At 36.2% G+C, this 71806-nt stretch overlaps 5 protein-coding genes and 1 long non-coding RNA gene across 8 annotated transcripts; 1 reads left to right on the top strand and 5 right to left on the bottom strand.

Annotated features, from left to right (window-relative positions):
- The first annotated feature begins 8625 nt into the window (after window positions 1-8625).
- Window positions 8626-11176, top strand: LOC126589343 (F-box protein At5g67140-like). Its single transcript, XM_050254614.1, has 5 exons — window positions 8626-8878; window positions 9016-9162; window positions 10142-10277; window positions 10373-10471; window positions 10572-11176. The coding sequence occupies exons 1-5, from the start codon at window positions 8790-8792 to the stop codon at window positions 10779-10781; spliced, it is 681 nt and encodes a 226-aa protein (XP_050110571.1). The 5' UTR covers window positions 8626-8789; the 3' UTR covers window positions 10782-11176.
- Window positions 11177-11787: 611 nt separating this feature from the next.
- Window positions 11788-15140, bottom strand: LOC126589335 (PI-PLC X domain-containing protein At5g67130-like). The gene is made up of 9 exons (XM_050254603.1): window positions 14845-15140; window positions 14640-14762; window positions 14353-14490; window positions 14033-14131; window positions 13628-13931; window positions 13325-13545; window positions 13151-13237; window positions 12441-12878; window positions 11788-11931 (listed from the first exon to the last, which is right to left on the bottom strand). Exons 1-8 carry the CDS (start codon window positions 14965-14967, stop codon window positions 12699-12701), a joined length of 1275 nt encoding a protein of 424 aa, XP_050110560.1. The 5' UTR covers window positions 14968-15140; the 3' UTR covers window positions 11788-11931; window positions 12441-12698.
- Window positions 15141-19936: 4796 nt separating this feature from the next.
- On the bottom strand, window positions 19937-28082 carry LOC126589324 (histone-lysine N-methyltransferase CLF-like). Of its 2 annotated transcripts, XM_050254592.1 has the most exons (17): window positions 27823-28080; window positions 27062-27166; window positions 26638-26957; window positions 25283-25444; window positions 24620-24704; window positions 24293-24448; window positions 24161-24208; window positions 24014-24085; window positions 23207-23916; window positions 22587-22722; window positions 22248-22471; window positions 21920-22051; window positions 21001-21091; window positions 20779-20826; window positions 20575-20703; window positions 20413-20490; window positions 19937-20333 (listed from the first exon to the last, which is right to left on the bottom strand). In XM_050254592.1, exons 1-17 carry the CDS (start codon window positions 27883-27885, stop codon window positions 20142-20144), a joined length of 2751 nt encoding a protein of 916 aa, XP_050110549.1. In that variant the 5' UTR covers window positions 27886-28080; the 3' UTR covers window positions 19937-20141. The 2 variants fall into 2 exon arrangements, 1 of the variants encoding a protein (XP_050110549.1); XR_007611793.1 differs by lacking the exons at window positions 19937-20333; window positions 21001-21091 and having other exon boundaries at window positions 20471-20490; window positions 27823-28082.
- A 12811-nt stretch (window positions 28083-40893) lies between these two features.
- Window positions 40894-43303, bottom strand: LOC126611618 (uncharacterized). 2 transcript variants are annotated; one of them, XR_007618913.1, is made up of 3 exons: window positions 43077-43303; window positions 42750-42886; window positions 40894-41218 (listed from the first exon to the last, which is right to left on the bottom strand). It is a non-coding gene; the product is annotated as an uncharacterized LOC126611618 (long non-coding RNA). The 2 variants fall into 2 exon arrangements; XR_007618912.1 differs by having other exon boundaries at window positions 40894-42886.
- Window positions 43304-46836: 3533 nt separating this feature from the next.
- Window positions 46837-47788, bottom strand: LOC126586435 (uncharacterized acetyltransferase At3g50280-like). The gene has a single exon (XM_050251279.1). The coding sequence runs from the start codon at window positions 47785-47787 to the stop codon at window positions 47035-47037; it is 753 nt and encodes a 250-aa protein (XP_050107236.1). The 5' UTR covers window position 47788; the 3' UTR covers window positions 46837-47034.
- A 4684-nt stretch (window positions 47789-52472) lies between these two features.
- LOC126609912 (uncharacterized acetyltransferase At3g50280-like) lies at window positions 52473-54093 on the bottom strand. The gene has a single exon (XM_050277852.1). It carries the CDS (start codon window positions 54032-54034, stop codon window positions 52682-52684), a length of 1353 nt encoding a protein of 450 aa, XP_050133809.1. The 5' UTR covers window positions 54035-54093; the 3' UTR covers window positions 52473-52681.
- Window positions 54094-71806: the final 17713 nt, after the last annotated feature.

Genomic DNA, 71806 nt, shown 5'->3' on the forward strand with positions numbered 1-71806 from the left:
GATTGTTGGAGCAATATTAGAAAATATGAAAATAACATAAGAATTACAATAATAATAATTATAAAGAGATTCACAATATCAATTATGTATGAGATTAATATAAACAACTAAAGAGAAAGTTAGAAAAACGGACAAACTTGGAGATTGAGGCTTGCATAAATGCAATGTCCTAAAGACAGAATTTCGCCCCTACTCTTGTGTTTGTAGTCCGGTAGGCGTCCATTTCCCAGGATTCAACAATCTATAATCCGAAGTCGAAGCACTTCAATCTTCGGACTCTGACAAACTTTATATATTCCATACTCTCAAGACACGACTCGGAATTTGACAAACAAAGAATGAGATAAATAGAATGGAGAAACCCTATTTCTCAAGAGTAAGATTTGACTCACTAATTCTCTTTTTAGTTGTTTTTCTACAACCGGAGTGGTTGAGTTTATATAAAACTCAATGCACCTGAACTTATGTTTCTATTGACCTTAAATTATATGACATCTGACACGTGTTCAAAACAACCAAATCGTTTTCACTAATTGACATCTAATAACAACAACTTTTCATTTAATATTAGAAATTATAATATTATATAATAATATAATTTCCAACATAAGCAGGCTAAGTAGCCTTATCCTTAAGTTAGCCCCAAAGGATCTCTAAGCACCAGGGCTGTCCTTCTGCAAATGGGGCAAGAATTCTCCTGCAGAAGCCACTCTTTGATGCAGTTGAAGTGAAACTTATGCCTGCAGTTGCCAAGCTTCCCAAGATCTTCTCCCTCAACAAATTCCTCCTGCAAATGTTTTTCCAAAATTGGAGAAAAAGAAAGAGAGAGCAGAAACAAATTAATTGTATACAAAATAAAACTGGAAAGAAATCAAATGGAGGACTGGTCTTTAATTAATTAGGCCATACCTGACAAATGCAGCATTTTTAATCTTCCACTGGATCTCCTGTTGTGACACACTGATACTTATACTGCCCCAAATGTGCTACAATAGCTTCCTCGCGTAATCCAGCAGTACTGGGCGTGTCAAGAACGTGCTCTCTTACAGTGTGCTCTCTTACGGCCAGTATCTGATAATTACGTCTTACCAAATTCGTTGTGAATTACAGGGTCGTGCTTAGCTAAAATAAGCCAAATGGGATTAAACTCGACTATGCACTCTTAATTACCACATAATGCAAGTTTTCAATATCCTGACGCACGCTCATATCTTCAAGCCTATCACGCTCCTGAGGCAAATGGAATAAACAAAATAAGGGAATTGTCAATTAGATGGGGCTCAGGGAAATTAATATCATATGTAAATAATGAGAACTTTGTAACAAAAACAAGGAACTGGATCCTCTCCGAGGCAAACCTTCGGGATCCTGCTGAGCGAGAAACACGGGCCGTTGGATTTCGATCCACTCAGCAGGATCCCGAGGGTTTGCCTCAGAGAGGATCCAGTTCCCAAAAACAAACCTACCTCATTTTCTGGGGTTGAGTTGTCAGCCCGCCTATCCATAATAATTTGGAGCTGCCATGCAAAAAAAAGAAAAAAAAAGATGAAATCGAAAATAATATATGTTAGGCTTTTTTTATTAGCACTCTACAAATTGTTGAATGCACCTCACATTAAAATTTAATATTAAATTACTTATTTACCCCACTATGCAATGACAATTTTGACCTTATTAGGTTTAAAAAAATAAAATAAAAATTTCTAAATACACCAAAAATCACGTTTAGCGTATTATTTATCTTCTCAACTATCAAAACCTCTCACCCTCCATTGTTGAACAAAACCCTAACCAATGAAACTACAAACATGTTGATTGAGAAAAATTGCTTTTGACGAATGAAACACGAAATCGATGTTTCGGAAGTTTCACATGAGGTAAGACTTCATATTTTTCATTCTTTTAGGGATCACAAGGATACCTGCAGCTGTTCATCAGTTTCTTTGCTGCTAGGGTTTTGTTGATTTTTGGGCTTTGTTTTTCTCTGAGAAGCTCTGTAATCTGGTTATTGGCATGAAATATTTATTCTGAAAGTAAACCATATATGAAGTTCATTCGATATTAGTCAATATAATGCCAGAAATTAAGTTGTCACAATGTTGACTCTTCCCAATTTATGTATTGTATGAAAGTTTTGTATGAGTAGCATTTGTGAAATACAATTATCCCAAGGTTATGGTGTCAAGGGAACTATGAAATCTTGGGTGGGGAGGAAGGGGGTGATAAACCAGTCTCTTCTCTGGTTCATGCGACATGTTCCAACTCCAACAAGGACAAGGAGATTCAATCCAACTCTGACTAGGACATTCATTCCTATTCCCACACGGACACACGAGCAGCAACCTAGTCCAAGATTTCATTGGGTTGAGATTCATAAATAACATCTTTTAGGGGGGGGGGGGGGGCATGACCCTTATGGCCTCAACTATGTTTCATCGGTGGTGTGGGATAGTTGTCCATCTTTTCAGTTGTCATGAGGACCGAGCAAGAAAGAGACACAGATCTTATGAAAGTTTATTGTCTTTCATGAAAATTGTGAGAAACTTAGAGCAAGAAAGAGAGACAGATCTCATGATAGCATACAATCCAGTCCCATTAAACTTGAACAAGATAGTAACATGGTTATCACGTACATGAGATTAATCCCTCAAGCAACACAACGAGCAAACCCACTCCATACGGAAAAGGGTGACTCTGAGTGTTCTGTACAAAAGGTCGGTAACCTTTTTGCATCAATTTCTTGGGGAGGAATATAAGGAGTATATTGAGAAATATGAGGTGTATGTACAAAATATAAGGTGTATATTGAGAATGTGGGGTGTGGGGGTATTATGGGAAAGTATGTTGGGTGTATTAAGATAATTTTTAAGTGAAAAAGCAAATGTGGGGTGTATTAAGTATGTGAGGTTTATTTAACAATTTGTGGGGTGTTACTATAATAAGCCTTTATTTATTATTTTTCATAGGGAAAACAGAATAAGTTGGCTTTCATAAAAGTTTATTGAAAGAAGTTGGAAGGTTTCTAAAAACCATATCAGGTTACCATATGTTTATGTTGAAGATAGCTCAAAATAAGTTACAGGAGATACATGTAAATTTCCCAAGATAATCCATAATTAGATTCTACCATTTGTGTAGGAAATTGGTTTTTTATTGGATGGTTGGTTGATTTCTCTCTTACTTACCATCAAATTGAATTGTTAAAGTTTTATGCATGGATACTAGACAAGGGCATAAAGAGTAACATTGACGTATATGCTATGAATTTTGTTCTATCTTTATGTATTGTGTGATGGCTATACAGTAAAGAATTAAGGCAATTTATGTCTCTTACTCAAAAGTGTGACATAAACATGCATGATTATTTTCACGGCTGCTTAAGTTTTGAGACAATTTTGAGCTAAAATTGCTTAATTGGTTTTGACCAAATAATTATTTTATGATTGATAGCATTTGGGGTTTATTTTCCTTGCCTAATGTTTCTTGGCTTCTTCAGATGGTTGCAATCATAACTAGTCTTTTACAATAATATTTTCATCACTAAACTTTACTTCTTCAGGAAAATCTTCTGACCAAGATTTTGTAGTGCAAACTTGTGTACATATTTTTTTGGGTAAATTACATTTACTCCCTCAGGTTTGGGATCGATTTCAACTTCTTACAACATCTTTAAAACATTTCAATTTCATACATTTACTTATCATTTTATTTCAATTTCATATTTCCGTTAGAAAATTCGTTAAGTGATGACATGACAAATATAAGATCCACATTTGTGCTGATGTGGCTGCTAAATTTGTGCCACGTGACAATTTTTTTTTATACATTTAAAATATAATAATTTACCCTATTTAAAAAAAAAACCTAAAACCCACCTCCCACGCAACCCCCCCCCCCCACACCCCTCTACTCTCTCCCTAGCCTCCCAACTTCATGTACTTCTCACTCCATCACCACCACCCATCTCATACAACCACCATGTCAATCCTCCACTCCCACTGGAGCAACCACCTCCATCTCCTCATTTTTTTTCCATCACAACCACCCATTCAAACTTGAAACAAATTTAAAAATGACCCCTGGCTAATTTGGGGATTATGGGGATTTGGGGTTTTGGTGGTGGTTGGAAACCAATTTGCAGGAAGTGGGTTGGGGTCTTGCCGTAGCCTCAAATTTCATCAACACCACTACTGATTCGTCATTTGTGGGTTGTGGGGGTGAAGGTAACCAAATGGATGCAATGGGTGGGGGATGAAGGTGGTTGCAATGGGAAGATGAGATTGTTGGCTAGGATGGGGTGGAGGTAGTTGCTCAAAGATTGTTGGCTATGGTCAAAGTCTGAATCTTGGAGTTGGAGCTGCCCACTCTCTTCACTGCCCTCCTTGTCCTCAGAAGCCTCCTCGTCCTCAGGTAGGTTGACGCAGAAAAGATGATGGTTTTGAATTTTGGGAAATAAAATTTTGAAATCCATCAAATTTTTGGATTTTTTTTTTTTTTGAATTAAGAGCTAAAATAGAGAGATTTTTTACGGAGATTTGGGGAAGAAGAAGAATTAAAAAAATTTGGAGAATTAGGGAATGAGGGTTTAGGGATTGGGAGGGGTGGTGCGCTGGTGGTTCTGGAGATTGGAGGATATGGAGGCCTCGGGTGGTAGAAGAGAGTGGGCTGACATGGCAGATGAATATCTACTTGTCTAAGTTTCGAAGGGAGCGGGCTGACGTGTAATGGGGTCCACTACTGCCACGTCAGCTCTTAACAGACCAATGGATGGAAAATGTAACGGAGATATTATATTGAAATAAAATAGTACGTGAAGTATGAAAGTGAAATTTTTTAAAGATGTTGTATAAGGTTGTAATAAACCTCAAACTTGAGGTGGTAAAGTGCAATTTACCCTATATTTTTTCACCAAAGTGAAAAGACTTCAGGAACTGGATTATGTAAATTATGGTTTTAAAACTCATAATATGTCAATATTCTTTTCCAAAGAGAGGAATGCATGAATGGTTTGAGATTTTTTTTTTCAGGTATAACATTTTTAAGAGAATTAAGTTGATTGTTTTCTTGTCCAAAGACTTGAAATCTTGGTCGTTTTCTTAATTTTTACATGGCCGTTATACAATAAGGTTATATAATCCATTATCAAAATGATGGTTGTTTATGTTTCTTGCCCAAAAATGTAACATAAACATGTATGAATGATGGACGTGAAACACGAAGCTTTTGGCAGTTGGGATATTCAAGGACCATGACATGCATATGAAAGTCATTCATTCATTTGATTCCGCGGATATGCGGGAGTAAACGTTTTTTCTTTCATGTTGTTTTAACCTTTTATTTAAATAAGTATGAATTCATGTGTTTGTTTGAATGGCAATGAATTCATTGGAAACTGTTCGCAAGGCTGGATAATAATGAGCTTGGAAATTAAAGTGTTCCATTGGAGCCAAACAAAGGCTTGATAATGGTGATGTTGGTCTGATGAGTGGGAGCATGAAGACGAAGCATTTCAATGTGCTTTAGCATGTTTTGTATTTTGTATCATGCATAAGTTATTTTGGGAGATGTGATCTTAGGGTGCTTGTATGAATTAATATACAAGGTTTTCTAAGGTTTATTTCTTTGAAATAATTTATGGCAGATATGCAAAGGGATTAATGGTTGTATTGGCTAAAGTGATCACTATGGGATTAATTTGATTCGATACGTTGATGAAGGATATGATCAGTGATAATTCAAATGGGAGAATGTTAGGACCATGTGAATTTTCAATGAGTACAATAAGGATAATCAACGTGGAATTAATAATTAAAGTCAAAACCATTTGGAGGATAAAATCCCTTTGTTTGTAGGACACTAAGTGAACGTGCATTAGTTGTGGTTTTACAACTGAATAAAAGTGGAGAATTATTAGGCTTCAACCGTCCCATGATAATTGGGATGCGGTTGGGTAATTTTCCTATATAGGAGATGTCCTTGCTCACAGGAAGATAACGTCAAACACTTTCTAGCACTATCACTAGGGTTTGACATAAAGGTTCCTTAGTGAGTAGAAGGCTTCCCTTGAGGGACTAGGGGTTTTCCTATGCTTGTCAGACTCATCACTTTCATCTTGAAGCATGCCATAAAAGAATCAAGAATCAAAAGAAGGCCCTCCTTGGCTCTTTGTGCATTCCTCAACTACATCAATGGCGTCCTCAGGTACCCAACCTTTCCTGATAAATGTTCTTCTACCTTGTAGTACTGCAAACATTCATATCCATGTGCTTAATGATTGTTCCTGGGTAATTGTATATACACACGCATGCAATGCTTAAAGTCCAATGATATGTGTGTAATCCTTGTTGAGGTTTAACCTTAATTCGTTTTGACAAGGCATACAGCCAGATTAGTTGCCAAAGAATTTATTAAGAAAAAGGGATAGAATGATGAAACATTTAGTCCAATGGTCAAATCAACAACAATTAGGTTGATTCTTGCTCTAGTAACTCAATTCAAGTGGTCTCCCAGGAAGTTAGATGTTAAAAAATGTATTTTTTGCATGGTGTTCTTAAGGATGAAGTGTATACGGAACAACCAACAGGTTTTATAAGTCCTAACCATCCATTCAACTTTGTCTGCAAACTTCATAAATCACTATATGGCCTTAAACAAGCTCATCGAGCTTGGAATAGAACTTACAAGCTTTTTACCTAGTTTGGGGTTCAAGGCATCATGAGTTTATCTAACAAAAAATTAAAGAGATCTTTCAATATACTCAGAACACAGTCCGGTGCACTAAGTGTCATAATATAAGTAATTGGATATTTGGAAAAGAAAAATTCCAACCACTTGTACCCACTGTGTAATGATTCAGGCACACTAAAAAAATTCTCCAAAAACTGAATAAGAAGCCAAGATGAAACTTAGTGGGTTCAATAGGATGCTACACTGAGAATCTGCACCAATTGACGATGAATGCACGAAAAGTACAGAAACAAAATGCATCGACATGGTTGAGAAATTTTTCAATGTGTCTAAAACACCTTTAGTATACCAAGTATTATAAAACAAATTGTTAAAATTTTTTCCAAATATCCAAAACTTATATTATAACATTTAATGCATCCAGCCGAATTCATGGACAACAAAACGCAAAGAGACTTCTTCAAACATACAATTTATACGTAAAGCGGTTGTATCAAGAAGAAAAAAAGTATACGCAAAGCGGTGAGAAAAAAAATTGTAAACCGGATTCCAAAAAAACATGCCCCACCAAAAGGAAAAAGAATATGCAAGGATAGACCAACGCTAATATTTTTAATTTGAGAAATAGAAAAAGGTGTTCAATTTATCCTTTTTAGTAAAGACATGTTATTTGAAAATAAAATTGAATTATACAATAGAAATATTTACAAATTCAAATAATTTTAATTTTAAAGATGAATTATTTCACATAGAACATCACGTGTGTGCTGCAAGTCCATAACTATAAAGATGTGCTTATTTTTTGTCAATTTTATTAGATTAGATGCTAGCTTAGTTAACGATAGGGTTCAAATCCAAAACGTCATACAAGGGTTCGACTCATTTCCACTACTATAGTAAATGATCACTTGCTGCGCTCATTTATTTTTTTGATTAATTGATTATGAGTGTTACTAGTCCCACCCTATTATCCTATTTTCCCATCTACCTTATAATTTCACCCTTCATAAAAAATTAAAAATGAAAAACTCTCTTTTCCCATCCACCCTTATTCCTAATATAACCTTTTATACATCTCTAAAATCTTTTAAATTTTATTTATTAGAATATATAGGATATATATATCTCTCTAACAAAAAAAATGATAAAAATCAGTTAACCATCCCAATTCCAAAACCATTGAAGCAATAGACCTCCAAACCCCATCTGCACCACGATCCCCAATATGGCAGCCGGACCAACACCCAGGCTCCACCCCATCCAACCTTCGCAGCACCAACATAGCCTCAAAACTGCCCACCTCCATGGGTTTATCCATCTTCCTTCGTTGTACACAATCTCTTTCACTGCCAGAATTAGATCAAGATTGTACATTGTCATGAGATACAGGGAAAAGGAAGGAGTTGAAAAGAAGGTAGCCATCATCGATGCCGCCGTGAGGGAGGCATGTGGTTGTGCACTTGTTGTGGTTATAATAGTGAGAACAGGGTATGAGTTTTCTGATTTTTTTTTCTTTTTTTCTACTATTTTAGTTTTTAATGAAAAAAAATCTAATGCTTATTTGACAAAATACAATTGGTTATTAGTTAGGTCCTTATGGTCGTTCTCTAAAAGGACATAGTTGTCAATGAAATTTTCACATTTAAGTAGGGAGGGGGAAATAAGAAAGGAAAACTAATGAAAATGGCTTGAAAACTTTGAGTTTTAATGATAAGGACAAAAACTTTGAGTTTTAATGATAAGGACAAAATAAAGGGTAAAGTGAATAGTACCAGGATTGACTTTTTAGTGTAAAAATGTGGTTTTTCGTTAAAGTGAACAGTACCGAGTGCTTTTCGTTAAAGTTCCAAGCTTGGACAGGACTATATCTCTGTCTTTTGTTTGTTACACAACAGAATAGGGGGTGGGTTTAACACTCCTCTTGATTATTTTGCAAAAATGACGGAAAAATGATCACATCCTGTCCGGCTTTCCATTTATTTTATATTTTCTCCATTTTTACGTCTACGACTTTTCAAGTTTCAACGTACCACAAAACTTGAGTTCCTGAGAAATCTTTACGAACCAAATAACTATTTTGTGGGGTGGAAGAACTTGGTGGGATGGAGGGAGAGGCGGAGATTGATCGGTTGCCAATAGACCTCTTGGCTCATATATTTGTTCTCATCACCTCCTTCACTGATTTAGCCCAGTAAGTTTTTGATTTCTTTTTCCGATTTAATTTTCCTTTTTTTTAAATTTTCTTCTGTATTTTTGGTGGTTTATATTTTCTGGGTTGTTGTTCTTTTTTGTTTTTTAATTTGTGTGGTGGTTGTGAATTCTGTGAAGGGCAAGCGGTGTTTGCCGGAAATGGAAACAGGCGGTGAAGCAGTCTTTGGGGCGGAGGGAGAGTTTGAGCTTTGCTGGTTGGAAGATGGACGATGACTCCACCGCCCGTTTGCTTCGCTCTGCTTACAGCCTCAAAGAGCTCGACATGTATAATATCTGCTTTCTCTCTTACTTTCTAAATATTTTATTTATTTATTATTTATTTTTATGAAATTTCTGTTTAATTTTGTGTGTTTGAGGGAATCTTCAGAACAAAAGTTTCTAACTTTTTACCCTTTGATGGTATTTTCTATAATTTTGTATATTTTTAGAGATATAAGTGACTGATTAGTCTAATTATAGGTTAAAGTTCTATGGAGAAGGTTATGCACATCGTTTCTTGGATTATTTTGTTTCTGTTTTTTGGTGAATTTTTTTGGTTGTGGAAAATAGCTCTGTAAGTACCCAGATATTGAGACACAATCCATTGAGAAGAAGAGATATTAGGCTCTGAACTTGGTTGTAAGTGTAGAGCTTCCTAATCTAACAAGAACACGAACGGCTTAGGTTGAATTTCACGATTTCGTGCCCAATTTTGAGCGTCATTTTTCAAGATTACTCAAATAACTTACCTCCAAGTTTTTGTGCTTGGTATGTTATGTGTTAAGAGTGTATTTTCGCATTCAGTACTCAGTAGGTCTCTAACGATTAGGTTGTACTTTAAAAAGTTCTCCGAGTTAGAAGTGTTCTTATCTGTTGGTTTTCATTGGCATTTGGTAGAAACTTTTTTGGGTTAGTATCACTATTGAGTACCGCTAACCCATGATTCTGTACTTCGTACTGGGTTTAGCAACACAAAAGAAGAAGTCATTCTGTATGTATCCAGGTTTATTAATAGATAAACTCGGACTTCACCAATGTCTATGCTTTTCCCTTTGTCTTTTCATCAGATTTGCATCTGATTACTGTAAGTATTCGATTTGGAATAGTCTGGTTTCATGCATAACAGCATAGTTAAAGCTCGTAGGAGGGATACCTAAATACCGTCATAGTCTCAGCATTTGAATTTCATGATTTAGTTATTTCGAGATGTACCACTTTGTTTCTTTCATGATTTAGTTCTTGATTTATCTTCTTGTTTACTCAGTTCAAGGCGTCGTTGGGGTTGCCAGATAACCGACACTGGATTGTACAGAATATCTATGGCAAAGTGTATCAGCAACTTAACATCCATATCGCTATGGGGCATCACAGGGATCACAGATAAAGGTGTTGTTCAACTGGTATGTGTACAAGCAAATGTCGTATGTTTGATTTACTGCTTTCATTTACGTGAGTTATGGTTTAACTTTCTCAGTTTGGCGTTCCTTTCCAACAGATATCAAGAGCTAACTCCTTGCACCACCTGAATATCGGTGGCACATTTATCACAGATGACTCGTTATATGCCATTGCTCATAGCTGTCCGCATTTGAAGGTAACTTGTTCGTGGAAATTACGACACAAGTTCTCATTACCCCAATTTTTGTTCCAAGTGCATTTCACCTCTGTTTGTTCCTCTCTTTTGTTTATTCCAGACCATCATCCTGTGGAGCTGCCGTCATGTAACCGAGAACGGCCTCTTTGTTCTAGTAAACTGTTGCCGCAAGCTTGAATCCATCAATGTATGGGGGACGAGAGTTCCTGTAGACTGCTTCATTGCTTTGCTAACCATCAGTCCGGCGCTAAAGATAAAACCCAGAGGACTGTCGTTAAGTGTGGACGCTTCGATGTTGCCCCTCGCATAAGCCGCCTGTTCATATAAGTTCTTTCTACATTGCCATTAAATGTTGATGGATGCTTCTATGTTTCCAGATGTACAAGCCGCCCATTCATACAAGTTCTTTCGACATTGCAGCTCAACGCCCTCGATGGGGGAGGTTGGGGTTACATTATCAGCTCAATACTCTTGTTCTGTATATAATTCACATGAATTACAGCCACCTATATTCTTTTGAGCAAGGTCACATAAAGGTCGAAGTGATTCAAAACTCAAAAGAGATTTCCAAGTCAAATTAAGTTGACTATTGTGTGGTTAAAATAGAAGAGTGATTCATGCACTGTTCGCATAGTTGCAGTGACGTTACATATGGCATAGATGATTATAACGTGTTTAAATTGTATGCTATTTGTCTGTTAGATACTTGCCCCGTGGTGTCTCCAATTACAAGAGGCAATCTCCCATATTTGTCACATAATTCTAGCACTTATTCTCCTTCAATTTGTACACAATCTAATGGCTAAAAAAAGTGCGTATACAGTTAAAAAACCAAGGATAGGGTTATTCAGTATCCACACACATTTTTTTACCTCTCACATACCTTTGTTAATTATTATCTATTGGTCTTCAATTCATTCCATCCAACAACCAGAAACGAAGTGTATGAGCGGTAAAAATGTGTGAATAGCACCACCCATAAATCATTTCCGTACAAAAGGCCTCCTTAGACCAATTTTGTATTGCAATTTTCCACCTTTCAAAGGTAGAATTTTAGGAATAATATGATGTGGGGCAGGAAACAAAGAGCATCCAAGGCTAGTCAAATTTTGAACGATATTCAAATGAGATAAGAAATCATTTGCATGCCAAAGGTTGAACTAAATCTGAGACTGCATAAAGATAAAAGTGGAAAACTAAATCAACCTTCCATTTTCAAACTACATTTTTCGTAATAAACCCCCTTTAAAGGTCTCGAGTCTCTGCAACCTACGATAATAATGGGGGAGAAAAAACTGAAAGGCCAGAAGACCAGATTTTAAGAGCGAAAGCGAATAAAGGAAGACGTTAAATGTTAGAATACAACAATTAGGAGAACCTAGTATTGGTGATACGAGCACATCTGCAAATGCTACAATACCCTATTTATACTACATACACACCGCTCCCTGACAGAGGACCTGAAAACAGAAAAGGAACGTGTTAGTACTGATTACAAAGTGGGAACAAGATGGATGAAACGAAACAAAAGTGAAGCTAGCCAGTTCACTGATGGAATCTGTATGAGATCCTGTTTGGTGCCACGGCTACCTATGTTTGTATGATTTTTACCATTTCTACACATGTTAGATATTTGATTATGAAAACAGCTCAACGCAATGTATGATTGTGAAAAGAAAAGCTGTGAATTCCACAGTACACGCAAATCAGACCATAAAAAGATGGACCCAATTTATTGTCAAAATGTTTATTCGACCAAAAGGAGGCATGTCATTCAACCCTAAGTGACCTCTTGAAAAACCATATGCCTTTATAGTACTGAGCAACCATATGTAACAAAGAAAAATGAAGTCGAGATCTGTTATGTGATATGTGTACTGAGCTCTTAAGTTAAAAGATGAAACTACAGGATTTTCAACATCCATTGCAATGGCTGAGAACCAGCCATATAAGGAAGAGTGCTACGTACCTGAATTGATTCCTGGTACATTCTTGGTCCTTCGTCGTAACTATCTACTTCAGATGCCTCTGCAACTCCATAATCCTTGTCCCAATATAATTATAAAAGATTTTTCCTTACAATCACGTGTCATTACTCTAGAACCACAGAACGACTCCTTGACCTTCCACTCAACTAGGCAGGGTGTAACGGTTATCACTCTAAATTTTAGTATATGACATAGAAGAACCGCCACTAATGACCTATCCTAGTATTTAGATGCTACAGTCATAGCCAAAATACCATCAACGGAAGATAAAACAAGAAGACAACCAAGCGATTTGCAGAATAGACTGTTGAAGCAGACCTTGAAAACTGAACAGAGCCAGTAAAGCTTCCTGCATTGTTGGTCACTGGACTTCTAGTTGGTACAGAAATATTCTTGCAAGATCCAGAAGGTGCTCCAGCCTGTGAAAATCCAACGGTAGAGTGGTTTACAGTTTTCCTTACTACGAAAATTGGTGTGTCATCACTAGGGTATGGGTAAATCAGTAGAAGTACCCTAGCGTTTTAGACAGATCGGAAATGTTTGAACATTTGGTGAACTTTTGGATTATTGTTATGGTTGGACAAAGTAGGACTCATGCCACGAGCTTTTAACCACCGATTTGGATCATAAAAAGCAATAAAGAAGTTCATAAATAATAAAATGAATATGGAAACAAGTTATACAAACAAACCTGGCAGGCACTGACAGTACTACACCCGCAAAGCACTGGACCATTCATTCTATCAACAGCATCAAACACACCTCCTCCATCACTCCTCTGCATTGATATTATTTTATGCTAGTTAAAATTCCTAGTTGGATGATGTTTTAGTATGTGCTTCTTCCCTAGCTAAAATTTTCATACCATGTAAAAGTTGACTGCCAAAAAATTCGGCATCACCCCTGCAGCTTTATAACAGGTACCGACCATCTGCTCCAGTGGACTTGAATGCTCTTCGCAAGCTTCAGCTTCAACAGGATATGTTGAGAAATAATTTTGAAAGAAAAGAGATGCACTTTTTGAATTCAGAGGCTTTGATTCTTTTCTCTTCGGGCATGAACCTGGTTTTACCCCAGGATCTCCAGCTGAAACCCAGTAAACAACAGGCTATTAACTATAAAATTCAAATATAATTTGAAGATGCAATGATATATCATTTATAAGTACCTTCGTTTTCCACCATGTATTTCCACTGGTAAGCTACTCCTTCCTGTGCTTCCTTTGAAGCATCAGACGTAAAAACAAGAAGCCGATGATTCTCTTGCACCATCTCAGTAACAGTGGGCCAATCTTCACCCTTTCTTGGCATTTTCGCTACAGGAAACCAATACTTATCTAACCCAGCATTGGTAAACAATGTCGTTAACCCCTTTGGAGTTTTCACGTAGTCCTCAATTATAATGGTCACAATCTCTGTTGGGTTCTGACTTAAAAATGTTTCCACTTCCGTCAAAGTGTTAATTGCAGGTTGCTGAGAAAAATCCAATGGACACATCATAAACAACCTTGCAAAACTATAACCATAAAATTCACATAGTAAGTCTTAGATTGATAAGGGGGAAGAGAGATTACAAATGCAGTGAAGTTGAAACATTGCCCCTTAAAGGAATGACAAAGCCAGATATCATTCTCAAAATCGTACATATCCAACATCAGCCCTCTCACTCCATTCTAAAAACAATATGGCATAAGTTAATACTCATAAACGAATAATTAATGAATAAAAGAAGCAGACAGTTTCATTCTAATTTTGGATTCGAGGAAAAAAAAAAGTTAAAGAAAGGAATGACATTCGAAACGTATATGTTCCAGTGATTTGATCCTTTCATCTGTTCGTTATAAAGAATATACCGAAAACAGCAAAGTTAAAACTTAAAAGCAAGGGCACATACCCTCAACTGGTTAGTAACAGTGTCCTCTTGGTTGTAAAATGTGAGTCTTTGAACACCAGCCACGGGCGGTGCATCAACGATGCTGAAAGAATTATGAGTCGCCAACCATGTGTACTTGTTGAATGGCAACCCATTAATCTAAAACACCAAGACATTCCAAAAAAATAGCACAAACCCATCATCAAAATCACAAAAACCCAAAAAGGGCAGACATAAATTTCTTGAATTTAGCTCAAAATATACAAACCCATAAAAAAATTTACAAATTTTAAGTCGAAAATGCTCACAATTGAAGTGGGTACGATTGCTTGGCCTCTGGTGCAAACGGGCTGATTCTTACCGGAAGCAGGGCAGTTGCCACAGTAAAGACCCGGCCCGCAGTCCGTCGCCGCCGCACAAGCATCTAGAACCTGTAAAATATCAACGCTTCAGCTGAAATTCCGAGAGAAAATGTGAGATGGTGCAGATCTTTGGGGGAGAAAAGAGAGAAACCTGGCAATTGCCGTTGGAGCAAGCAGTGGAAATGGTGGCCAGGACTGAGAAGAGTAGCAGGAAGAGGACGACAGTTGACGAAGCTCTGGATACGCCGCCGTGTTCCGCCGAGCACGGAGGCATGGCAACTTGTGGTTATGCAGAAAGCTCCAGAAATCCACCGCCCAGAGAGACAGGGAGTGAGAGAAGTTTCGGAGAGAAAGCAAAAAGAAAGAGAACTTTTACTGTAGAGAGGGGAGGGTGACAAGTTTTTGGGTCTGAAACGCGGGCTTTTTCACTTTTGCGTTTTTCTGACTTGAACAGAAAAGCCTTTAGTTTTCGTTTTCTTTTTTTATGGAAGAAAGCGCCCTTTTTATCTGTCAGCCAAGGTTTCTATTTCTGTCTATTTCTACTATCGTTTGTATTATTTTTCTAATACAAATGGATTATCGATACATTTGAGTTTTATTTTTATTAAAAAAAATAATATTAAATAATAGCACAAATAGATGATAAAAATAACATGTTTCGTTTTTTTCCTTCAATTTATGGTTTGGTTAGTTGGCTACTGTTACATACTCACAAATTCGGTGTTTATTATTATTTACTAGCAATAGGGATGTTGGAGAAGTTGAAAAGATGAAGAAAAAAAAGTTGGTAAAGTTATTTTTGAACGAGGGGAATTTTTTTTATTTTTTTTAATTTGTTTTGATAACATGTGGGTGAGAGAAAAGAACAATAAAACTTTTGTTCACCTAAATTACTTTTATGTTCATGGTTTTTTTTTAAATATTTTCTTTCAAATTTTTTTTAAGGAAAACTAATGAAAATGGTTTGAAAACTTTGTGTTTTAACGATAAGGACAAAATAAAGGGTAAAGTGAATAGTACCATGATTGACTTTTTAATGTAAAAATGTGATTTTTCGTTAAAGTGAATAGTACCGGAAGCTTTTTGTTAAAGTTTCCTTTTTTTTTTATCAAAAAATAACTTCAAATAAAGGAAAAATCATCTACCACAACCACGGCCCAAGCAATCAAAATTGAGGGCATTAAGGCCTGGTTTGGTACTTAGGTGATTCTGAAAAAAAACAAGTATCATAAAAAGCTGGGAGCTGTTTTATTACAAAAAAATTTACCAAACACTGTGTTACTTTATTTCATAGCTGCTTATTCTCACAATACAGCTGAAACAATTTTTTTTCAAAGCACAGCAATACCAAACCAGCCCTAAGCTAGAGAAGACAATGATTCCCAAAGTGGGGTTTAACAATGGTAAGACCTAGATGGCCTAACACATCCGCCACGAATATCCTCAATAATGAATTTAAGGTTCCAAGGGACCTCCCAACTTCCTTGAACATCACAGATGATAAGTTTTGAATCTCCTTCCATCAAATTTACGTCTATCAAATCTTAGACCCTCCCTCAATCCCATTTTGTTTCAATTATGCATGAAAGAATACCATTATATTTTTTCTCCATTTTTTGTTAGACAAAGAAAATTCCATTAATAAATAATATAGATAATTAAGCTTCTATTGCTTCTACAATCATTAAAAACACACTCTACAAACTGACCTTTACACAAAATGTTTATATTGGCCTTGCAACAAGCCTAAATTAATTTGTCTTATAATTGATATTATACACACTAATTTTTTGTTTTGTTCTATCGAACAAGAAAATGGGTCGTAGTAAAAAATTAATAGAATAAAAAGAAAGAAAAACTAACGAAAAGTTAAAAAAAAATATTTTTTAATGAAAAGCCATTTTTAAAAGTATAGTAAATAGTATCAGGGAAATGTATAAATGTGGTTTTTTCGTTAAAAGTGAAAAAAAAAACAATACCGAAAGTGTTTTGTTAAAATTTCCTAAAAAGAAAAGATAGGATATCAAATTTAAAAAATAATGAATTATAAAGTGAGTATAAAAAGTATGCGTTTACATTCTCCTTTAGTTATGTCCGTGGCAGTTTGTCTTTTAAAGCTTTTGGAATTTCCTTCCCCCATGATGACATTGCGCAGTTACATTTTAGTGCCTCTCACATGGTGGGGTAGGGGATAGGTTTTGCTTCTGGTCAGCGACTTCAACAGTAGAGCACGAGAGATTTCTCATTTAGCAACACGAGCCGGTACATCATATGTCAAATAAAAAAAATATTTTCTCATAGAACAGGACACTCAGGTGTGGGATTATCTGCGTATGTCGTCACGCAATTTCGTTTGTAGGCTTGTCTTGTGTGTAGCTCATATTTACAAGAAACATAATTCTAAGCCCAATAATGTAATGTGGTTAGGTTGGTTTGTTAAGAAATGCAGCCTGGTGGTTGTATTCTACAAGTTTTGGGCATGTAGCCGGTTTGACAATGCTATTACTTTTTAGGAGGATATTTTATTGCAAGTGATTTGTAGGTCAGTTAATTAAGAGCGTTTGTTCATGCATTTGAGATTTCTTGTTTAAGTTCTCATCTTCGTGAATTTAGTGTAAATTATCCAATTGTTGTAAACAAAAAAAGAGGATACTTTATTTATTTGATATAGTTTAAACTATAGAGAGGAAATTCAAACTCTTTTACGAAGAATAGTGTTTTTTTAATTTATAGAGATAAAAATTCAAAATTGGGTGTATAGAAGAATCATATTTGCTCTAGCCAATGCGTTTATGTGTGCTATTTGATGTTGCTTTTAAAACGGTTAAAAACTCTTACATATAACCAAATCGCTTATTGAATTAGATAAGAGTTTATTTGGGGTTGTTTTTGAAATGGCTAAGAGTGTTTTCTGACAACTAAAAAAAAATCTTTTGATCATGTTTGACAAAAAAAGAAATAGAAATGCTTTCATTATGATATTCTTGCAACATACTAAATCTTTTGCAAGATTTGATATTAGATTGGAATCTTGAAGAGCCTATATAGATTATAATGTTTTGAAAGACAAATATTATCCCGAGCTGCAGATCGAGCAATACGCCAACGTAATTCTTATCCATCAAAGTCTTATGGTATTAAAGAACCATGTGGATTGTAAATCATGAGTTAAATACTCAAATGATTAACCAATATTTGGACACTAAGAAAAATGATCCATCCTCTAATAGGAAATGGTGAATCGATACTTGGTCCGGAAGTACCATATTTTAGTGAAGTACGCATCTTACTATATTAAGCGCAATACACTGAATCAGATATTACATTTCTAGTGAATCACAAAACCAACAAATGGGTATTGAAATTAAATGAAGCTTATCTATTGATTATAATAGTTACTCATATCATCAAGGGCTATTCAACCACATTTTCCCATTAATGTCTACAAATTGTAATAGTCTTGGCCAAATTGGAAAGAGACAAATTCTATTTTTGAGAGCATAAAGCTTCGTAATATAGACGCGATTATATTCTCCCATTGTGGATCAACCACATTCTATAAGTATAGCATTTTTTTAAACGTGAGACTTATGGCATGTGTTTAAATTATATCTCTCGGAAGCGATTTGTTAACCTATAGAAAGACAAAATTCTTTATTAAATTTCAAAGTAAGAGTATGAATCTTAGAATATGCACTTAATACCTATTCTAGATAAATTTGGTATAAATTGTCTTGTAATTTGATTAATTTGAACTAAAATTATATTGTTCAAATGTATTAAAAGAGTCGCCATTTCTAGAGCGACTCTAGAAGAGCCTATTATGGCTTATATCTGCCATGGAGTTTAAAATGCTTCTAGTTTATTTTGAATCCTAAATTTTCTGTTTTGTAGTTATTTGTTCTTCGCATGGATACAAAATGTTTTGTATTATATATTATATCAAATTTTATTAAAATATATATATAATATTTGATTTGGGACAAAGGCATTTTAGTAATCATACTAGTTTATATTCCGATTCTGCTGAATTAGTAAACAACTTTATGGAATTAGTGTCATTTATATTCCGATTCTAGAACATTTAAGTAAACAGCTTCAACATGAATCCGATTTTGACTTCTCCTCATTTCAACTCCTTCTCAATTTAATTCCTCTTATTTTCATTACTATTACGAAGACGCCATAAAAAAGTCCCCATTTCTCGAATGACTCTGGAAAAGCCTATTATGGCTTATATCTGCCATGGAGTTTAAAACGCTTATAGTTTATTTCGAATCCTAAATTTTCTGTTTGTATTTATTTGTTCTTTGCATGGATACAAAATATTATTGTCAACTCCCGATAAACTCCTATACTTCCTAAGAACAAGTTACATTAAAAGTTCAATTATTGAAGATGAATGTTCGTCTATATTAAACTCAACCATGACGACAATCAAATAAAGGCTTACTATCTTTAGGGGGAGTTAATCATCGAAGGGAGTTATTCGTCAGGGAGAGTCTTCGATAATACGTTATACCACAAAAGCGTGTTGTGCTATTTTCCCTTTGGTAAGGATTTTATATCAGTGAATTTTTTTTTGGCAAGGTTTTTGCAAGGCAACATTATGGGCATCCACCACCATACCAATGTTTGATAAATGTGATGCCCGATTTTTCTCCTTCGCTTAGGTTTCATCCACTCGGTTTTTCATACAAGATTTTATCGATGCAGTTATCATTGATTGGTGAATATCGAAGGGAAAGTATTGTAAATATTATTAAGTGACTGTTTACCTTGATCATATGTAATATGTAATGAGTTAGGACATTTTCTATGTAAATTCTAAACCTATAAATAAGCTATATAATGAGAAAATATACACTCTGATTTCTCCCCAACCTTCTGTTTATCTCTCTATTTCATAGTTTATTCTAACACAATTATAATGGAAGCACTTTGCGTGTGGTCCAATATCCTAATAGATAAGGTGTTAAGTTTCTACCCATGTATCCCGAATTTAAAACTTTCCCCTCCCCTAGTCACCAATATTAACAATCCCAAACGAAACATATAAGCATTTTTTTGTAATTCCCAAAGTAGCACCTGATACCTCCACTTCTAAGTGCCTTTTTTATATAGTAAATTCTTATCGTGCTACTAATAATTTAGCAGAAGCATTTCCAAACGAGTTTTTCATCTTACTAGTCAATGTATTCGGTGACATATACATCTATGTTTTAAATAATAAGATCATGCCATTTAAATAAAATTAGCTTTTGGAATAAACATGAATTGCTGGAAAATGTAATTCAATGTTTCTGTTTTGAGAAGGCAATGGCCTCTCTCTCCAACAAAATGATCAAGAATACATCTGTGGTCAATGAAAATGATGCATCTTCTCTAACTCTAAAAGAATGGCCAAAGAAAGAATCGTAAATCTACTGATTCAAATTAATCTTCCGGTTAAGCAAGCTTCTTCGCACGACCACTTGAAGGAGCTCCATCGTCCTTTTTTGACCCGGATGCCTCAGGCTTCCGCGCCCAAGCAGGAGCTCTGTCAGGCTCGTAACGGTAATCATAGAAAAGTTCCTCTCCTGCAGCAATTCGTTCCTTGGCAAATATGCCCACCCTGTGATCTCCCGCAACCATAATGACCTGCCATGGACGGGTTTATGGTCATATCCAAAATGTTTTTAGCGGGAAAAAAGAAAGAAAAAATATGTCAAAAAGGTACCTTCGCATAGCAATTTGGATCTGGAGAATGGTTGGCAAACTTCAATTTATCACCCTTTCGATAAGCATCAAGGACAAACTGCACAAGACAAATGCTTATTCATGCTGTTGAACAATAGGAGGTTAGATATGACGTCAAATCAAAAGGTGTTGATATACATGCCTGATCGTTCAGATTGAAGAGAAATGATGAATTTTCACGGTCATATATTTTTCCACGCTTATCTGCTTCACGATGTGAGATCAACTCCCCAGTATACTCACCAAGGTATTCGTGCTTGGGGACACTATTCTGATGGGTGGCAAGGAAAATAAGCCAGCGCAAAAGGAAAAGCACACACAAGATATCATTAAAATGGAACACTACCTTCAAGAACGCACCCCAGCCAGATATGTCAGATCTTCCAAGTAAGACCTGAAGATAAATTAGGATAAAAGCAGTCATTACTAGAGGACTTCAATCATTTGAGTATTCCTTCCGCAACTTCAACAACCCGTGAAGTAAATTTTTCACATAATGCGCTAGATTTTGACCATGGATCTATACAAGGAAAGAAAAATAAATGAAACAGTAAAGAGGTGTGATTACCCTTTGCTGTTGTTTCAGAAGAAGCTTCATATTTCTACACTCATAATTGTCACCTCTTTGGCTTGGAACCCCAAGGGTACCGTCACCGCAACTGAAAAATGAAATTTGACAGGTCCGTACGTTGAAAGTTTAACAGAGAAAAAATGCAGCCCACATTTGTATGAACTTATTTCTTAGTCACACAGCACCTACTGCTCCTACCTTTATATATTCCATATACATAAGCCTACGATAAGTTATATTGTCCAAACCCTGCGCATACTTAAAGCATAAAATGCCACGCCATTCTGACTTATTAGATAAATTTCAACCATTTGATCAAACTGTAAATTTCAGAAACGAATTCATACAGTAGAAAATGAGCATTGTTCACGCAATCACCGGAATGGTGGAAAATCTTTAAGGGATTAATTGAATTTGCTACCACTTAATTATGCCTATCTGATTCAAAAATGTGGAAAATGGTGTAGACATACAGAACCATAGATTAGGCATAGAAAATTTAACTGTGATACTAATTTCAGCATTGCAAATAAATACGGTTAAAGTTAAACGTGCTCAAAACTAAAAGTTATAAATCCGATCACAACAATCACCGGAATGGTGGAAAATCTTTAAGGGATTAATTGAATTTGCTACCACTTAATTATGCCTATCTGATTCAAAAATGTGAAAATGGTGTAGACATACAGAGCCATAGATTAGGCATAGAAAATTTAACTGTGTTACTAATTTCAGCATTGCAAATAAATACGGTTAAAGTTGAATGTGCTCAAAACTAAAAGTTATAAATCCGATCACAATGAGGCATGAGCTGTCTGAAGCACATCAATAATGCCATGCGTCATAGTCCAGGCTCCAAACACATCACTAAGTAACACGAAAAGATTTTTCACCAAACAAAAAGTTATAAGCGCACCTGACCCAGCAATTCCTACAAACATCCGGATCGCATTCCCTGTCTGCAGCAAAACAAGGACACTGACGGCTTCGGCATTGACTTTTAGCACAATGACAGCCTCTAAATCTATTTTTGCAAGTCTTTGGACACCTAGACAAATAAGTTTGGGCAGATAAGTTTGGAATTATCATTGGAAAAGCCAAAATTCGACGGACATGAACTAAAGAAACAATTAAATCTATGAAGCCAAATCAATGAGGTCAGCTGTAGAGCAAGAGAAAATTTTACAAAAGCCATTATCTGTCCTTTTTCAGAAATATAATTATCAGGAAAAAGAAAAGCTCACCCGCAGTACTTCTCACAACAAGTCCCATTTTGTAGACAAGAACACTGTTTTCCACAAGCTGTTTGGCAAGTACATGGATTATACTGCCTGCAAGGCTGATCTTTTCTCTCAGTAATTCGTTTCCTGATTGAATGGTAAGCAGCAGATTTCCAAGTATACTTCAAACGACGAACTCTACCCCTTCTACGTAAAAATTTTGATCTTCTTCTAGCTTCATTATTACCCTAAAGTTCGTTTCAACATAGACAAAATAGAATCACTTGTTTGGGCAGAGAGGGTTCTGTCATAAGTAGATAAGCCTATAAAAAAAAAAAGGACTATAAATCCATTTAAGTCAACCTTGGAATACCCTTCAACAAGGGAGTTTGCAGCATCACCTGCTTGGCAGGACATCTTACTCTCTGAGAAATTCATATACTGAAACACCTCCCAACACGTTTTCATACCATTTAAAAGGTTCCTTGCTATTAAGCAGCTGCGATGAGAGATGTGAAACCCATTATAAGATGGAAACAGGAAGAAGTACGTTAAGTAATTAATAAATCCAATGGGCTATCCAGACATAAAGATGCAGTTAAAATCAAAAGGAAACTCTCTACCACTGGCACAGTTGCACCTTATATTTCAAGAATGGATGTTCTTAACCAAATTTTTCTGTATCCACCTTAGGAACTTCCCTAGACGATACGGTAGATTGATTACAAAACTATAGGATGCTAAACATTACAAGGTCAAGGCATACCCACATCAAAACAAAAAATTAAGACATACTCGTGAACTCTTTTCTTTTCTTTACTTATTTTATTTTGAGGAGGGTGTGGTATTGTGTGTCTGGGTTGCTGCTCTTTGTGCAGATAAGTTTACATGTATCTAACTAATACCCAACATCAGTACCATTAACTAATTACATACACAACAGAAAATAAATCAACTAAAGAAAACACATTACATCCACTGACCTGTTGCTGCCAAATATCTCTCTGCCTTTCTCAAAAAGGCCCTTCTCAATGGTTTTCCATGTTTTATCATCACTTAATTCTTGTTTATATATGTTTTCATCAACACATTCTTCTCTCCTCAAATTGTCATCACTACTTGTGGCAGGTGGATCAGCGATCATCTCATCCAATGCACCATCAAGAGATTCACCCAGAACAACTGTATTACTGCCCTTGGCAGGTGATTCCTTCCTCCTAAACCCTCCACTGGTAGAAGATTTCAGATTCTTTTGTGAAGAAGAACTAGTGTCTTCATTATCTTTGGATGAATTAGATCTAAACTTCAGATCACTTGAACAAAGACCAACATTAACAATGGAATCGGAATCAGAAACCACCATTTTCTTCTGCCTCTTCTGCATGCAAACTAAAACACGTTCTGCAACTCTCTTGCTGTTCCTCTTACGAATTCCACTTTTTCCAGCTAGCCTAGTCTTTGTGGGCGATTGATGATTTTTATCACTACCCTGCCTGGATCCATTCTCTGAATCACTGCTTTCTGAGATGTTTTTTGCATTTGATGAAGCACTTTCACTTTGGCCAGACTTTGACTTCTTTCTAGAAGATTTCTTTCTGGTTGATATTTGAGCACTAGCACCATCCAATGACGTGGCATTTTTTTCTTCAGGATCACCATTGCTCACTCTAGCAATTCTTTCAGACTTCAGTACCTAAAATGAGACAATTTGAAACCACATAATCATTTTTTGCCAATTCTTTACACAATTCCCAGCTACACATCACAGTAATCATGTGCACGACACATACTGATCTATAGCAATTCGGACCGCATGATACTTTTTCATCATCTGGGGGTCTCCAAAGAGGTTGTTTCTCAATCTGACAATAACTTTTATCAGCACAGGATATAAAAGTCTGGTGTCACGGTCAGACAGCTATTAAAAAATTACTTACAGGAAAGACAAGATCCTGTGAACATCCATGTAATCTGCAATCAAATACCTGCCAAAAAGAAACAACCGCGGAACGGAGTTAGAAAAGATAACCCAACAAACATGCAAGTGAAAGTAGAAAAAGAATACTTACTAGGCAGCGACGACAAAATAGGTTGTCAAATGAATCGAGAGCTGCATCCAGATCTTTATCAAGAAAAGAATTCCCAATTTGTGAACTGTCTTCAGTATCCCTATTCTTACATCCCCCCGAAGCCTCCTCTTCCTTTAAGAGAGTATCATATCTTGCCTGTATAAGACGTTTGATGGAGTTTCATATCTCTGTAAAGCCAGCACAAAGCAAATGGGAAACGGCTGGACCAAAGCTTACGCTGACTGGTTTTTATCATGTTATGAATTGGAAACAAGCATGGCAGAATGGCAAGCATTCCTGAAAAATAGAAAAATGAAACTTCCATACCTTGACTTCAGATGGACTTCTAGAGAAATATTGTGCTAATGACTCCAGCACTGGATCAGAGATGCCAACTTCTTTTATAGCCGAGCTGGTAAATTCAATGAAATGTCCATAAAACAATTAGTTCACTTTTCATACGGTATATAAGCACATACAATTTCAAATTTGAGATTCAACATATGTTTAAGGAAAATATATCAAACTGAAATTATTATGTCAAGATGATAACCTAGGTCTTGGACTAATATTATTGCAATAGAGGACTGAATATAAAGGTCAGTTCAGTTCACATTTATATAGTTTCCGCATAATGAAAAGAAATAAAATAGTAATTCAATTAACTCAACTGTACCCAGTACAAAATGGACTTTGGTTTCTTCTCCCTTACAATGTTGTATGTTCAAAATTGACCGAGCTATTATAAAACTGTGTCCATCCCAGAGAGAGAGTGACAGGCACTAAACAAATTTAACTCTTCCGCTAAAGCTAAGGACTATAACCATAAATTAGGTCAGTGAAAGCCACTTGAAGTGGTATTATTGGCTAAGACAAAATATTCTAGGATTAGATGTTGATAACTTATATATATACCTACACTATATTAGGCCTGCACACAAAAGGAAATAAATCATAGTTTATCACATTAGTAAACATGGTTATACCAACCGAAGTATAAAGTCTTCAGATTCAACAAAAACCCTTTTTTCCTCTTCTTCATCAACTGCTTCCTCCTCACTATCACTACATATAAGCGCTTCACCTCCATTTTGATCATAATAAATTCTTCTTCGACCTACCACTGACTGATCTTCTGTCATTCTTTGGTTTCTGTACCACATATCAAAAAAAAAAAAAAACAATGATATCACAAATAGGCACAAATGAATAGAAACGGAAAGAAAAAAAAAAGACAGACGGATTATGGGCTGGTTTGGTATTGCTGTGCTTTGAAAAAAAGCTGCTGTGAGAATAAGCGGCTGTGCTGTGAGAATAAGCGGCTGTGAAATAAAGCAGCAGAGTGTTTGGTAAACTTTTTTGTAAAAGTGCTTTTGGAAAAAAAAGCAGTCTGATAGTGGGTCTTTTCATTAAAGGAGCACTGTAGCTCCGTGTGCTTTGAAAAAAAGCCAGTTTTCCAAAGCTGCAAATAGTAGCTTCAGCTTTTTCCTTTGATTTTAGCTTATTCTCACAGCAGCTTCCAAAATAAGCCATTTTTTTCAGTTTACCAAACACCTAAAACCCTTACAGCTTTTTTTCATGAGTGCTTTTTTTTTAAGCATCTCACTCCCAAACTAGGTCTATATGACATGAGTTTCACATTGTTGAACAACAATGTAAACCATCAACTAAAAGAGGCCACATCCAACAAATAGTAGAACTCAGTAACTGCATGTTACCAGATCCAATTAATAGTGCAATACAAGATGACACAAAAGTCAAACGAGTAAAGTGAAAAACGATATATATTTGAAGCAGTAATCGATGGATGTTAATGATGAAATGGTCTCTAAAAATTGCATGATCTAATTGGAAACAAGGGAGAATAAGAGAAAAAAGAGACCAATAAATACAACAAATCTTATCTTGCTTATAGCAAAAGGTTGAAGACATAATAGTAAATGTTTTCTCTTGTCCGGAATATTAAATCTATTTCAACCAGTCACTGCTATTCAATAAAATGTACATACAATATTAGTTTGGAACTACAAAAAGAGTATGACGAATGAGACTGATTCCCTTTGTACTATTTCAATCTCATTTCAATCTCTTTTCAATCTCTTTCCATGAACATAGATTAAACCATACAATATACTTGCAACTAGCTGATGTTCTGTAGAAGGACCTCAAATTTCATTAATCAACTTATAAATTTAATCTTTTTGGTGTTCCAGAATGTAAAACATATTCCCCTTCACACAGGTGAACAAGGACCATGGAGCATGTGATAATGATATGCAACACAATAATATATTCAAGTTGAAGTATATGGGTCATGAAAAGAATAGACCATGTGTAGGCTAAACCTGTCCAAAAATATCCATGTGGTATAAGGGGGTAGTCTTTTAACTTCCAGAAGCTTGATAGGACGAACAGAACTCTTGACTGCTACATTAGATTCTAGTAGAACTGCCGTGGACCCATGACCATCTTCTTGAGAGCTATCGTTGCTCTCATTGCTTAATTCAATTCCATTTTGCAAGGCAAATGCATCTTTTTGCCTCTTTGTCAATAGATCTACACTTCTACTAGCATCAGTTAACCTACTACTTCCTCTTTCCGTTGACAATTTATACATGTCGTTGGTGACACCAGCCAACTTCTGCTTGTTTACCTCCATTCTTTTCTGCAATGAGAAAATACTTAGTATTATGAGAACAAAAACCTGATGTAGTTCTATTACTTTCGGGTATCAATACAATAATCGCTATAAGATCCATGAAGATGCACCTTTATAGAAGTAGCCCGGTTAAAAACAACTTGCTTCTTTAGATTTTCTATGAGCAGTGAAATCTCCTTCCGGGTTACATCCATGTTTTCTTGCGATCTCGTCATCTGCACAAACTAGATGTTAAGTGTGATCCAACTTATAACCCTAAATTATAAAATACCCAGACAAAAAGTAGAATAAATAAGCAGGTAGAAGTCACGCTGGAGTTGAATGAACACAGAACAAAGTGGTTCAAAGAGCGGGTAGCACTCTCTATCAACAATTTGAGCACAAAAAGCTATATCCAATCTTTCTATTGCAATCACTTTTTAAAATGCAAGCTAAGCAGGAAAAAATAAAACTACGTCCAGAACTGTCGATCAGCGAAACTATTTTTGCAAATGCTGTAGTACCATTCCTAAGTTGAAAGGCATTCGTTGAAATCACATGGTAAATTAACCGAAACATAGATAGCATCATCGAAATTGGCACTTAAAATCTAATGAAGCAGAAGCCAAATAAACAATGCTGCTACATATCTCTCCAAATCAACCCACATTGATAAAATTCCTACACATATGCACTTATATTAAATGCATATTGAATGTATATAAATATAAAAAACAAATATATATATATATATATATATATATATGTAAAGGCACACACATTGACCAGATTAAACTCAATACAAGAGCTTCCATTAATGGCATAATTTAAGCAGAGTTTTCATTGATTTACAGAGAGAAAGAGATCGAGCAGGAGAGCCGAAGGATTATACCGGAGGGCCCTCGTGAAGCTCCGATCTATTGGCGGAAGCTGAAGGCGAAGCCTTCGACGCCATTGTTGGCGGCGAAGCTGGGGGAGGTTATTCGGGCCGGGAACGCAATTTTGGACCGGATCGGATCCGATTCGTACAGAGGCAGCAGTCCTGGGTAGGACTGGTGAAGTGTACGGTAGGGTTTGGGAGAGAGGAATTTGGCGGGTCGGGCTTGAAACGCTAATCAGGTCTCAATGTGGGAGGGACCGACGGAGGATTTTTGGCCGTTTTAACGGAGACGTAATTTCATTTATTATTTTATAAAATAAAATAAAAAGTGGAAATTAGAATTAGATGCCATCGTCCAGACGTTTTTAACTGAACATTTATGCTTTTTTTTAGTTTTTTATTAAGCTTTTAAGTTTTTTATTAAGCTTTTAAGTTTTTTTATTAAGGCCACCTTCAATTGAAAGTTGGTCAAATGGCTCGTAAGCCCTTTAATCCTTCAAGAAATTAATATTTTAAGAAATAATGCAGGGATATATTTATTATCATTTCCAACCGAGGGTCAAAGGATTATAGGGCTAGTTTTAGCCCTGTCACAAAAACCGTCTCTAATCGATGGTCAAAAGGCTATAATATGGAATGTGAAGAATTGAAATAAAATGATGTAAGATAGTATGAAATGGTGAAAATATGTGAGAAATGATGTAGGAAAAAAATTAGAAATTAAAAAAAAAATGGGCTGGGACAAAAAAAAAAACTTAAGCCCTAAGCCCTAAAGTGGGCTGGGCAAATGGAAAAGAACAAAAAAATAAAATAATAATTCTAGCTGGCTGAAGATGACCAATTAGTTGGTCCTTTTTTGTCCAGTAGGGCCCCCACGAGCCCTTTGGCCTGACCCTCGATTGAAGATAGTTTTCAGGCTATTTTCAACCCTCTGTCCTTCTGGACCCTTCAGTTGAAGATGGCCTAAGATGCTCCGACTTGAGCCATTTCAGTTTAATTGAGTTTAATTACATTTCAATTTCAATATTTTATGGCTTATTATATTAATATCTCACACATTGTTGAATACATTCCGCATACTTAATAAATCTCACATTTGCTTTTTCAATTAAAATTTTTCTTAATACACCCCGCATACTTTTCAATTGTTTGAATACACCCCAAATACTTGGAGTTATCCTTTATATATATTCTCTAACTGTTCTTATTATATTTAAAAAAAATCAATTTAGGCATTATATTCTTGATATGCGTTCAAGTAGTGAATTTTCTCTATTGAAAAGAATTGGTAGCCTTCCAAAAAAAATGGTGGAGAGGGAAGCAACATAGTATACAATCATGTGTATTTGATAATTACATTAACTTTAATTCTATTGGTTGCTACTACTTCAGTGGAGAGTCTTTTCCGCTATAAATATTGTGAAAAGTTCATTGCGTAATCAAAAGGAATATCAATGGTTGGTGATAACATAATAGTTTATACATACATCAATGTTTTTTCTTTCATTGATAATGGAGATATAATGCAAGTGTTTTCAAAATATGAAAATGTTATGTAGTGGACAATTGTAACTTGTATTGTTATTTGTTTTATAAAATTATGAATGATGGAACTACGGTTTTTTTAAGGTTATTATATGTCTAAGAAACGTTTGTGAAATTTTACATGTGATCCTCTGAATAATATTTATCTTATATCTGCCACTGCCAACATCAAATAAAAACGTACCAACTCTAAATTAAAACGTACCCAATGATTGAACTATATCAAAACTGCATATTTCATCATTTTGGAATAGTTTAAAAATATGTTTGATTCAAAGAAAATGCTCTGGAAGATAAGTCTGAAACAACTTTTAATTGAATTGGAGATAAATCCAATTACTATAAATAGTATTAGTATTTGCCTACACATTTTGTATGTATGAACATATTTTTTTAGAAAATGAGAAGGAGAGAGGGAGAGAGAGATAGAACGTGGGGGGAGTGGGAGGTTTTGTTTTTGTTTTTTTATTTTTTTATTTTAATTTTGGAGATATTTTAACATCACATGTAGGTGAGATTTCAATAAAAACAGTAAAATATGGACTTATGAAATTACATTATTGTCCATCATTTTTTTGTGTGATAAAAGACTAAATTGTCCGTTCACCCTCTTTTGGTTGACAAAGAGGGTTTCATTAATTAGTAGAGATAATTATGAATCAACAAAAAAGCTATTGGATGTTGATTAGTAAAAGAAATTTTCAATCAAAAACTTAAAAGGCATAGATGTTTTGTGTAACGAATTCAAAACTTAGGTGTCTGTATTAAAATATCTCGAAAAAAAAATGTCTTTTAAATTTTTTTTATTGGTAGGAAATTGTGTTTTTTGGGTCAGCAAGAAAGTGTAAAAAGTGCAATAAATTGCGGCGGGGGAATAATCATCGTCTATTTTGAATGTAGCCTCTAGTCATTAATATTCTTTGATTGAAAGTATACTAGTTTTTCAACTTTCTATCAAAGTCCTTTTGAGTTTGTACCCTTAACCTATTATTATTAATAGGTTTTTATCTCAGCTTTTTTTATTTTAAAAATAAAAATTTGTATTTTTTCAAGGTAATTAATTTTTTTTTCATTCAATTGTCATAATTAGTTGTCTGAAATCAATTTATTTGTTAAAACCAAATTTGCGCACTTCTGTGGATGGAAGAAATCCGACTTCTTGTAAAGAGAAAACACCCACGATTAACCTTGGGCCGGTGGAACATCGGTCAAAGACTATGCAACGGTTAAGTTAATAAGCAACTAGTCATGTGTGCACATGTTATACGTGTGTAATTAAATTTGGCTGTTTTTTGTTATAAAAATATTTATATCACTTTAAAAATATATATATATATATATATATATATATTTCAAAAAAAAAAAAAAATTGGGCGTGGAACTTTGAAGAAGAGGGTAGGGGGGTGGTTTTAAAGTGGGAGACGTGGAAGAAAAAACCTCCTCCATTTTTATGACTTTTTATATTAGTACCCAATAAAATATTGAATGCACCCGACATATAAATTTAATATTAAATAACTTATTTACCGTATTATGCAATGACAGTTTTGACCTTATTAAGATTTAAAAAAAAACAATTTCTAAATACACCCCAAATCACTTGTAGCGTATTATTTATCTTCTCAACTATCAAAACTCTTCCATCATCTATTGTTGAATAAAACTGTACCCAATGAAACTACAAACATGTTAATTGAGAAAAATTGCTTTTGATGAATGGAACACGAAATCGATGTTTCGGAAGCTTCACAAGAGGTAAGACTTCATATTTTTCATTATTTTAGTGATTTCGACGACATCGATAATTATTTAATCTTACGTTTGCTGCGTTATTTAAGCTTTTATAATATGGGTTCTAGCATGAAATTAGTAATAGACTGAGTACGAGGTCTCCTAATAGACTATTTAAACTAAGGTTACTGCAACCCTAGCTTCCTAGATCTTTGGTACTATCTTAAAGCAAAAAAGAAACTGTTAGCAAAGACAGAGGGATGACAGACGGGCATCATTAAAGACAAGCATACTCTCTCATGCCACTTTCAAATGATTTGAAATCTTTCGGCTAACTAAATGTTCAAATGATTAGATTCAGTCCCTGAAAATTAAAAATGAGTGTTACAAGATTTGAGAAATGTGAGGTGTATAGAAAATATGGGGTGTATGTACAAAATATAAGGTGTATATTGAGAATGCGGGGTGTGGAGGGAAAGTACGTGAAGCGTATTAAGATAATTTTTAAGTGAAAAAGAAAATGTATGGTTTATTAAGTATATGAGGTTTATTCAACAATTTGTGGGGTGTTAATATAATAAGCCTTTTTATTTATTATTTACTTTTTAAATAGGATGTGTTATGTTTACCTGGTTGTGAGGTTCGTGTAAAAACTGAAAATTTAAGTGATATGTAATTACTAAATTGCCATGTCTTTTAATTTTGTTTAGCTTTGATGATAGGGTTAGAACAGTAATTTCATAGACTTTTGGTTGACAAACAGACTTCTATTAATAGGTAGCTTAGATATTAAAAAAAAAGAGTAATTAGGTTTTCATCCTTATTTTTACTACTCTATTGATTAAAACCTTATTACTTTTCAATTTTTGATCAAGGTCCTTTGTATTAATAATATCATTAATTATTTCAATAATAAAATATTTTTTATTTCTAAATATATTCATTTAATATTAAAAATGTTACAATTAGTATATTTATATTTATGGCTAAATTTTTTATCATATATTTTTATTTTTAGTTTGTACCCATTTTTAATTTGCAACCCTTTTTTAATTTGTACCAATTTTCCTTTCAATTTTAATTTGTACCCATATATTAATTTCTTTTTGTGCCCATATTTTTTAAAGTTTTATTTGTATTGTACCCATATTTTTTTATTTATTTGTATCCATTTTTATTTTTGCTAAATGTACCCATTTTGAAGAATGTACCCATGTTTTGATACAATAATTTTTTGGTTATTTTTTATGAATGTACCCATGTTTACACACACACACACACAATAGTATATTTATATTTTAATATTTTTAATCCCACAAATTATGTTTTTTATTTAAAATCTCATTACTATAAACAACTATAAATTTTAATTTTTAATTTAAAAAATATAGTAACGTACATAGAAATAAATTATCAATTAATTTTAGGGACTTGGATCAAAAATTGAAAACCAATAAAGTTTCAGTCAAAGATTATTCATAACTAGGGACCGCATCCAAAGTTTCCCTAAAAAAAAATATCAACTTGAGCATTATATTCTTGATATGTGTTCGAGTAGTGAATTTTCTCAAATGAAAAGAATTGGTAGTCTTCCCAAAAAATGGTGGAGATGGAAGGAACATAGTATATAATCATGTGTATTTGCCAATTATATTAACTTTAATTCTATCGGTTGCTACTACTTCAGTGGAGATCCTTTTCTGCTATGAATATTATGAAAAGTTCTGCGTAACCGAAAGGAAGATCAATGGTTGAGTGATAGCATAGAGTGGAGAGTCTTTTCCGCTATGAATATTGCGAAAAGTTCTGCGTAACCGAAAGGAAAATGGTTGAGTGATAACATAATAGTTTATATAGATATCAATGTTTTTTCTTTCATTGATAATTAATGGAGATATAATGCAGTGTTTTCAAAATATGAAAACGCTACATCGTGGACAATTGTAACTTATATTGTTATTTGTTTTATAAAATTATAAATGATGGAACTACAATTTTTTTTTTTAAGTTATTATATGTCCAAGAAATGTTTGTGAATTTTTACATATGACCCTCTGAATAATATTTCCTAGATCTATCACTGCCAACATCAAATAAAAATGTACCAACTCCGAATTAAAACGTACCCAATGATTGAACTATATCAAAAAGGCATATTTCTAAAAAGGGATGTTTTGATATAGCCCCCTCGTTTTTAAGCTTCTTAGACTAAACATATGTTTGGTTTAACAATTTGGTTAACCATTCTTTTACAATTTTTGTGCCATGTGTATCTTAATTTACCCATTTTGATGTCCCTAAATTACATGACCTGCCGTAGCTTTTAACAAATCTGATTTCGGTATCCAGTTTCTTCGCACCAAAAGAGAGGAGGTTCCTAAATTCTTGCTAACTGATGTCTCAGAGTTTTAATTTAAGAACAATACTGATTGTTCAAGATAATAAGAATTTGAATTTAAAGATATTAATCTTGTAAATTTAAAGATTTGAATCACAATAGTACACTAGTTCCTCATTTAATTTGTCGATTTGGAAAACAATTTTCTAAAATTAGAATTCACTATTGTTCACCTAGGCTATTAAGATGGTCGACAACGATAAACTTCTGAACTCAACACCCCTACAATCAACTACAAATCATGAATGAACTGTTTTTTCTGAACTAAAGTACTATAAGTTTTAAACGCCTTTTTTTCATAATAAATTTGTAACATACCAGGAGTTTGGTACTTTAGTGAATCTTATGTTGACACATATTGATTGTTGAGTTAAAAAATAATATGAAATTAAAATGTACCAGACGTTTGGTACGTAAAGGTTTTATTTTTGAAATATATCCTTCTGATGAAACGTTATACAATGTGCGTTTGAGACGTACCTATTGTTTGGCATATCTGTATGTTAGTTCAACAAGTAATGATTATTTGGTATTAAACTCCCAACTAATTGGTACATTAATTAATGTTATGTTGATACATATTGATCATTTGGTTCGTTAAATAATATTGATTTAGAAGGTACCAGACATTTGGTATTTAAAATTTTTATTTTTGAAACGTACCCATCTGATTAAACATTGTACAGTGTGTGTTTGAAAAGTACCAATTATTTGGTATGTCTTTGTATGTTATCTCGACAAGTAATGATCATTTGGTATTAAACTACCAACTAACTGGTACATTAATTCATGTTAATTTGACACATAATGATTGTATGGTTATGTTTGTACCTGAATTTACACCTTCGGCCCGCGTAATCGAGGCCGTTGAGTGAGCATAGCTTCACACCGTCGAATGAGAAATAGAGGTAATTCATTTTGTTATTATTAAAGGATAATGTTATGATGTTTTATCATAATTATCTTTTAATAATAGTTTATTATGAAGGATGAGATGTATTTCCAACTGGAAACATGTCAGCACAGTTCAAGTTGATATCCGGATGTGGGTGTGAAGTACAGTTCAAAATGGATTTTAAAATTTATTTAGGTAGGATCATGATACATGATGATGACCTTGGGTGATGGATAAGACAAGGAGTCTAGGAAGGCTAAGCTTTTGGTGGAGATGTGATAAGCCTAGGTGGTAATGATGATACAAGAAACCTAGGTAGACTAGGTTTTTGCATGGTGATAAAGTTTTCTACTAGAGGTTTTTTAATTAGATCAGAAGCCTAGATGGGCTAGGTTTCTGATGTGGTATGACAAAGCCTAGATAAGCTTTATTTTAGAAGTTGCGAAATCTAAAGGCCACGGATCAGATTTATTTCAGCTAGTTAGAGTTGCAATCAGACTCTACACAATTATCTAGCCGTGCCTAGCAAGCATACAGTCACTATAAATACAGATGCAATGACAACGGAAAAAGCTCATCCAATTCAACACACAACTGCCATGCGCAAATTCTCTCAATAACCTTGAGATTTTTTATTTTCTTTTTCTCCGACACATCTTCAGTTGGCATAAACAGCACTGTGAATGCAATTGGTGATATCTTCAGTTGGCATAAATAACATTGTCGCCGTAGAATCAGCCGATCTCGTAGCATCTTCAGTGGGCATAGATAGCACTGCGTCGAGGGCGATTGGTTATCTATCCAAGTCTTGGTCGAGAAAGATTTCCGAATCTTTGTTGGTTGAGGTCACCTCATCAGCCTTCTCGGCGAAGTGAGGTGTTACAGTTTATTGAGCTTGGCACATAGCACGCCGAATTATTTTATGATTGGATACTCTTAAGTGGGATTTAGAGTTCGACATTTCGATGATTGAACGACGTTTACTGTTAAAACTTATATCCGCTTTGAGTATTTGTGCCCTTACACTTTGGTGTCGATTCAGCGTGAGTTTACTCTGACGAATACCATCACAGTGACTGAATCCGATGACGACGATTTGTAAACTTCGTAAGAATAGTAACCTTGTCTTCAGGTTTGAGAACCCAGGGGGCCGAGACATGTTCCTTTTCGGCCGCAATCGCAAGACATAGAAGTTAGCCGCCACCCAACACAACATCAACATATTTTACCCCTCGGCCGAGCTCGGCCGACGATTTGGCACGCCCTGCATTCAACCAAATGACGTAGTTAGCTCATATATTACTCGGCCTGCGCACCACGTAGGCTTGGTAGTTTTTAGGGTCAACAGGTTCATGAATAAGATTAATTTAGAACGTACCAGAGTTTTGGTACATAATATTTTATTATTGGTACATACCCGACTGATGCAATGTTATATCATGTGAGTTTTAACCATGTCTTATTTGGTAGGTGTAAGATCTCATATCGCCCAGGAGTGAGGATCCTGTCAGCCCTATATGTATATTCTCATCTTTACCTAGCACGAGGCCTTTTGGGATCTCACTGGCTTCGAATTCCATCGAAACTCTGAAGTTAAGTGAGTTCGTGTGAGAGCAATCCCAGGATGGGTGACCCACTGGGAAGTTCTCGTGTGAGTTCCAAAAAACAAAACCATGAGAGCGTCGTTGGGGCCCAAAGCGGACAATATCGTGTTACGGTGGAGCCGAGCCCGATATGTGGTGGGGGCCCGGGCCGTATGTGACAATTAATTATTGTAACATCCCACATCACTAGGGGAGTGAATCCTCTATGCCTTATATGCACATGCCCACCTCCTTTAGCATGAGGGGGTTCCGTCGGAACTCCGAAGTTTCCATAATGGGTGACCCACTGGGAAGTTCTCGTGTGAGTTCCTAGAAACAAAACTGTGAGGGCATGGTCGGGACCCAAAGCGGACAATATCATGCTACGGCGGAGTCGAGCCTGTGATGTGGTGAGGGCCCGGGCTGGGATGTGAAAATTTGGTATCAGAGCCAATCCCTGGTCAGAAGTGTGCCGACGAGGACATCGGGCCCCTAAGAAGGGTAGATTGTAAGATCCCACATCGCCCAAGAGTGAAGATCATGTAAGCCTTATATGTATATTCTCATCTCTACCTAGCGCGAGGCCTTTTGGGAGCTCACTGGCTTCGGATTCCATCGGAACTCTGAAGTTAAGCGAGTTCGTGTGAAAGCAATCCTAGGATGGGTGACCCACTGGGAAGTTCTCGTGTGAGTTCCCAGAAACAAAACCGTGAGGGCGTGGTCGGGGCCCAAAGCGGACAATGTCGTGCTACGGCGGAGTCGAGCCCGGGATGTGGTGGAGGCTCGGGCCGGATGTGACAATTAATTATTGTAACATCCCACATCACCCAGGGGAGTGGATCATTTATGCCTTATATGTACATGCCCACATTCTTTAACACGAGGCTTTTTGGGAGCTCAGTGGTTTCGGGTTCTGTCAGAACTCTGAAGTTAAGCAAGTTCGCGCTAGAGCAATCCCATGATGGGTGACCCACTAGGAAGTTCTCGTGTGAGTTCCCAGAAACAAAATCGTGAGGGTGTGGTCGGGGCCCAAAGCGGACAATATCATGCTACAGCGGAGTCAAGCCCGGGATGTGGTGAGGGCCCGGGCGGGGATGTGACAGTAGGTCTTTTAAATTTATGTTAATTTAAAAAATACAAATCATTTGGTACGTAAGGTGCACATTGCTCCAAGTAAAAAACATGGTGCACTTTTGAACCCTGTACACAAGCACCTCTTACTTCATTAAAATTCAACATAACAATCATGTAATACCCTGAAAAATGTAAATATAGAAATTGGGTATTCATAATTTGAATATGTAAAAAGAATTGGGAATTTATATTAATTCATAAAATTTTAGTTTTAAATTAAACTAGTTACGAGGTTTAAAGTTTGGATATTAATTATTGAAAATATGTAGACCTTTCAAGGTCAAAATTTATGTTTTTGAATAAAGCTCGATCTCACGAACGCGTAGGCGCAAACGGAACGCAATTTGGAGATATAACGAAGAAGTTATTAATGCTTAAAGTCGAGGGTAAAATTGTAAATTTATCATTTATAGAATGCTCTAGATTTTTGGAGCCAAATCTGGAAGGCCACGTGTGTGGCCCAGATTAAAAGTAAGAAAAGTTAGGCGGTGGAGATGGAAGATAAATGAGAGAAAGGAGGGAGAGAGGAGCCCAATCAGGAAAGGGGGAAATGAGAGAGTGACCAGTGAGAGAAGAGAGAAAGGAGGGGAAAGGAGAGGAAGGAAGTGCACCAGATCCTTCGACCCGGTTTAACTCCATCGACCCGACCCGACTTTCTCCACCTCCTCCGGTGGCTTTTCGTCGGTTTTTCCGACGAATTATGTTACCAAACCATCTTAAAAAGGCTCCATGACCTCCTCTTGATTGATTCTATCATAAATTAGATAGATATTGGCCCTGAAACTGTGCAAAACCCCACCGGTGGGTGTGTGAGTTCATAGGTGGCGATCCACCAAATCTGAAACAAACTCTTCCAATTACCACCACCAACATGTTTCTTGAGAACCCAGGAATAAAGCCCAAACAAGGTTTGGGGCGTCGGAGCTGCTATGGAGTCGAGTCAAAGACACCCAAATTTCTAGGGTTCCGGCGGGTTTGGGCCAAATTGGAGCCTTTTTAGACCAAATTGGACTTGGTCACAGGTATAAAGTTTTCTCGACTCTTTGAGATCTTCCATTCTATAATTTTTTAGAATTTTTAGAAATAATTGAATTTTTCGGCGAGTTAGGGTGGCCGACCGCACCCACGGCGGCGGGTGCGGTGGCGCACGGCCAGGGAGTCGACAATTATTCTTTATGCAAATTTCGTTATTCTAATTATGTTTTTGAGATCAAATTGTTTTGGTTTGAATATTAATACGATTTTGGTATATGTTGGATTAACTGAATATATTCAGATTTTGTTTAATTTTGGAATATGTGAACTACGAAAGGCTTGATCCCACTCCAGGGTACGTAGGCAGTCTAACAGTGTTAGATGCAGCCTTAAATGACTCGAGAAATAATTCTTAGAATGAGAAGTGTGTTATAAAAGGAAATAGAGACAAGATGAGAATAAATTTGTACGTTTGGTGTTAATTTTTTTTTTAATTATGAATCAAGATCGGAAACAAGACATAGAATTAAATGAAGGAATTTAGTAAATAATTTGAGTTTTACCTTATGTTTTTTTTAGTCGGTTTTGAATTTAATGTAAGGATTAGTGAATTGAATATAGTAGAAAATAAACAATTAATGGTAATCAACTAAACATGATTTTTAGGTTGGGCCTATAAAAAAATAATAACATTATTTCCCAAATTAAAGAATTTATTCGGGACAGGGCGTTACAAATGGTATTAGAGAAAATGATCCTACTATATGAGATGCACTATTCTTGAGTCTTGTTGGTGTGAATTATGACATGCATTGGGGTTGCATTAATTCATATTTTTAGGAAAAAGGTGGCATACATGTTTTATATGTGAAATACATATATAAAACGTATTATGATTGTGGTGCAATTTCCTTGGTCAATATGGAAGTTTCGTTAATGGGAATTGTGATTTACGTTATGAAGTGAAATGAATTGGATTGACATTATGTTATGTATTATGAGACATTATTGAGTTGTGAGTGTGAATTATGAATTGTATTGATATTGCATTATTTCATAAGTTCTATGAGTATGACGGAAATTATGTGAAATGCATATGTTGTAAATTATGATGCCTTGAATGGAATTGAGTGTTAAAATGATGGTGGAATGGTGACAAGTAGATGGGAGAATTGTATTATACATGTGCCAGTGAGAAATATTGTTATGGGCACAATGACCCAGTGGATGTGTATCGGGCGCAATGACCCGTGAATGTGAATTGAATTGGGCACAATGGGCCAGTGGATGTGTATCGGGCACAATGACCCGTGAATGTGAATTGAATCGGGCACAATGACCCATGGATGTGAATTGGGCACAATGACCCGTGGATGTGTGAATTGGGCAAAAAGGCCCGTGGATATGAGAAGAAAAAAGAAGAAAAAAAGAGAAAGAAAAGAAGAAAAGGAAAAGAAAGTGTGATGTGTATTGGCCAGGTATATTACAATCTTTTCCAGCCTACTAGTCACTGTTGGAGATAAAAGAAAATGGTGGTGGAATCCTTGTGTTGACAATGATAAGTGTGGCTAGAAAATTAAAATTTTTGGCAAATAATAATTGTGGTTGGAAATTTGGTATTCATTAAGTCATGACAATTTACCGAATGGAAATAAGACTATATGTTGTAGTAATGGATGAACATGAATGAAAATATGAAATGAGATCCTGAGTTCATTTAATATAAACGTTTTCTAGATGAGTGGAGAGTTTCATTCCGTGGTAACAAAATTGTAGACCTTTAATTTAATTTAATGGTGAGTAATTATGTTTGAAATTCCAATGATTTTGGTTAAAATTTTTGCTATTTGATTGTCCACTATAGATGGAATGGTGGAAGGAGCATGGAGATTCTTCATTTAAAACCTATTAAGAAAAGTTGATTTTAGAGATTGAAACCAAATAGCTCAATCAGTAATTGATAGTTGTACAAACGTTGAAAGTCTACATATCACACTTGCCACTGATGTGGTTCTTAAATTTTTTTGAGCAAGTTATATTTGTTCTGACTTTGCATTGGAATATGGAAGACGGTTCCCTTCACTTAGTGAGCAAAACAAAGTCATTTACCAAAGCCAAACTGGTTGTCTCATTGAATTCGATATGCATCGTGAAGGCTTATTGTATTTTGGTTGGTGTATGTGTTTAATTGGATCCTTGGAAGCTTAAAGTTGTGATAAGATTAAGCATGTATGTCCGTTTGGGCAATTGGTGTATTTGAAGAAAACTATAGGATGAGATTTGAATTCGTCTAATATAAACGGAAATTTCGAATTTGTTTTAAATTTCAAAATTTTTATACAATGATAATGATTAGAAGATCTAAGGATTTTAGTTGGAATTTCTTATATGTATTTTGCCAATGTGTGTGGCTTGTTAGTTTTGGTATTTATTTAGTCAATGAGAACTATGGCCTAATGTTGGATATTATCTATGCAAATGAGTATGGTTTGAATTTTCCGATACTTATTTCTACCACTGAGGGTGTTAGGAAATCTGAGTACAGATGATTGCTTCATTAAATTATTTATTTTTGGAGCTTGAATAGAATTGTGGACTGAGATTACAATTTTATTCATCATTAAAGGAAATGGTTTTAAATTCTTTTCGTAATTCAACAGTTGAAATCTCGAGAACGAGATTTATTTTAACAGGGGATGAATGTAATACCCTGAAAAATGTAAATATAGGAATTCGGTATTCATAATTATGAATATGTAAAAAGAATTGGGAATTAATATTAATTCATAGAATTTTAGTTTTAAATTAAACTATTTACGAGGTTTAAAATTTGGATATTAATTATTGAAAATATGTAGATCTTTCAAGGTCAAAATTTATGTTTTTGAATAAAGCTCGATCTCACGAACGCGTAGGCGCAAACGGAACACAATTTGGAGATATAACGAAGAAGTTATGACACACTCCGTCCCGAAGGAGGGCATGCTGGCCGTCACGTGAGTGTGACGTAACCATTTACACAATTCGGAAGCTTTTAAAAAAATACAATTACCAAGATGAAACACTCGATGGTGAGTCATACTTTTGTGAATTCTGTCAGAACACCGCTGGATTCCTCGTGGCCACCAAACCTCTGCTAATTAGAACCTGGAGGGGCACAAAACAAAATTAAGTGGGTCAGTAAAACAAAGTTTTTCGAAAACTTATCATTTAAAACATTTCTAACCCATCGCTGTAAAACCTGTATACTTTCCCAGAAAATAGCATAATAGCATAATACTTTTCATAAATCTCAAATCATCAATTTTTCTCAAAAACCAGAAAGTATGCCATGTTATAATTTCAAAAACAGAATGAATGATGCATCAATGTAACAGGTGAAATAATGAATTAACCGGAGACCCTGCAGTTGGTCCTGTACGGTTAATTCTATAGCTCAACATCCAATCCAACCGGAGTCACCTCGGTGACCTGTACGGCATTACACTGCATGTAAGTCGGAACTACCTGAAGTAGTCTATACGACATGAATGGTGTAATAATACGCTCTAGTGCTTCTCTCATCAATCATATGTGCACATAATCTAAAGTCACCTAGTAGTCGAAACCACCTGTAATGGTCTGTACGACTAGTATGTCGGAACCCTCTCATGGTCTGTACGACATGCACCTACTTGGATCTAAGGTGAGCGTGCGGTGCGGGTGAATAATATAAGCACTAACACCATGATTGCAGGTTATGAGCTATCAACATAATACACATCATCAATGATTCACATGAATAACATAAAACTCACATGATACTCACCTGTGCGTCCACATCACTAATTCACATATATATATATATATATATGCATCAATTATCAATTCATATAACTCATATCATTCATATCATTCATATCATGCATGCATGACATTTTAGAAACATACTTTCATTAAAACTCAATTTCTGGGAATTTCAATAGCATATAGGTATAAACAGAAAATACTGCACACTCACCTGGAGTTCGCCCTACAACTCCCTAGCACCACACATCAAGGCGTCATGACGATCTCCGTTTAGAACAATAATCAAATCCAACCTCAGAAATCATATCGATAGAATATATAACTTATATAAAACCCGTCACTACGTAGTTCGATCCGGAAGATCTGCAACTCAGATTTCAAATCCATAACTTCCAGAGGTCCAAAATATACCTCTAGAACATCATCCTAAAATTTCATTACCATCCAATGGTCGGATCTCCGTCAATTTCCAAAACCAAGTGACGGTTAACATTCTATTTTGTGAACTTACAACTCCAATTCCGGAAGATCCGTAAATCGGATTCCCGATCCGTAAGTTCCTATAATCCTCAAATATTACGTATTACAATGTATCAAAGTTTGGTGACGATCCAACGGTCGGATCGTCAATTCACATTTTCACCTAACCACAAATCGAGACGAACTTAGGTTCAATTACTCAATTTACGTCCATCAATTATCAAAACTGAACCTATAACCTTAAAAACATGCTAAGAATGACATTGGCGGGCCATTGGCCACGGGCCGCCGCACGGGCCGCCGCGGGTGGCGGTTGGCCGCCCCGGCTCGCCGGAAAAATCCAACTATTTCCAAAAATTCTCAAAAAATACAGAATTGAAGATCTCAATGAGTAGAGTAAACTTTATACCTGAAGTCAAGGCCAATTTGGCTTGGAAGCACTTCAATTTCACCAAAACCGTGAAGAACCCTAGAATTGGGTGTTTTCAATTCGACCTTCAAATCAACTCCACCGTCCAATTCAATGCTTGGGCTTTGTTGCATGTCCTAAGGGGATGCTATGGGTGTTAGAAATTGAAAGAAAACGTTTCAAGTTTTGAAGAAATTTCACACTAAGCTACCGCACACCCCTCACGGTTTTAATCAAATTTCAAGGCCAAACTCCTTGATTTTTGGGGTGTAATAGGAAGAGGGAAGATCATAGAAGGTTTCCAAGTGATGGATTGATGTAACTCACCGGAAAAATGACGAAATTGCGACGGAAATGGGTGAAGAACATCGGCGGGTCGCGCGGGTACACGGGTTGGGGAAAACCCGTTTCTTCCTTCTCTCCTCCGCTTCTCGCCCTCTCTCCTTTCCTCCTTTCCTTCCTCTGGTTGGCCAGTCAGCTTCCTCTCTCCTCTCCCCATTCGGCCTCTCCTTCTTCTTCTCCGATTGGGCAGCTTTGCCCAATCTCTCTTTCTCTCTGTTTTCTTTTTTCCTCTCACGCACGCACACATACAAAACTTTCTTTCTCTCATCCCAACCATCCATTTCAAATTCCTTTCATCTGGGCCATCCAAATTTTAATAATAAAATTTATAAAATGCCCAAACTTCAAACTTTAAAATCTTATTCGTTATAACTCCAAATCACGAACCGTCTGCGCCCACGCTTTCGTAGTGACGAGTACTACGAGGATATGTCAAGAAAACAAATCTTAGATGGCACGACACAACGATTAACCTCGAATAATGTGCGTACCTCAACGGACATTTTTATAAAATCCTTTATTAAAACTTTAAAAATTCTTAAAATTAGGGACGGACTGTCACAAGTTATTAACGCTTAAAGTCGAGGGTAAAATTGTAAATTTATCATTTATAGAATGCTCCAGATTTTTGGAGCCAAATCTGGAAGGCCACGTGTGTGGCCCAGATTAAAAGTAAGAAAAGTTAGGCGGTGAAGATGGAAGATAAAGGAGAGAAAGGAGGGAGAGAGAAGCCCAATCAGGAAATGGGGAGATGAGAGAGTGACCAATGAGAGAAGAGAGAAAGGAGGGGAAATGAGAGGAAGGAAGTGCACCGGATCCTTTGACTCGGTTCTATGCCATTGAGACCCGGCTTTCTCCACCTCTTCCGGTGGCTTTTCGTCAGTTTTTCCAACGAATTATGTTACCAAACCATCTTAAAAAGGTTCCATGACCTCCCCTTGACTGATTCTATCATAAATTAGATAGATATTGGCCCTGAAACTGTGCAAAACCCCACCGGTGGGTGCGTGAGTTCATAGGTGGCGATCCACCAAATCTGAAACAAACTCTTCCAATTACCACCACCAACATGTTCCTTGAGAACCCAGGAATAAAACTCAAACAAGGTTTGGGGCGTCGGAGCTGCTATGGAGTCGAGTCGAGGACACCCAAATTTCTAGGGTTCCGGCGGGTTTGGGCCAAATTGGACTTGGTCACAGGTATAAAGTTTTATCTACTCTTTGAGATCTTCTTTTCTGTAATTTTTGAGAATTTTTAGAAATAATTGAATTTTTCGGCAAGTTGGGGCGGCCGACCGCCACCCACGGCGGCGGGTGTGCCGGCGCACGGTCAGGGAGCCGACAATTGTTCTTTATGCGAATTTCGTTATTCTAATTATGTTTTTGAGATCAAATTGCTGTGGTTTGAATATTAATACGATTTTGGTATATGTTGGATTAACTGAATATATTCAGATTTTTTTTAATTTTGGAATATGTGAACTACGAAAGGCTTGATCCCACTCTAGTGTACGTAGGTAATCTAACAGTGTTAGATGTAGCCTTAAATAACTCGAGAAATAATTCTTAGAATGCGAAGTGTGTTATAAAAGGAAATAGAGACAAGATGAGAATAAATTTGTACGTTTGGTGTTAAATTTTTTTTTATTATGAATCAAGGTCGGAAACAAGACATAGAATTAAAGGAAGGAATTTAGTAAATAATTTGAGTTTTACCTTATGTTTTTTTTATTCGGTTTTAAATTTAATGTAAGGATTAGTGAATTGAATATAGTAGAAAATAAACAATTAATGGTAATCAACTAAACATGATTTTTAGGTTGGGCCTATCAACAAATAATAACATTATTTCTCGAATTAAATAATTTATTCGGTGCGGGGCGTTACAAATCGTACCTGGCACCTAAGAAGAATGCATCTGCATAGTTCTATTTGGGCAAGTCCTCCAAGAGTTTGTCAATTAGTCAACCACCATTTTTTCTCGAAATCTGCATGTTTACCTCAACTACTTCTGCAGTGAACTTGAAAAATTTGACCATACTCTTACGAAATTTTTTCCCAAAACAAACCGGATATAGTCTCTTAATTATCTACCCAATAACAAGATAAAATTGTGCAAACAACCACTAATTGAAATGGATAAGTCCATTCAAAATTCAAAAATGAGAGATCAAAAAAATTCAACCTAGGAGAAGAAATCTACGTTCTGAAATTCAACAAACCAAACCACTTCCTACAAAAAAAGGTCACGTACAAAGAAATATCTGCCTAAAAGGACATATTTGGAATCCAATAATTAACATTTTAATTTCAAAAAATAAAATAAAGACATTTAATTTAAATAAATATAAAAATGCTGATGTGACTATTGTTTAAGGCGCCTTAATTAAATCTTAAAATGGAACTAATGCTTGATCTAAAAAGTATAAAAAAAATGCAGGGAATTCTAATTTATGTTTGAGTTTGTACCCCTAGCCTATTATTATTAATAGGTTTTTACCTCAGCCTTTTTTCAAGGCTTCTTGTAAAGAGAAAACACCCACTATTAACCTTGGGCCGGTGGAGCGGTCAAAGGCTCTTCAACGGTTAAGTTAATGAGCAACTAGTCATGTGCGCACACGTTATACGTGTGTTAAATTTGTCTAGTATTTGTTACAAAAATATTTATATCACTTATTTTAAAAATAAAAAATAAAAATTTTCAAAAAAAATTTTGGTTTAAAGAAAAAGACATCCTCCATTTTTTATTTTTTAAATAGGATGTGTTATGTTTATCTAGCTGTGATGTTTGTGTAAAAAACTAAAAATTTAAGTGATATGTAATTACTAAATTGCCATGTCTTTTAATTTTATTTAGCTTTGACGAGAGGGTTAGAACAGTAATTTCATAGAGTTTTGGTTGGCCAACAGACTTCTATTAATAAGTAGCTTAGATATGAGTCAATTAGTGGACAAGGGAGTAAAATCTGCGATGATTACATTACTAGAGATAAACCCTAAATGAGGGTATTTATACTAGTCCGGAGAAAAGCCTTTTAGGATATGAAATTTGTATTAAATGGGAGAACCCTAGGATATCTAGGATTAGATATTGTGTGTGTTTTTTTTTTTTTGAAAAGAATAGTGTTTTCTTAGAATGTGATTATTTGCGGCGCACTCGAGTCCCTATATTGTAGGAATCTCCAAAATATAGAAAATTAGTTTGATCTAATCGAAATGAAAATTTTATTCCACTTCCATGCTTTAAAAAAAAATTTAGAATTCCAACATCCCATAACAATTAAAAAAAAAACTCAATTAATTCGTTCAAATCTAGGGTTTGCCAATGTTCAAGCAGGTGTCTTCCGCGATTTGAAGTTGTTATTATGAACTATGGTACAAAACCACAGATTCTGAGTAGTTCGACCAAAAAAAACAAAACACAAAGTCTGATTATATAGCTTGATTTTTAAGATGAATTAACAAAGTAAACAAGGAAAGAAAACATAATGACGTTATTCTTTTAAGGGTTTTAATATGAGATGGAGCACTAGGCCGGGATTTTTTTTAGCGATTTTAAATAGAAAACCTCTAAACAGTTTAGGTTTAATACTCTGGGTGGTATCGAACCCAATAAGCTTACTTCACATTTTTTTACTTGTATCGAGTCAACTTACACCAATAAACGATGTAAGAAGAAAAATTGGAGATGCCGGTATAAGGAAGCATGAGATTATGAATTAAAATATGACAAGGACAAATTTAGAAGATGGAAAAAGTAAGGAAAATGATTTTCTCATACTTTTTTCTCTTACACATCTTTATTTGATTTCCCTTTGAATTCTTCAATTTGAAAACAAAAACTGAAAGCGAAATGGTTATCTCTATTTATTACAGATTCTTTATTCATCTAGTAAGCTAATAATACCAACCTTAACCTTTGGATATTTAACCAAATTGGTAATTTAATCTGCAAGACAGCTTTCATATATGCAGGGTTTAGTACATGTGGCCACAGCCTCCATGAACTCTGCATCTTCTGCCATAGCATGTAGAGTCTCAGGCAAAAGGCAAACTTCAAAATCAATACTTCCTTCTTCGGCCCCAGGAAAAACTGCTATTTTCCCGTTCATTTTGTTAGCAGCTCCGCTTCGCACAGCAACCGGTCTCCCCAACCCAAAGTCGTTACCATACACATTGAACGTTGGTGAGCTTCCTATGAGCAATGAAACGGTACTAGTACTTGTTGGAATATTACTCCTCATATTTGAAAGTATTAGAGGGGCGTTTACCCAATCCTTCAATGTCTTCTTCACTTCCTCTGCTGTCAGGGAAGCAATGGTCTTGTTTATATGCAAAGCCGCCCAGCCTAGTCCGTGTTGTAAAAGCTCACATGCCGTGGACTTCACAGAAACTCCCTTAAGTGCATTTCCGAGGTACTCCTTTGGCAATGGTGGCTTCAATTTTTGCCTCAATCCTACTGCAACCCGATAACTGATCACCTGATCAGGGTTGAGATGTCCACAACGAGTTATTGCTCGCCAGTGATGGGCCATGAGTGCTTGAAGGGATGAAATGTTATTGGTGCCCATCTCGGCATTGGCCTTGGATTTCAGATGTGCAATCTTTTCTTTGGAAAAATGAAATACCCTTTGTAAAGAATTCAATGAGATCGGTCGAGTGACCTTATCTGAGATTCCGCTGTGTGAGAAGGGCATTGGAATTGGGAGATGAAACAAGCCATCAAGAAGTTGGCCGATCAAAAATGGGAGGGGGTTCAGAATTTTTGCCCGAACGAGAGATTTTCGACCAAGTGTTAAAGAAATGCCAGAATGATGACCCCTCAACAACAGAGTGATTCATTGTGCAACCTATGAAAATGCCATCAACCAGCTTAGTTACTTGCACGGCAAGCAAGGGTTTGGACACGCCTTCGTAGTTCAAAATCCCATTCATGGAGAAGAAGTTGGAGACAATATCCTCCGGAACATAAACAGGGTCGAGAATATCAGCCACTCCAACACCATCAGCAGCTGCATGGACAAACTGTGCTCCGTCGCCATTGCAGTTGATAGAAAAACAAGAAGGGGTCTTATCCTTATTTTCCGTCACAGCGAGGCGGCCAACGAGTGGATAAAAGATATCCAAAGTTCGGGAAAGGGAGTCTTTTAGGTGTTGTATCAAACTGCTCTCTGCTGGTTTTTGAAAGAGAAGTCCCTTTTGGATGTAATCAAGCTGGATTAGTCTCGAATCCCACGGAGTTAACTCGATTAATCTTCGAGTTAAGAGATGATCACAGCTTGTTGGCCAGACAATCGTCGTGGATATATGCCGAATCCGACTCATTTAATTATAACACTATCCTATAACAAAAATGGAGCTTTAATAAAATGGGCTTTATATTTAATTATAAGAACAAAATTAATCTATTTCATGCCCACAACCATTAAACCCACATAGGATGAATTAAAAGCCCAAAACGAAATAATTTTTTTTTTCCAGCCCCTACCCCTAACAGAAATCACATTCTGTCAACCAATCTGTTAGAATTAAACTTCTTTTTATTTACAAGTATGCCACTACCTCATTAATCCACCAAACAGAGATCAATAGGTTTGTTATTCAAAAGGTGCCTACCTCCTCCAACGAACGAGCTTCCTCTCACCTTGCGATTTCTTCCGACTTCAATCGGTTAAAATGAGATAGTGATTTGGAAGAAAGATTGGGCGGCCGAAGAGATTATGTTGGAGGATCAGGTAGCGAACCTTCTGCAGAGGTACTTGGGGAACTATATGAGGGGGCTCAACAAGGAGGCCCTCGAGATCAGTGTCTAGCAAGGTGATGTGGAGTTAAAGGGCACTCAATGCACTAAAATTACCAACAAAGGTTAAGGCAAGATTTCTTGGATCAGTGAAACTTAAAGTGCGAGACTCACATCAATGTTTATGATTATGTTTTTTTTTTTTTTTTTGGAAACTAGTTTATGATTATGTTTGGTCTAAATTAGTGTGAATTATTTAGGTTCAGTTTCAGAAACAGTGTGGGTTCTTTTGTTGTAGTTTCAGAAATAATGTGTGTTGTTTTGGTTTAATTTCAAAAATAGTACGTGTTATTTTAGTTCAGTTTCATAAATAGTGCGAGTTATTCTGGTTCAGTTTCAGAAATAATGTTAGTTATTTTGCTTAGTTTCATAAATAGTGTGTTATTTTGGTTCAATTTAAAAAATATTACAGGTTATTTTGGTTCAGTTTCATAAATAATGTGTAATTTTGCGATAGTTCTAGAAAAAAGTGTGCACTATTTTGGTTCAATTTCAAAAATAGTGTATGTTATTTTGCTATATTTCTATAAATAGTGTTTATTTCGTTCAATTTCAGAAATACTGTGAGTTATTTTGCTATCTTTTTATAAATAGTGTTTATTTTGTGTGGAGGAAACTAGCATTTGGTTGGTGGAAGGTTAATTATGTTGGTGCATGGAGAGAAGAGACGGCGATTAGTGGTACGGGTTGGGTGATTAGAAACAGCAGTGGTTGGTTCCAATTGGGAGGAGGTCGTGGTGGAGTGAGGGCAGCCTCTAGTTTAGCCATCGAATCTATGGCGGTGAGGGAGGCCTTATGGGCCTACGTTGAGAAGGTAGAAAGTAATTGTGGAGTCTGACTCCCTTAACCTCATCTTCTGACTCCTTAACCTCATCTTTGTACTAAATGGTAAAGAAATGTATGATGCTGCCATTGAAAGTTTAATCTGGCGAGGATTCTCATTCCAAAACTATAACCTTCATCCCCAATTATTAGTCCGTTATTATTATTTTATTTATTAATTTATTAGTACTATAATCAGGCCTATAAATATATGTGCATCCACCACAAAATACCATATCAAAATCGTGTTGAAATGCTTATTGAATAATAGAATCAAAGTAAGATTAATATAGATTTCATTTAAGTTATTTATAAAGAGTCAGTTTGAGATTGTTGTGGGTTTAAAAAAGTTACTACCATTCATTATTTCTTAAACGGAACACTAACTATTTCTGAAAATGAAAACGAGTATTACACTATTTCTGAAACTGAAATAGTACTACACTATTTATGAAACTGAACACGAGTACTACACTATTTCTGAAATTGACTATTTCTGAATTGAACATGGGTAGTACACTCTTTTTGAAATTGAACATGAATATTACACTATTTCTGAAACTAAACATGAGTACCACACACACTATTTACGAAACTGAACACAGGTACCACACTATTTATGAAACTGACTGTGGGTACTATACTTCTAAAACTAAATAGGGGCATTATACTATTTTTGAAACCGACTATTTATGAAACTGAACTCGAGTAATATACTATTTCTGAAACTGAATATTGGTACTATCAATATAAAATGTATGCACATAAAAATCAAAGTTTATAATAACATGAATCTCCTCTCTTGGCAACTTCAACCAAAAACAAAAATTTCACAACCAAAACATTATAAGAGTCAAGGAAACTATCTTGTAATCGGTGACACCACCTTATAAGTACATAATGGGCAAATTGTATTATATAAACACATGATAATTTTATCTATCGCACCATTGTGACCTTTAAAATAATATATTTGTTGCACGTAATTTTCACTTACAAATAAAAAAGAATACTACTAAACGCAATGACATTAGCAAGACGAACCAAAGTTAACTGAAGGTCTCAACTCGAAATGATAAGAAATATCCAAACCAAAGCTTCAAGAATAATATTTATTTGGTTAAAGTTTCACTCAAGCTTGACAAAATATATAAAATCAAGCAAAAGCTTTGTCACACTAATGCATGTAAACTCAAAACTTTGATTTCGATAACTTGAAAGGTTGCAAATAGAGAGAAAAAAAAACAAAAAACAAAATGCAGAGTCGTGCCACACACAAAGAGCTCTTGGCAATTTTGAGATAACAGTTCACAACCAAAGGCAAAGCTGATAAGGTTTTCTGAATTTTCAATTAATTTTGGCGGCCATAGGAAGGATTGATGAACTTTAGATATTGATGGTGGACTGACATATATAAGAGAAATAATAATAATCACTAAAACAAGCTGTGCTCTTAAACTTGACGAGGTCTTCTCGAAACGTGGTTCTAGTTCAACCATGAATCCGTCCACTCGTCCATATAGCAATATAGCATCATGCTGGTTCTGAAATACAACGCCATCATCGACAGGTGAAAGCTTGTGGATATCGGGAAATTGAGTTTGATCTTGAGGTTGCCGGAGATGGTGGATGCGAGGGCTTCGGAAGACGTGGATGGCTTTTGTGGTTGCAGGGACGGTGGGTTTATGAGGTACTGAGATGACGTCATGGCGGACATGGAGGAGGAGAAGGAGGAGTGTAGGCAGGGAGAGAGAAGACGATCTCCAAATGAGAAGAACACCAGTGATGGAAACGAAGAACATAAACGGCCAATACTGACGGTAGGGTAAAATTGGAAGCTCAATAAATTATTTGTTTGGGCCAGTCTTTATTGGGCTGATTTGATATTGTGTTTTGTCCTAACCATTAAATAAAGTTATTATATGGTTTTTGATTAAAAATCAAAGTATTGAAACCCTTTTCATTAGTTTTCCTATAAAAAAAAAAAACAAAACAAAACAACAACACTATCCTATAATAATTCTGACCCTTTATTTACGGTGCTGACTGTTAGCTGACTCATGATGACATGGTGTAAGGGAAAGCCTACAACCATTTTTAATTGGGAACTTTAACGAAAAGCATCCGATACTGTTCACTTTAACGAAAAACCACATTTTTACACTAAAAAGTCAATCATGGTACTATTCACTTTACCCTTTATTTTGTCCTTATCATTAAAACTCAAAGTTTTCAAGCCCTTTTCATTAGTTTTCCTTTTTTAATTGTCTAGAACTGTAATAAAACCAACTAATTTTCAATTATTGACTGGAGGATTTAATTAAGTGGGACGGTGGATTTTCTTAAGAATAAATTACACAAAAATAAAACATAGGCACAATAATAAACCAAAGAAATCAACGTCAAGATCCCTAATGATAAAATTTCTTCCTACGCCGAAGTTTTTGAAAAACATAAACATAAAATAAAGTAAAATAAAGTTCACTAAGCCACACTAGCCATGAACTCTTCGTCCTCCGCCATGAGGAAAGTTAGCTTGCCACGTCTGCAGCGAAAGACAAGCCTCAAAATCAATGCTTCAATCTTCAGCCGCGGCAAACACCGTCAGCTTCACATCGAACTTGTTCCCAGCGCCACTTCTAACTGCCAGAGGCCTTCCTCAACCAAAATCGTTACCATGCACGTGGCGAGCTTCCCGTGGCCAATGCGTGATCGCTTGGCAAAGCATTCATATGTTATCCTACTAATCCACTCTAGAAATTAGAAATGCATGACATGCATTTTCTATATTGAATATTAATTGAGAAGAAATGATTACACCAGCAAATTGGACATATCAACAGAGAATGATAATTTGATTATGCATCAAAACATTTATTTTAATTAAACATTAGGCGATATTAGCTCCTTGGAGTATAAGGGTAGAGGATACAGGGCGTTCATCCACAAACCCGAAGGTGGTCCTACAACTAGACTGTGACGGCATCCATGAATTCTGAATCATTTCCCATAGCCTCCAAAGTCTCAGCCAAAAGACAAGCTTCAATATCAATGCTACCTTCTTCAACCCCAGAAAACACTGTAATTTTCCCATGTGACTTATTCCCAGCACCACTTCTCACCCCAACTGGCCTTCCCCAACCAAAATCATTTCCATACACGTCAAACCGCGGTGAACTGCTTGTGACCAAAGCGTTAGCAGCCATGTTTCCTTCTGTCAGCAACTTAGGCTCTTGTACCCAACACTCCAAGAATTTTCTCAGTTTCTCTTCTGTGTGCAAAGCCACCATCTTGTTCATTTCCCAAGCCACAAAACCAAGCCCGCGCTTGATAACCTCCCTTGCTTTGATGGTCACAGTCCCTGCTTGAACTGCATTGCCAAAGTATTGTTGTGACAATGGTGGGTTCATTCTTGACCTAGCACCTATGAGTAATCGATAACTACTTTCTTTATCAGGATCAAGATCTCCATTACTACCACGGATTATAGACCGCCACAGATGAACTAACACTGCTTGTAAAGAAGAGATTTTTCTTTTAGTATTTTCAAGTTGAATCTCAGCATTGGCTTTTGCTTTCAGTTGAGCAATTTTTTCCTTTGAGAAGTGAAAGACTCTTTCTTTTAGTAATGGTACTCGGATATTTCCGATGTATTTATCGGAGACTTGATCCTCAATTTTTGAGAATGGAATTCGAATGGGACTAATAGTACCATCGAGAAGCCAACGCTTAAGAACAGGTGGTTTTGAGACAAAATCAAAACCCCGAGAAATTTCGGACCAGGAGTTAAAGAAGTGCCAAAAGGAAGTGCCATCAACAACTGTGTGGTTGACGGTGCAGCCTATGAAAATACCATCCCCAAGCTCAGTTACTTGCACTGCAAGCAGCGGCTTAGAGGTTCCCTCGTAGTTTTTAGCACCATTTAGAGGAAAAAAAGAGTGGACAACATCACGAGGAACATAGCCAGATTCATTTATGTCGGAGACGGTAACACCGTAGGCTTTGGCATGGACAAACAGGGCCCCTGCATTATTACAATTGATGAAAAAGGAGGTGGTGTTATCGTCGTGGTGAATAGTGGCAAGGCGACCGGAAAGTGGAGGAAAGAAGTCAAGTGTTCGAGAAAGGGAGACTTTCAGATGTTGAATATGTTGTGATAAGGTTTTCGGGTTGTGAAAGAGGAGTCCCTTTTGGATGGGATCAACAAGAAGGAGTTGGAGATCCCACGGAGTTAACTCAACTCTTGGAGTTGAGCAATACTCATTAACATTATGGCTCGCGGCTTGCACTGTACTTGTTGAGATGACCTTGGCGCCTCCCATGGCTTTTCCTAATGTCTTGAAAACTTGCTATCTTTTTGTTTTTTGGGACATGCTCAATCCTCAGGTTGGAGAGGTCGGCATATATTTATATACTAGGCTTCGCTGTGAGGTTAGATCTTTAAGTTGAGGTTTTATTATAAAATTAATTGGTAATATTGGAAATAATTTAACTTTTTATAATTTTTGACAAGGTTTGTTGCATCACTTATGTGAAACTTTGTCTTTCACATTCTCACACAACCTATCACATGTGACGAATTATGAGTGGAAGTCCCCACTCAATTTTTTGGTGGGAAAAAATGTGCATGTTGCATATAGCAATCCCACGGGTTAGCCATGACAATCATAAAAATAATCAAAACTTCAATTTTGATTCAAAATATCCCACATGTCCTAACCCAAATCACGACAAAACTCAACCCCACCACAAAGCAAATCCTGTCGTCCTCGTATTGTCCTCCTCCCCTTTCAACCAAACTCATATATTGTGTGGAGCAAAACATAATTCAAAAAATTATGGTGGTGATATGTGAACTTTTGAATATTCTCGAGGCACATCAGGATTCTCACGCGCAAGTAACAGACAATAATGGCTGAATTGAGGAAGAGTTAAAGGTGATCAATATGATATTTATTCAAATCCATCTTATCACTCCCCATCAATCCTTTATTGATTTTATTCAAAATGTAACTCCCAAAACTTCCTATTTAATTTAGAAATAATTGGCATGTTAATTGTAAGATATTATTTCACATAATATCTTGAAATTATTCTCCAAATACCACCATATAAGGCTGGCCATTCTCCACCTTAAGGGCCAGCCACCCTCCTAAAAAGACCCCTCTTATTCCATTAAAATAGTAAACCATTTTGCTACCCACAAACTCCAAAATATATTCTTTTATGAACTCTAACTTTGGCATCGGAGATTCTTCGGCCAAACCGCCTCATTCATCGTGGGCACGTGAGCTTTTTGGCATTAATCTTAGGTGTTATTATTTTGCAGGTACATTTTCGTCAAAGGAAGAGATGGCGGAAATTTGCATCCATAAATTGGTGCTTTCATTGAGAGTTTGATTTACACGCTCGAAGAAGACTCCTACATTCAAAGTTTCTCATTTCTCATTCGTTCGTAAATTTTTCGTACGTTCTTATTCCTATAATTTTTTAATTCTTTGAATAGACGAAGAGAAAATACAATGGTGGGAAATTTGGCAACCACTACGAATGGAACTTTCTACATTCAAGGATTTGGATAAAATGGAGCTCGAGATGTAGCCCCACCACGACAATCTACGAGGCTCAACGCGATGGCAAGAAAAGCAACTTTGCCACCACGGAGCACCACCACCATGGCAACCATAAGGACCACCATGGCAGTGGGGAGTGGACTAGCTTCATGGCAGCAAGCCCACGGTGAGCAGGGAGCAACGAGGCAGTCACATGCCCAAGCCCACGCCACTTTGCAGCAGTAGGCCCATACGCTAGAGGCAGCCTAAACCATCTAAGCCCAAAAAGTTGTGGAAGATGGAGCAGCCCAGCACTCGCAGGGCCAAGGCCAGTGTGAGCCCATCGTGTTCCAAAATTGAGCCCAAGCTTAAGGCCCACTCACACCGCATGCGAGGTAGCCCATGCACATAGCCCAACCCACTCCCATGGCCCATTTAGCAGTCCAAACCAGTCTAAGACTGGTTCAATCGTCCTGGCTTCATATTTCTGGACTGACGATTGAATCGGGGGTATTTTCACCCTCTTTTTCCGCAGATTTGATATATCCCAACTTAATCTCGCACTCGAAGTCCATTACACTTCCACTACTTAAGGAGACGCATACCGTCCAAGCTCTTCCAGTCTAAATGGCGAACAACACTTGTCCCAACAAGTCATAGAGTTGACAAGCGCCTTCACGCAGTAGATGACCTTGGTGAACCAGCTTTTGCAGTGCACCAATATGCAATGTGCCCTAGACAAGGTGTCCTGAAGCAGGACAAGGATAAACGACGACCTCTCCAGCAGCATCCCCGCAAGTAGCCTCTCGACCAGCCACGAATCGAGCGTTCTGGCAATGAACACTCCCGACTGGGCCCCCAAATAGCGTATACTCTTATCTTAGTGCGCGGAGGAACGTGCACTCTCAATTAAGCTCACGGACAAGCATACATTGACAATTGAGGCCACTATCTGATAATCAACATAGACAACTTTCCACACGAAGTGTTCATTCGCGTCTAAGCTCACAATGAGCATCATCCACCTAACATCGAATGAGGTAGCACAATGGACGGAGAGAAACAGTCACTTAATTTAGCTTAAGTTTAACCGGCAGCTTGCGAGTAACCCGTTCACCTTCCAGGAACGTACCATATGTACCACAACTGCGGCATAGACTAACTGAGCATAGGAAAAAATAGCTTAGACCAACAGGTCACGACCGGAGGTAGTTGAAATTTTTGCTGCCCTAGTAGAGGCAAATTCAGGAAGAAGTTGAGAGGTTCTTAACCGCATGGTTAAGCAATTTCCAACATAACGAAGCTACTGATGATGCGCTTCGACGAGGCATGACTAATATAAGCATGTCACATTTCATTGACAAAATCAAGCAGACGGAACCATCCCACATACATTGGCGGATACTGTTTCGACAAATGTAATAGCTTAGCCTAATGGCACACTGGGGGTATACGGGTACCAAAATGTCACACCAACCCAAGCACATCACCAGTAGTTGAGCACCGCGGACCTAGTGGTTCACTTTCTCCTATTGCGTACAACCTTGCCTAAGTCGGCCTTAGCTCTGCACTCACAGTCATGTCTACTGGCCTTATAACTCTTTGCCGCCCTCGATCTGTCACCATGGTTTTCCAGCCGTGCTGATCTTACACCACGGCCCCCAGTTATGCCATCTTGAAGCTCTTAACTGCGCCAACTAAGCCTAAGACACTTCAAACTTAAAAGCATTTAACGATGGAGTAGAATACGAGGCTTTACTAGCAGCCCCTTTCAGCGAAAAACTTAGCGGTGAAAAAGCTTGCAATCTATTTAGATTCTCAGCTGACCACCAATCAAGCCTGAAAAGAACATACGATAAACATCTAAGAATGACGTAATACTTGGAGAAGGTCAGGGAGTAGCTCAAGTTTGAAGTCTTAAGTAGATCGCCGAACAAGACCTCACATGCTGGGGATTATTTCAGTTGTTTAGCAGTCCAGCTTTCCTCAACTGCGCTCATGACAACGACTTCCATGCTCTTTAGTGCAAGAGGGTAAACCAATCCCCCATCACCCATCTAGGTAGCCTCTCCAATGTGAGAGGGTAAAGGTAAACCAATCCCTCGACACCCATCTGGGTAAGCTTTCCAATGCGATAGGGTAAACTAATTGCTTTTTAGTGCGAAAGGTAAATCAATCCCCTGACACCCATTTGGGTAAGCTCTCCAATGCAAGAGGGTAAACTAATTACTCTCATGTGCGAAAGGGTAAACTAATTCCCCGACACCAATCTAGGTAAACTCTCCAATACGAGAGAGTAAACTAATTGCTCTCTAGTGCGAAAAGGTAAACTAATTCCCCGACACCTATATGGATAAGCTCTTTGGTGCGATAGGGTAAACTAATTGCTCTCTAGTGCAAGAGGGTAAGCTAATTCCCTAACACCTATTTGGGTAAACTGGAGATTAGAGGATAAACCAATTCCCCGACACTCATCTGGGTTTGCTCTCTAGTGCGAAAGGATAAACCAATTCCCCACAACCATCTGGGTCTGCTATTCAATTCAAGAGGATAAACTAATTCTCCAACACTCATCTGGGTCTATTCTTCAACGAAAAGGGGCAAACTGCCCATGAATTTCCACACAACTACTCATTTTGATGTGATTAGTTAACGATTTTCATATTCCATATATCTTTATCATGTTGTGATGTAGGCCAAACAACTCAAAGGATTGAATACTTGAAGACCCGTTAAGCAGCAAATGGTCAATGGGCAGTAGTCGACGACGAACTCAACAACTCGACACCCAATAAGCCAAAACTCACAACCCTAGTGACTCCGTGGGATGATCAACTTTTTTTGAAACAGCGTGCTCAATTGATGATTTTATGGCTAAAAGTTTTGCAAGGCGCTTCAAGCAAGCAAAGTTTCAAGAAAAAATGAAGATGGAGCAAAGTGAAGAAAACAATTTATTAAATTTCTAGCAAATTGATAAACTTTTGCGAAGGTCACCAAAATTCGACACAAGCTAAATAGAATAAACTACTCATTTAGTAGCTTGGATGACCTAGGGCTCTCTAACAACCATCTTGCCCTCAGCAACCACTTCGTACTTAGTAGTTTGCTTATCCGACACTTCATCTTCAACAACTTCGATCTTGGCAGCTTCGTCCTTGATTGCTCCATATACGACAGTTAAGAAATCAAACTCAAGCAGTTTTCTTCTTCTTAGCAAGCAACACAGATGCGGCAGCCCAAACCGTGGCCAATGCCACTCCACTTCCACAGCCCATGTCGAGCTAGCCCTTGGCTTCAGCCAAGCCGAGCTGCCCAAGTCGTGGCCCCTACCACACCACATAATCGGCCGATACCAAGCTAACTTCTGGCCCCTATTAGCCAACGTGCCGCACCGCCCCGACGGTTTCCCCGCGGCAGCACCACCCAAGAAAAAAACAAGGAAAATTAAATATTTCTTACCTTGGTGCAACGTGGAGAAGACAAAGAAATCAACGGAATACGGTTCTTTGCACAGGCAAGCGAAGAAGAATGCTAGGGGAGGGGGAACAAATATCTTTTAGCTTTCTCTCTTTCTTGTAGGGATAAATAATTGCCCTCCGAAGTTGATTTAATCCCCTACTTAAGGTAGGCTTAAATAGGCTTTAGTGGTGATTTACTTCCCTTTCCTAGAAGAATCTAATTCCAAGTCAAAGTGGGAATCTGCATTAAAGTTAGAGATCTTTACACCTAATGCCCTTTCTTGCAATCAGCCCAGTAGGTGTGGGGGCATTTGTGAGCCAAAAATAATAAAAAAAATACGGAGGTGACACGTGGACTTTTGGGTTAGAAGGACAAAATTACCCTCGAGACATACTAAATTCCCACGCACATGCAACGAACAATAACGGCTCAATCAAGGAAAAGTCAAAGGTGATTAATATGGTATTTATTCAAATCTCTCTCATCACTCCTCATCAATCCCTTATTGATATGATTCAAAATGTAACTCCCAAAACTTCCTATTTAATTTAGGAATAATTGTCATGTTAATTACAAGATATTATTTCACATAATATCTTGCAATTATTCTCCAAATACCACCATATACGGCTTTCCATTCTCCTAAACCATGCCATTCTCCACCCTCCTATAAATACCCCTCTTATCCCACTAAAATATTAAGCCATTTTGCTACCCACAAACTCCAAAATATATTCTTTTTTGAATTCTAACTTTGGCATCGGAGATTTTTCGGCCAAACCCCCACACTCATCGTGGGCGCGTAAGGTTTTTGGCCTTAATCTTAGGTGTTATTATTTTGCAGGTGCATTTTCGTCAAATGAAGAGATGGTGGAAATTTGCATCCACACGTTGGGGTTCAACTAACCAAGTATCAGAATTTGACTGAAAAACTTCACCTAACAAGGTGCTTTATATGTAATGAGGATCCTCTCCAGATCCTCTTTGTCAGGATCTTGGGTATCCTCTAATTGTGTTCATTCATCGTATATTGTGCGGTCAGAAATTATTTTAAAATTTTTAATTAAAATTGAAAACAAATAGTACCTAATGAAAAATGACCGCACAATTTACGATGACCGGATACGATTAAAGGATCCTCTGGATCCTCACAAAGAGGATTCAGAGAGGATCCTCATTCCTTTATATGGGTTTACTTCACTCCACATGTGGATGTGTGGTCTAGCATTGAGATTGGATATCTTGCAAAAAAATGGTTCAGTGTAAAAAAGATAAGGTGTGGAGTTTACTTGCTTGTGACATTGATATTAAGTTATTAACTCTTCGAATTGATATTGCCAAGGTTGAAAGAGCTTTTTTAGCCACGAAATTTCTGAATAATCGATTGAGAAATCGAATGGGAGAACAATGGATAAATGATAACATAGTTATTTAATAGATAGAGAATATTTGATGGTATTGGCAATGAAGTTGTCATGCAACACTTCCTAAACATGAAAACGCGTCAATAGATATTGTAATATGTTGTATGCAAAACTACATAGATTAATAGATAACTATTTTATTCATTAAATTCTTAAGCTTTTTCATTTGTGACTTTGTTGTTTGAGGATACCCCTATATATAGATTTTTAGTTTTGTCCCTGCGTGGACAACATAAATTTAATCACATGGAGCATGCATCGGACTTTATACATATGCCAACATATGTTCTAATAGCACGAAAAAAAGTCAAATTCTACCATAAATCAAACTAAATTATTATTTTTAAGATGGACAGAATTTGGATAGAAATGAAATTGTTACAAGACGTGGTGATGTAGTTCAAAAATTGGGTTTATTTGAGATGGGATACAATCGAAATTAATTTACAACTCTATTACGTGGAATAAGTTAACTCCTACTCATTTAATCCGATTTGGCACCCCAAATTAGAGCCGATCAAGACGAATAAGGTTCCTCTTCGGATTCTTTTTGTGAGAATCTCGGAAATTCTTAAATCGTATCTATTATCATATATCGTGCGATTAATTTTCGTTAGATATTGTTCATGTTTAATTTTAAATAAAAATATGTAAAATAATTTCCGACTTTACGATATACAATGAATAAACACGATTTAAAAACCCTCATAATTCTCACAGAGATTATCCTCAGTTGATCAAGACAACACCTTCTCCTGCGATATGAGCCACATGTATTTCAAAACATCGGTACTGTAAGCGTTGTCGATTCTAAAAACATCCGTGTTCCTCTTCGGATTTTTTTTGTAAGGATCTCGAAAATTCTTAAATTGTGTCTATTATCGTCTATCGTGCGATTAGTTTTTGTTAGATATTATTCATGTTTAATTTTAAATAAAAATATGTAAAATAATTTATAATTTTACGATATACGATAAATAAACACGATTTGAAAACTCATATAATTCTCACAGAGAGTATCCTCAGTTGATCAAGACAGCACCTTCTCCTGCGATATGAGCCACATGTATCTCAAAACATTGGTACTGTAAGCGTTGTCGATTATAACATTTAAATCAGTACCGTAAGCGTTGTCGATTCTAACATGATCTTTATGTCAGGACGTCAAACAAAAACCCCATGACTGGTTATATGCGTGTTTCTCATTGGATTGTCCACTAGTTTTTCTCTTCCACACGATTGAATTGTCTACTAGTTTCTCTCCTCCACACGATTCACTATTTTCTCTCCTCCACACGATTCACTATGTTCTGTTTCTTGGATTGTCCACTAGTTTCTCTCTTCCACACGATTCACTATGTTCTGAAACCAATATGACGTGATGTGATGTGATGTGATGTGACGTGACGTGACGTGACGTGACGTGACTTTGATAATTAGAAGAAGAAAATATTGGGAAACAATCTTTTAGACAATATTTATAATATTCGCACATCATATTTTACTTCTCACACACCTCTTGATAATTTCTGTCCATTGATCTTCTTCAATTCATCTGATCCGACGGTCGAAAATTAAAAAGGTGTATGAGAAGTAAAATGGAATGTGTGGATATCACACCCCTATTTATAAATGTTTTTGGACCCAATGTTAGCTTTGTATGAACGAGGTCATTGTATTAACGAAGTTCTGGGTCGTTGGATGAGTAAAGTATTAAGGTGATTTTCAATTATTTTTATTATAATATTTGTAATCACCATAATAATTATCTTTCGAAAAATTGAAATCATCCTGATATTTTTTTGATAATTACTTGGGCAAGATGTTTGAATACAAGAACGCCTGATATAGGATATTGGTATAATCCAAATTGAGTTGTGATTGGTTGGAATTTGTACGTGGTCTCCAGATAACATGAGATAATGATAGTATAAGAGATGAACATCTTTGGCTGGTCAAAATGAATTATAAAAGTGGAATTAGCATGCAGAGATTGGTGATGTGATCAGATTGGATTTTGTGATAATGCATGCATTGCAATTAGACGGAAAAGAAAACATATGATGATGCCAAGTGAGGTGGTATTGCAATTTGCTGTTGAAATACATTGCCGCATCTGGACAAGAAAGTTGGAGAAGGGAATCTTTTGATTAGGTAGCATCACTTAAGCACTATCATGTGGTTTTTCATTTGGGATTAACATGGCTGACACATTTAATTTGGAATAATAACATTGAAGTCATAGAATCAGTCGATCGAGGAGTACTTTCAGTTTAGATAAACATCACTCGAGTCATAGAATCAGTCGATCTAGGAGTATCTTCAGTTAGATTAACAATACTGCTTATAGTTTGGTTGGTTATCTATCTATGTCTCAGTCGGAGAAGAGTTTTTAATTCTTTCGCTGAAGGAGGTCACTTCATCAGCTTTCCAATGAAGTGGGGTGTTCTATGATCGATTACACACAAGTGCACTTCAAAGTTTGGCATTTAGACAGCCGAACAACATTAGACATTCATTTCCTTTGAGTATCTCTATCCCTAAAAACTAATACCAATTTTGCGCGCTTATATTTTCACAAATATAGTCGAAACTGCTATACCTAGTGCAGAAGGTCATGAACTTAGTAGTGAATTGCATAGTCTTGTCTTCATGTTCTGGAACTCTAGGTTGAGAGTGTTCATTCCTCGACCATAGTAGCTCGGTGCAGAAGTCAGTAGCACGTTTGTTCTGCTAATTGTAACAATTCTTCTAAACCCTTTGGTCTATTTAACTGTAATATTTCTATACGGGTTCCTTATTCTAAAATCGGATATTCATGCTCAAATATTTCTCCATCAAACTCTTCTATATTATTATGCTCATCATTTTCTTTTGAGTTTTCTAAATGATAACTATCTTGGCCATTAGACTCTTCTATACTTATGCTTTTGTATGCTTCTATAGTATTTGTATTCGTCCGATCGAGCTTGGTTACTAATTGGCACGCCTACATTAACATAATGATTTAGTTAGATCAATAGTTATTTAGCATGCACGCCAAGTAGTTCTTGTAATTTCTAAGGTCAACAAAACTACATGATTGTGAAAGTTGATGGTTGGATTTCATTTGACACATCAAGTGGTCTACAAAATATAATTTAAAAGTATAGTTTCTCTACCATCACCCGAAAAGAAAATCATTCTTTTCTTTAATTTGAATCAGGAGCATATTTTGACTTTTAATTTATTTTATAGTAGTAATAGTTGAGAAAGTAGGGCTCAAACCCAATGCATTTGAATACTTTCAAGCTTTTAATTTTGGTGCAAGTACTTGTCATATCCTACTCTTCCTTGAGGATTATAGAGCAATACGATGGATCTATGATATATTCTTTTTGATGTAAGATCATCCCCAACCTATGGGATAAAACTTAAAATATAAACTTTAAAATCCCCCCAAACCATTTTCAACCAAGAGCTAAAATAAGTCTTGAGGATAAAATATATCTACAATGGGCTAGATTCCACCCAAGATTTAAGTCTGGTTTAGATTATTCTGGACCTACTAAACTGTCATATTTCAAACATTTTTTTTGTTTTTTACTTATAATTTAACGGCTATGATCAAATGAGATCAAATCTAATAGTAAAAAAAAGATTTGACGGCCCAAAATTAAATCTAACGTTTAAAATAATTTAAGAAAAATATTTAAATCAAATTTAACTTAAAACTTTATAAATACCTATGTATTTGTATGATTTTTAATTACTTATCGGAATTTAAATATTTTTAGACTAAAATGTTCATAAAAATAAATTATTGTTGTAAAATCGACGGTGGGTGCAGTGGAATAAATGAAACAAGACACAAAATTTACGAGGTTCCTCTACAGTCAGTGTGACTGAAGTACGTCATCGGGGCAGCAGTGATGCTTTCATTATAATTTGGAATAATAGGAATATAAAGATAACTCTCTCTATTATCTCCTCTCCTCTTCCTCTCTTTTCTCTCTTCATTTCTTCCTTCCTATCTCTCCCATGAGTCTCCCCACCCTTTTCACCTCTCATTCATTTTATAAACAAAAGAAAGCACTATTCACTTTACAAATTTTCCATAAATGAATAGTGAAAATAATGTGCATAAATAGTAACAAACTATTCATGTGGGCCATCCACATATTATTCACAACACTCCCCTTTGGATGACCACAAGTCTTCTATTGACTCGTTAAAATCTTGATCTGTTTTGGATGCTCTCCCTGATAAGTATCTCCCACTGTTTTCAAAACATTTAAGCTGATCGTTGATCATTCTGCTTCAGTCTCTTAGTAAGAAGAGTTGCCGAAAGATGTGTTTTACTTGTTGTTAACTTTCCACAGGCTTGTTCTTGAACTGGGTTGGAGGGCCTTCTGTTAGACTTACCCCAAAGGTCTGAATTTACTCGTTTTATCTGGAGCGGAATTTGATTCAAAAGTGGTGGACACTTGATCTTGAATCGGACTTGTGATTTCATCAAGGGCTTCGAGGTTTGATCTTGAATGAAATTGGACCATGAGGAGCTTCACGTGGCAAGTGATCTTCGGTTTTGTTGGGGATGAATCAGCACGTGTTTGTTGCGCTTGTCTCTACATGCTTCAATGTATCATTTTCACTTGCCTTACTTGCTCCCCTTGCTTAAGTAGTATTTTCCTTGGTTTTCCCCCATGCATGTGTAGCATATTCTCTTACAGTATTTGCCTTCTGATGTAGGAGTGGAATGCAACCCTTGCATTTGGATGGTTCATCACTTCTTGGTGACTGGAGACCCAGCTCTAACAACAGTTGAAGATGGCTACTCGAGAGCAATACTAGGTAAGCAATCATGAAAGGTTCCAGGCAGTCGGTTTCTTACTGTGAGTTTGAGTGGAGGTTCCGACATATTGCTTTCTTTATCCTTGTCTTTGCAGGTAAGAACAAGGACAAAGGAAATGACAGGAAGATTGCATGATATGAGATACTCTTGCTCTCGTCCCTGAAGATATGAGATACCCTTGCTCTAGTGTAACTTGTTTTGAAGAGGTATTATCGGAGAGGAAGAAAACTGAGTATTTCGAGATGCTTTGTTGAAGATGCATTCTCGGAGATGAGGAAGAGTTAGGTATTCTTGCAGGTCTGCCTTGTTATGGAGAACAGAGATTAACATATATAAAGATTTTTCAATAGCAGGTAGTGGTGATGTGCCTTTACTCTTGTCAGCAACTGTGGTGTAATTAGAACAGTAAGATTTACGCGTCTTCAACTTTGTTAGAGATCTTTGACAAAGTTGCACGCGATATCCAAAAAAGCTGAGATTGCGTCTGAAAAATGCCAACGAACTTTATTCAGGAAAATCTAGCTTTTGAAATTCGGAGAGCGGTGACTCTTCGATATCTAAACGAGTGGCTATGTTGCCTCTTCTTTTATAGAGACATTAATTGTGTTTAAGAGTATGCTCAAAAAGTTGCTGCTTGTAGAAATTTCCTCATTCTTGCACTTCTGAAATTTTACTTGACCTCATTTTTCCTTCATCATTTTTGAAAATGACTTGCCCATCTAACATTTGCTTAGATTTGAGTCTTAGGAGTGATACAGACGAGCAGCGTTAGGATAATATATGGCGCCCGTCCTTCTTATCTTCTAATGGTCCTCTTACGATTGGGGACTCAGTGATGAAGAATAACATAACCGCTACTGTGGTAGCTAGGAATCTTCTCACTCTAAATGATAACATGATCATTTCAAAACGGTCTGATGAGTCGGCCGTTCAAGACTCCTTGGCTCTCAGTGTTCAATGTGCGGGCTATGTATCCAATATGGGCCAATGCCTACTTGCTCAAACTCGCCAAGTTGAATCATTGATGGCTGAGGTGGCAAGTCTTAAACTAGAAATCAGAGAGCTCAAGCACAAGAATAGAGTGTTACATGTGCTTGCAAATAATTACTCGACGAGCATGAAAAGAAAGCTCGATTAGCTGCAGGAATCGGAAAGTCGGATTCAAAGTGATCACCAGAGGTTTGTTGCTAAATTCCGAAAGCAACTGATGCCTTCCCCTTCTGGTGTTTTGCCAAGTACTGGGGTGCCACATAATCAATCTCCAGTGCATCCCCCTTCTGGGGTATTTCCGAGTACTAAGACTTCACATGAACAACCTTTGTAAAGGCTCAATCCTGTTTGTTTGTTTTAACTCATATGTATGTACATATCTGTAATTTCTCGGAGATATTAATAGATAAGTTTTATTTCATTCAATGTATTGTGCTAAATACAATAAAGCACATACTTCACTAAGATGTGGTACTTCTAGACCAAATATTAATTTATCTTTACCCTCACAAAGATAAATAATCATTCTTAGTGTCAACATTATTTGAGTATTTAACTCATAATCTTCAATCCATATGATTCTTTAATATCATAAACATTATAGATGAGATTTGTGTTGGCATATTGTTCGATCTGCAGTTCGAGACAATATTTCTCTCAACACTTTATATTCTTTCTAAACTCTTCGGGAGTTTCAATTCAACTCTTCAAGAGTTCTAATTTAATATCATCAACTTCTTACAAGAGATTTTAGTATGTTGCAACAATATCATAATGATAGTACTCACAAAGGCAATTTATACCATCCATTGGTATTGAGTACATATTTTATGCTTTACCCTTCCGGGGTTTACTTCAAGCAATTTGAATCCTTCAAGGATTTTCTACACTTCATGACACATTTTCCTTTGGAATTTATATAGAGCAATTTGCTCCCATGTATACTTGAGGGATTTACTTATGGAGATATTGTGTGGGCGACTTACAACCCTTCGTATATAATTCTCCATTCATATGAACTTGTTTACAAGAGTATAATTTCAGGTTTCAATACCTTGTGTCATATCATGTGAGTGTATTTCACTGTATTACAAATGCCTAATGTAACCTCCTTGGTTCAACATCTTTTGGCTATTTGTATTATATTCAAATATATAGGTCCATTTTTCCACGTTCGTACAAAATTGTAATGGAATTGCCTTTCTCCATTTTGGCCAATAATTTTGTTGACAAAAAAGAACGAGACTCAATATCAACACAGCTCATTGATGATTTTGTAGCTACTTATAAAAACCAAAATTACCATTGGTTATCGTCAATCCGTGATCCCATATTCTCATGTCCATGCGCATGCATAAAAGCTTTTCATTTCTTTTGGATATCCATTGCCTCTTCAAGGGCATTACATTATCTCTTCCAAGATAGTCGTAATTTAGAGAATGCGGATCATAACCTTTTCTTGAGCGTTATAGAGCTTGGATTTTAATCTCCACTTCCGGGAGTTGAGTCATTGGAACCTATATGTCTATTATGCTTCATGCATGAGACATTAACATTCCTATGTCCACGGATTGTTCTTTCTGGGATGTATATCCATGTGACGACTGTCATGCTTTTGGCATGCAACAGTTATGCTTCGGGAATGCAATAGTTCAGTAATGCATATTCTTCTTCTTTCGAATGACTGAACCTTTTGAGTCTGAGGGTCTGCCACGCTTCAGGCATGTAACAGATAAATCATTTGCTGCCATATTATTTTGTCCAACAAGGACATCAATTCTTGTAGGCACATTTGCAGTAAGTATATATGATTTCATCACTTTCGTTGCATCATTCAATTATTCTTACTTCATTTTCTCATTGATCGCTTCGTGAATCAAAATAAGACAAATTCTCTTTGTTCTTCTGGAACGGTATTTTCTTATCATTCTTCTGAAATGATATTTTCTCATCGTTCTTCTAGAACAATGTTATTTTCTGCCCCTAATGGCGGGAAAACTGTCTTATCAAAATCATAGTCTGCAAATCATGTGGTAAATATATCCCTAGTCAAGGGTTCCGAATGTTGAATGATAGATGGTGGATCGAATTCAACATAAATTCCCAGTTTGTATTGATACCTTATTTTAGTATGTTATGGCAGTCTTACAGGCACATAGATAACACAACCAAAAACTCGTAAATGTTAATGTTTGGCTGGTGCCCAAACACGAGTTGTACTGAGAAAAATTGATGGTTGACAACTGGTCTCAACCAAACTTAATAATGAATTATGTAAAATGGTATGTCCACATGTAGAAAACTCGCAATTTGGTTTTCATGGGTAGAGCGCGGGTAATCAATTTCATCCGCTTAATAAATGTTTCTGCTAAACAATTTTGAGTATGGACATAAGGAACTTCTGGTCCTTATTTAATAGTTTGTAGACTGAGACTCTTATGACCTTTATTACAATTAAGTTGAGGCACTGTGGCACTTCAAACTTAAGGTACTTATCAAGAAACTTCATGTCCGATCTTGAGGATCTAGGGACTTCATGCCTGATCTTTTTGCATGATGGAACTTCGGGTCCAATCATTTTATGTGATGAGGATCAAGAAACTTCAGGTTCTGATCTGATCAAGGAACTTTGGGCCTTATATATACTTATCGTAACAAAAGGTAAGTACAATAAATAAATTAAAGCAATAGGCGGTAATTCCAGCCATAGTAAATAAATTGCATTTAAGTAAATAAAGCTTGTGACAAGGGCCTTAATTCAGCACCATTCATATAAATCAAAACTTAAAGCAGTAGCCTGTAAAACCGTCCATGATAAATAAATTGCTTTAAAGTAAATAGAACTTGTGAAAATGTTTTAAGCCAACACCATTCACATAAATAACAATAACATGAAATATATATATTTTTCTTTTCAGAATGGTGGTTCCAGAAATATTTGGAGAAATGTTGTGGGTACTTTGTGTATTATTTCCCTTGGAATCATATTCACACACATGCGCACACCCAGTATTAATAATGGATCACATGCACCATTCAAAGCCTTTTGGCCTTTTCCCCTTTATGTTTTATTATATTCCTCCCTTCACTTCTGTCGGGGCACCCATCCAAATTGTGCTTATTTTATTTTTTATTTTTTCTTTTCAGAATGGTGTAGATGCATCATTAGAAACCTTTGTCCAAAAATTCCACTTTTCCAATTCTTTTTCACACGGTGCTTGAAACACCATTCCATAATCCCTCATTCCTTTTTCTTATTTGTCTGTCTGTACTAGTCTCAAACCCAAGGCCATCTGGGTTGTTGTGGAGGTCACACAGAACCAATTCAATCCAATAAGGCTACCAAAGACTAACGTTGTTCTTGCATGGCCCAAAGAACATGGCGTCGCAAAGCAAGAACTTCCTTATAGGGACATAGATGACAACGGAGTTGATGGAGGTACAAGAGAGGGAGGCATTTGTGGAGTCAGTCATGCCATCACCATCTCAGACAACCGAGTATTCACGGGAGTTTTCGAGATCCGTAAAAAACAACACGATCTGGGTTTCCAAGTCTGATGAGATTCTTCTGGATCTCTGGAAACCAGTTGTCAGGTACGAGTTTTCTTATCTCGTGACAACTACAAGTCATTGTAAATTTCAATTCTCACCAGAATACGGCGGGGCGCTTCTGGCGCGGTGGGAGATACAGAAAATGGACATACCTTTTATTCTGTGATTTTTTTTGGCTAGCAGAGGTGGGAGGTAGGTAATGCTTCACCGGATTTATGACGTTGTGCTTTCCACGGACATACGAGCTTTTCGTGCTGATAACGTGTTGTAAAATCGACGGTGGGTGCAGTGGAATAAATGAAACAAGACACAAAATTTACGAGGTTCCTCTACAGTCAGTGTGACTGGAGTACGTCATTGAGGCAGCAGTGGTGCTTTCATTATAATTTGGAATAATAGGAATACAAAGATAACTCTCTTTATTATCTTCTCTCCTCTTCCTCTCTTTTCTCTCTTCCTTTCTTCCTTCCTATCTCTCCCGTGAGTCTCCCCACCTTCTTCACCTATAATTCATTTTATAAACAAAAGAAAGCACTATTCACTTTACAAATTTTCCACAAATGAATAGTGAAAATACTGTGCATAAATAGTAACAACAATTATTCATGTGGCCCATCCACATATTATTCACAACAATTATGATAATCTACATAAATTTTATTTTTAAAAAAATTACTGAAAACAAAAAGTTAGGCTAAAATCATTATTTAATCATCACGGACTAAAATTTTAAGCTACAAGAGTTGGAGGGAAAAAACTGTTTCTGGCTTAAATTTTTAAACTTTATCCTCAAGAGTTGGAGATGGTTTAATGGAGACAATGGCCACTATGTCCAGACACGGTTCGGTTAATTGGACCATCAAGCCCAATCCGTAACCCTACTGGCCTCATCGGTTTTTCAATTTCCCAAACCGAAGCCGGACCGCTGAGATTTGAAACCGTCCGTTATATGTATATAGATTAGTGTTTTGCATGTGTGGCTTATAATATAATATCATGAAATTAGATAAGATGCCTTTTTCATGATTAATTACATTATTTCGAATATATAAACCCTAAACAAACGCAGAAAACCTAATTAAACATCTGGTCTATGATGCAGCGCGTATCGTGAAAAAATTAATAAGATATCCCCAAGAGTTTTCCGGGGTCATATTCTCCAACTGAGAAAGCGAGAATCAACAAAATTTAGGGTTTAGGGTACTGATAAAGGAAGTCAGATTGAAAATCCATAGCTTTTGATCATTAAAGTCTAGTAAAGAGAAACCCTGGGATAAACAGTAGCAAAAGAACATAACAATAGTAAAAAAATACCCTTGTGCAACGAAACACATCGTCGCGTAAAGTCATTTTGCGCGATGAAACTCTAAATTTCGTCGCGCATTGTTTAAAGTGATTTTGCGCGACGAAACTCTAAACTTCATATATCGTTGCGCAAAGTCACTTTGCGTGACGAAACACACATCGTCGCGCAAAGTCACTTTGCACAACGAAACTTTAAACTTCGTCGCGCAAAGTCTTTACAAAAATAAATAAAATAAAATAATTATTTTTTTTAAATCTTTGCACGACTTAATCCAAATATTTCGTTGCCTAAACCAATTTTCGTTTTTTATTATTGTAGTTCGGATCGCATTTTTATTAGAAAAATATATTTTAAATTGATGATCGAATTAGTTCATTGTATTCATATAGGATCAATGAGTGTAGCTGTAAAAAATCATCAAAACTGGAGTTGAAATAATCGTTTAATCGTGATTTTTCATTTATAACCGTCGAAAAGTTTTGTCTCATTACTTGATCTTTGAATGTTTGTTTTTAGCAATTTTTGGCGTATATGATCTCGAAGTACATACAAACAAGTTTGACGGTTGGATCGTTGAATGACATATATATTTATTAAGTAGCTTTAAATTTATTTATTTTGTACGTATAACACTTAAGAAATAGAATGGTATATATATTTATTAAGTAACTTTAAATTTATTATTGTAGTTCAGATCGGGTTTTTGTTAGAAAAATATATTATTGTGGGTTTTATGTAAAAAAAAATTGAATTTGAAGGGAGTAAAGTCACATTTTCAGTAAATTTTATATTAATTTTTTTTTAAATATAACTTGTGCGACGCCACAATGGGGTTGTTGAGCAAAAACCAATACGCGACGTCATAATGTATACATGCGTCACGCAAACCAATTTAGTTTTGTTTTTTATTTAATTTTATTTTATAAATTTTAAATATAGTTGTTTTCATAGGTTTTTATTATTTTTAAAAAACTTTG

Source organism: Malus sylvestris, chromosome 2 (genome assembly GCF_916048215.2).
Source record: "Malus sylvestris chromosome 2, drMalSylv7.2, whole genome shotgun sequence".
Taxonomy (NCBI): Eukaryota; Viridiplantae; Streptophyta; class Magnoliopsida; order Rosales; family Rosaceae; genus Malus; species Malus sylvestris.

Coding starts and splice junctions, on each gene's coding strand:
- LOC126589324 (XM_050254592.1), bottom strand. CDS start 27,885: ATGGCGTCGAAGGCTTCGCCTTCAGCTTCCGCCAATAGATCGGAGCTT. Junction 22,723..23,206: donor GAGATATTTGGCAGCAACAG/GTCAGTGGATGT, acceptor CTCTCATCGCAG/CTGCTTAATAGCAAGGAACC. Junction 20,827..21,000: donor TTCTGAAACAACAGCAAAGG/GTAATCACACCT, acceptor ATTTATCTTCAG/GTCTTACTTGGAAGATCTGA.
- LOC126609912 (XM_050277852.1), bottom strand. CDS start 54,034: ATGGGAGGCGCCAAGGTCATCTCAACAAGTACAGTGCAAGCCGCGAGC.
- LOC126586435 (XM_050251279.1), bottom strand. CDS start 47,787: ATGCCCTTCTCACACAGCGGAATCTCAGATAAGGTCACTCGACCGATC.
- LOC126589335 (XM_050254603.1), bottom strand. CDS start 14,967: ATGCCTCCGTGCTCGGCGGAACACGGCGGCGTATCCAGAGCTTCGTCA. Junction 14,763..14,844: donor GCTCCAACGGCAATTGCCAG/GTTTCTCTCTTT, acceptor GATATTTTACAG/GTTCTAGATGCTTGTGCGGC. Junction 13,932..14,032: donor GTTTCAACTTCACTGCATTT/GTAATCTCTCTT, acceptor GATTTTTCTCAG/CAACCTGCAATTAACACTTT.
- LOC126589343 (XM_050254614.1), top strand. CDS start 8,790: ATGGAGGGAGAGGCGGAGATTGATCGGTTGCCAATAGACCTCTTGGCT. Junction 9,163..10,141: donor AGCCTCAAAGAGCTCGACAT/GTATAATATCTG, acceptor TTGTTTACTCAG/TTCAAGGCGTCGTTGGGGTT. Junction 10,472..10,571: donor ATAGCTGTCCGCATTTGAAG/GTAACTTGTTCG, acceptor TGTTTATTCCAG/ACCATCATCCTGTGGAGCTG.